This window comes from Dromiciops gliroides, chromosome 4, assembly GCF_019393635.1.
Source record: "Dromiciops gliroides isolate mDroGli1 chromosome 4, mDroGli1.pri, whole genome shotgun sequence".
NCBI classification, from domain to species: Eukaryota; Metazoa; Chordata; class Mammalia; order Microbiotheria; family Microbiotheriidae; genus Dromiciops; species Dromiciops gliroides.
Window position 1 is genome coordinate 181,315,537 of NC_057864.1, and position 71,647 is coordinate 181,387,183.

Sequence of the window (71,647 nt, forward strand, 5' to 3'; positions counted from 1 at the left end):
AATAAAGGTTAAGGGACTTGCTCAGGGTCACATAGCTAGTAAGTAGCTGTGTGACCATGGGCTAGTCACTTAACCTCTCTGAACTGTTCATTTAACTAGAAAAGAGAAGTCTGAGGCCATATTTGAATTCAGGTCTTCTCGATTCTAAGCCCAGAGTTCTGTCTACTCTGCCAGTACCTCCTTTTGCAAAGGTTTTGCGGGAGGGTTTGTCAGGGAAAGATAAGTTCTGTTTTGGATATGTCCAATTCTAAGAGGCAATTGGCAATGTGAGAATAGAGCTCAGGAGAGAGGATAGGGCTAGATATGTAGAAGAGAAGAGGGCCTAGGACAGAACCTTAGGGGACACCCATGGTTGGCAAGCACCACTTGGATGAAAATCCTGCCAAGGAGTTATGCAATCTATAACACTTTTTACCACCATATGTCTGGATCAAGGCCAAACTGTGTTGTTTAAAATCTAAATTGTGGGTTCTAATCTGTCCCCTCCCAGTCTTGGGGGGGAAGCTGACTAAAATCACTGATAAATTCAGCAAGAGTTTAGGCTTTTAAAGATTTATTTAGTGAAGAGAGAAAGAGATTGAGAACAGATTCTGACCATGCCACCAAACTGAGTGAAAAAAGCAAGTTAAGTTAAACCAGGTGCATGTGTTGGAGCTTCCATGACACCAGGCCATTTTTGGAGGGAGAAAGGAAGAAACTGGACTATGTCTAGCAATTGTGGTCTACATAGTCGCTATCATAAGCAAACTATGGACTGAGCAGTTGGACAGGTAGGAGGAAAATCAGGAGAAAGCAACATCATGAAAACTAGAGAGAGGAAAGTTTCAACAAGAAAAGGATGATTGACAATGTCAGACTTTGCAGAAAGGTTGAGAAGGATGAGTTTTGAGCAAAGGACATGAAATTTGGGCATCAATTGATCATTAATAACTATGGAGAACAGTAAGTGAAAATGAGAACTTCCTCATTATTATTACTTAAGGCTGCCAAGCACCACTCTTTAGTTCTGGGATGAGGCTTTGCAAGAGTGAGAATGAACTGTTAGACGGGTCTAAGATTTTTACCTCTACTGTATCTCTCATGTCCGTCCTTAGTTCTTCCTTTCGCTCTTGTTGCCATCAATTTAGTTCAGGCTTTCATAATGATATTTATATGGTACTTTAAAGTTGCAAAACATTTTGCCCAAGTTAGCACCCTTGAACTGTGAGGTAGGTCATATTTATTATCCCCATTCTAAAGATGAGGACACCGAGGCCCAGAGAGATGAAGCTCATCTCCCTGTCTCGCCTCTCCTCCCAATTCCTCCTTCACACCAATACAAAAATAATTATCCTAACACACAGGTCCAATCATGTTACTGCCTTACTCAAATGCCTTCAGTTGCTCTCCTTTACTACTAGGCTAAAATACAAATGCCTTAGTCTGGTATTTAAGGCCCTCTATGATGTGATTCTCATCTCTCCTTCCAGAATTTACTTCATTGTACTCGCTTCATGGGCAGCTAGGTGACGAAGCAGATAAAGCATCAGCCCTGGAGTGAGGAGGACCCGAGTTGAAAATTAATACTTACTAGCTGTGTGACCCTGGGCAAATTACTTACCCCGTTTGCCTCAGTTTGCTCATCTGTAAAATGAGCTGGAGAAGGAAATGGGGAACCATTCCAATATCTTTGCCAAGGAAACCCCAAATGGGGCATAAAGAGCTGGACACAACTGACATGACTCAACAACAACAATTCAGCTTCATGCATTCTGTTCCAGCCAGTTTAGAACACCAGCTGTTCCTGATGCTTTTTTCCTGACTCTGCATTCATGAAGACCATTCCTGTGCCTGGAGAAAGCACCACCTCCACACCTCTGCCTATTAAACTTCCTCTTGCTACAAGTCCCAGCTCAGGTACTGACCTCTCTTCCCAGTGAGCATCCCCTTCCTCAGGTCACCTTTGCCCCTCTCCTATTCTACTGTGCATCACACATATTTGTGTAGGTGAAGTAAGCTCCCTGAGGTTAGGGACTGTGTCTTTTTTTATCTTTGTACCCTCTAAATCCCAGCACACTTCCTTGCACATAGTAGGTTTTTAATAAAGGTTTGTGGCTGAATTGAACAGTTTGGCAGGGAGTAGTGTGATGTTTGTATAGTGCTTAAGGTTTATTCAACTGAGCCTCAGAACAACCCCCCGGGGAAGTAGCTGCTATTTATGACTCCTCTTTTCTAGTTAAATGAACATTCTCAGAGAGGTTAAGTGACTAACCCATGGTCACACAGCTACTAATGAGGCATGATTCAAACCCAGATCTTCTTGACTCTAAGTCCAATGCTCCACACTGCCTCTAGAAATAACCCAGAGAACTATTGGTCCAGAGAAAGCAGCCTGGAGTTGAGGTAAGACTTTATATCTTAATCAAGACTCTAAGTCTTATTTCTGCTCTGACAAACTGAGTTAATGTGGCCATGTCCCTGTGCCTCAGTTTCCTGTCTGTAGAATGAAGGCCTATCTAACTGGGGGGGTGTGTGGCAGGGACATTGTACTCTTTGGCACATACGCTCAGGGTCCACCTATACCCAAGGATGAGGCTGGGTGATGAGCTAGGGCAGTTTTGTGGTGCTGCTGAGCTGCAAGGCTGAGCATGGGAGGGACTCCTTTCCTTTTCCCATTTCCAGGATGTGTCAGAGGCTCTCTCTTCTTTTGTAGAAGGAAAAAAAGAGCAGACTCTCCCAGGCTGCTGGGCCACAGAGCCTAGTGATCTTTTTTTTTTTTTTTTTGAGAGGCAATTGGGGTTAAGTGACTTGCCCAGGGTCACACAGCTAGTAAGTGTTAAGTGTCTGAGGCCGGATTTGAACTCAGGTCCTCCTGAATCCAGGGCCGGTGCTCTATCCACTGCACCACCTAGCTGCCCCTACCAGTGATCTTTAAAGGAGCAAACCATGCTCTTCCAGCTTTCTTCCAGGGCCAGGCAGGATCCACTCCTCTGAGGTTCAGTGGAAAGCAGGAGAACACTGCATGGCTAAGAAGCCTTAGCAGTGGGTCCTGTTGGGATCATCTTGTGCCTGGACTGTGTTAAGTGTCCCTGCTTCCACTCTCTTCCTTTTTCCCATTCCTTTTTTTGGGTGGGGCAATGAAGGTTAAGTGACTTGCCCAAGGTCACACAGCTAGTAAGTTTCAAGTGTCTGAGGCTGGATTTGAGCTCAGGTCCTCCTGAATCCAGGGCTGGTGCTTTATCCACTGCACTGCCTCGCTGCCCTGTCAATTCCTTTTTTCACATCAATAATAAGACAGTCTTCCTAATGCACAGGTCTGATCATGTCACTTCCTTACTCAAACACCTTCAACAATTCCTAGATCCTAGTGACGAAATGACAGTATAACCTATGACGATAGAGGATCATAGATTTTCAGCTGGATGGACCTTACAAGCCATCTGGTCCAATACCCTAATTCTACAGTTTAGGAAACTAGTAAATGATGTGCCCAAGATCACACAGGTGATCCTTAGAGGTGGAATTTGGACCCCGGTCTTCTGAATCGAAATCCCGTGCTTATAGAAGGTGGGGTTGCTGAAGAGAGCAAGGTGAGGGTCAGACCTGTACAACTTAGACCCCAGAAGAACCAAAGCTTCCCTTTTTTCCTGTCTCTTCTTCCTCTAAACTCACACCCAAAAGACAAAGAAACTCAATCTAAAAAGATTAGGAACTGACTAAGCAAGCAACTCAACAGTGCAGTCTAGTGGCCGGAACATTGTTTTGCAAGGTTGTGAGTCAAGGATGCTGGCTTTAGGCCAGGCCCCATATATTCTCTGGGTGTCTCTTGTACTGGGTGACCTAAGAAGGGTGGATATCCTTCTCTCTCCCACCTTCATAGAACCACAGAATGTCAGAACTAGGATTGAACTTGAATGCCCATTTTCTCTTTTCCCTGCCCCCTACTTCTGCCCTGATGGATTCTCACCCATCGCTTTAAGACAAATTTAATTACCATTTACTCTGGGAAGACTTTTCTAATCCCCCCTCCCCCCAGTTAGTAATTATCCTTCATCTCTCTAATCCACAGAGTTTTTTGTTTACAACTCTCTATCTTGAAAACATTATGTGTCAACAACCCATTAAAACAAACAATCAAACAAGCCCCAAGAAGGCTGGGACTGTTTCAACATCTTGCAGTCTATCACCAGACAGGTAAAGACCTAGATGGACCTGAATTCAATATGGCGTCTTCCCTCTAATAATTTCCTGAATGGCTCATGTTTTGTTCCATCCTGGGGTTAGTTCTCAGGAACATTTAAGTTTGGCTCATACTGACTTCTCTCCTGTCACAGATATAGGCTCATAGATATAGAGCTGGAAAGGATCTTAGAGGCCATTGAGTTCAACCACAACATTTTACAGATCAGGAAACTGAAGCACAGAGAGGTTCAGGGATCTGCCTAGGATCTTATAGAGGGTAAGTATCTGAGATGGGATTAGAACTCAGGTGTTTCTCATTGCAGTCACCAGTGCTACTAGGCCATGGGATTCCAGTTTCTCTTCAAGCAACCATGGCTAACAAGGCATGGAACAAAGACCTGGTTTATTACACACAACACAAAATTAGAAAAAGACTCTTAGAAGAAAAGGACTCCTTTTACATAACTAAGAAACATTTCCCTCTGGTGGATTCCACCTTTCCTCAGGGATCTATACAATTAGTCTCAATCTATAGTGTTTCCCTAAGGGTCAAATTAAAATTCAGCAAACATTTATTAAACATTTACTACTTGCAAAGAATGGGGCAGCTAGGTGGTACAGTGGATAGAGTACTGGGCCTGGAGTCAGGAAGACTAACTTTTGTGAGTTCAAATCACAACTCAGATACTTACTAGCTGTGTGACCCTGGGCAAGTCACTTAATCTTGTTTGCCTCAGTTTCCTCATCTGTTAAATGAGCTGGAGAAGGAAATGGCAAACCAGTCCAGGATCTTTGCCAAGAGAACCCCAAACGGGGTCATGGAGAGTCAGACAGAACTGAAATGACTGAACAACAACATTTGCAAGGAACTCTACTAGGTAGTGGGTACACAAAGACAAAAATGAATTAGTCCCTGTCTTCAAGGAACTTTTAGTTGAGAGAGGCAATATGCCCAGATAAGGAGATACAAAGTAATTTTAGAAAGAGGAGCTGACCAGCCACTAAACCTCCTGTGGAAGGTAACTCCTGAAGGGAGCTAGGGATACTGAGGGGCAGAGGTGAAGAGGGATTACGTTTTAGTCATCAGGGACAGTCTATACAAAGGCAATGAAGTGGGAGTTGGCAAGCTGTCCTATCACCAATCACATCTTGCCAAACTCCAACCTCCAGTTAGCCCCATTATCTACCATCTCCACTCAGCCCCATTATCTACCATCTCCACTCCTACTCATATGCTATTGAATGATACTAAAGAAAGTCCTACTATTTATGTTACTTGTGTCCACTACAAATTTATTAGCTAATTACAGCTGAGCCCTCATTACTACAGGTAATCTTTATTTTTCCATTACTGATTATCACATAGCTGAGAAGACATTCTAAAACTTCTCTTCTCTTACTTGCTGAGTATTTTTTGATACTGGGGAAGCCAACTTACCTTCATTTCAATTTTTTGATTCCCAGTAAAAAAATAGCCAAGGAAAAAATCAAGCATTTATTAAGAACCTACTATGAGCCAAGCACTGTGCTAAGCACTTTACAAATATTATTTCATTTGATCCTTGCAAAAACTCTGGGAGTTTTACAGATGAGGAAACTGAGGCTGGAGAGGTCAAGTTAAGTTCAAGATCATTCAGCTAGTAAATGAGTGAGGTCAAATTTGCACTCAGGTTTTCTTGACTCCAGGTACAACACTCTACCCACTGTATGATTTAGCTGCCATTAATAATCTCCTTCCCCCTACCTTCCACCTTACATACATCTATTAGGGTCAGGCCATTCAATGTCTTTTACTTCTTTACCTGTGGGACCTTGGGGCCTGTGGTGACCTCACAATAGTCTCAGAAACACCAGAGGGAAAGAAACAAAGATGGTGGTCATTGTTAGCAGTCCTGCAGCAATACCTGAGGTCCCTTTTCTGTTATATTTGCATCTGCCCCAGGACCTCACACAACGACCTCCACACAGTGATGGTCCATATGATGTTGGGTGAATTTGACTCATATTTTAATCTGTTTTATAGGTGAAGAAATTTAGACCCAAGAAGAAACTGAGCCTGTGCTTGCACAGCTAATCATATGATGGTAGAGTAGGTAATAGAACCCAGGACTCCTGATTTGGTGGGTGGGGTTACATAATATTTAAATATTTAAAGATGGTCAAGTGTAAGTGGGGTTAGACTCATTCTTGTTGGCTTTCAAGGGCAGAACAAGGATGAAGGGATGGAAGTTATAGGGAGGCAGAGTTCATCTTTTTTGGAAAAATTAAATGTATTTTCTCTTCCTGACATCCCCTCAATTTAAAAAAAGAAAAAGAAAACCTTGCAACTAATGTGCATAGTCAAGCAAAACACATTTTTGCATGGGCTGCGTCTAAAAATGCATGCCTCATTAGAGGCAGATTTCATCAGAACAATTAGAGCTGTCTACAAATAGAATGGATTGCCTTGGGAGGTAATAAGGTCTCTGTCAAGAGAGCTCTTCAGAGAGAGGTCAGGTGTTCCTTGGTTGGGGCTGACATAGAGGGCGTTCTTGATTCAGGTATGGGTTATACTAGGGGCAGTTAGGTGGCACAGTGGATAGAGCACTGGCCCTGAAGTTGGGAGGACCTGAGTTCAAATCTCACCTTAGATACTTACTAGCTGTGTGACCCTAGGCAAGTCACTTAACCCCAATTGCCTTAAACATTTGGGGCCATCTCCCATCATCCTGATATATATCTTGCCACTGGACCTAGATGTCTCTGGAGAAGAGAGTGAGGCTGGTGACTTTGCACAGCTCTCCCTCACTTAAATCCAATTCACTGAAAGTCATGACATCACCCCAATGTCACTATCTTCTTTGAGAATGAAGGAAAAACAACAACAATAATAAGTTGTATTCCATAATAGTCTCTGAGGTCTATCATTCTGGAACTTCTGTCTAGGCCTCGATTTCCCTGGTTTTCTCCTCCCTCCCCAGGTTGGTGTGATAGGTACTAAGGGATTGAGGGCAGGGCCCAAGTTGGATTCTATTCTGAATATGGGGGGAGTTCATCCTAAAATCTCTAGGGCTTTCTTTGCCCTTTGGGTACATACCCTCCCTAAAAGACTCTAAGGGAACACCTTAGGGAGCAGCTATACCATTTGTTATGAGGTTAACAAGTTTGCACTTTCAAAACCCAAGTATCATCTGACTGGTGATGGCAGCAATGTCTGCTCCTAATTAATTGGTGCTGGGGGCAACTGGCAGCTCAGTCAGTCCTATGATGTAGGAAGCTCAGATGTTTTAATACCCTCTCACTCACCTCACTGTGTCTACCAATGAAGAAGGGGCTGAGGGAGGCAGGGGGTCCTGGAGCCAGTGTTCCTTGGATTGCAAGGGAGTGGAGAAAGGGGAAGGTGGAGAAGCTGGACTGGTTGCCCTCTTCCCTGTGTTCATGCCCTGTTGGCTCTGGGGCTCTCTCAGTGGCACTCTGCCAGCTAGCTGCAGGAGACAGGAACTGGTGCTGCAGTTTTTTTTAGTGTGAATTATTCAAAATGCCATTCAGGTGTATAATGAGAGGAAAAAGAGGGCAGAGAAAAGGGCATGTGGGACCAAGGGAAAGGGAATGTTATCTCTTAGATAATAATGGAAGTTGGGGAAGGGAGAACAGAGGGGTCAGAGGGGAGAGAGAACAGAATGAGAGAGAGTGAAGAGAAGGAGAAAGAGCATAGAGGGGGAGATAGGAGAGAGGAAAAGACAGAATAGGAGGAGAGAGAAAAGGAGAGAAGAGAGGAGGAAGGGGAAGAGAGGAGAGAGACAACAGAAGGAGAGAGAGGAAGACAGAATAGGGGGAGAGAGGATAGGAGGGAAGAGAGGAGGAAGGGAAAGAGGAGAGAGACAACAGGGAGAGAGGGGAAGACAGAATAGGGGGAGAGAGGATAGGACGGAAGAGAGGAGGAAGGGAAAGAGGAGAGAGACAACAGGGAGAGAGGGGAAGACAGAATAGGGGGAGAGGATAGGACAGAAGAGAGGAGGAAGGGAAAGAGAGTAGAGAAAGGGAGGGAGAAAACAGGAGAGAAGGGAAGACAGAAGGGGGAGACAGAATAAAAGCAAAGAGAAGAGGAAGTGGGAGATAGGAGAGAGAGAACAGAGGGAGAGAGCAGAAGACATAATAGGGTGAAAGAAGAGTTAGAGATAGCAGAGGGGTCAAGGTGGGGGGCTCAGAATGGGAGAGAGAGGAGAGGACACAGGTAAGGAGAACAGAATAGGACAAAGAAGAGAGGAGGGGAATAATGGGGGAAGACAACAAGGCTTTGAGGGTAAAATAAAAATTGAGGGAACAAATGGAGGGAAGAGGTAAGGAAAAAGAATGGAGGAGAGAGAGAAGCAGGGAGGGGGGAAGAAGAGAAAGAAGAAAGAAACAAGCTGTGGGTGGAAGAGAGAAGAGAAATCCAAAAGGAATGGGTGGGTAGGAGAGTATAGCACACAGAATTTGGGATGCAGAGGGTGAAAACAGAAGGGCAAAGGGAAGAACCCTGGCTTTTGGAGTGTGTGTTGGGGAAGGACACCTTAATTCTGACTTTGGAGGTCTCAGGAGTCATGCTAGGGCAGGCACAATTCAATGTGGACTAGAGCGTGTGGGCTGATGTTTGTCTGCAACAGCCTTCAAGGAGTCAGTCCTCTCCTGCTCAAGAAACTTCAGTGGCTCTCTGTTGCCTCTAGAAGAAAATACAAATTCCACAGATTTGGCATTGAGAACTCTTAACTATCTGTCTCTAAATCCATCCCAGACTTATTTCACATGACTCCTCATGCATTCTTTGTCCAGCCAAACCAATCCTCTTGCTATCCCCTGTACGTGATATTCCATTCCTATCTCCATGTCTTTGCACATGCCTGGAATGCTCTACCCCCTCCCCAGCCCCCTGGAATGCAGTCTTTGCCCTTGAAGAGATCCTAGTTTGAAGGTGATATAGATGGATTAGGGCACTTTATTACTTTTGAGGACACTATCATCCTAGTCACTCAACTATTATCTAATCAGTTTCTGATACCTGCCATTTCTTCCTTTGTAACATTGCTGACACTGCTACTACCCCAGGACAGTCCTTTATCATCTCGACCCTGGCCTATTGCAAAAGCCTTCTGGTTGGTCGCCCCACTCCAGTCCATCTTCCACTCAGCTGCCAAGGTGGGCTCCTAAAGCATGGGTTTGACTCCTTAAGGTTCCCAGCTTACCAGAGGACTCTTTCAATCTCACCAGACATACGTGGGATTCCTCACCCTCAAATTCCTTTGAACATATCTTGTATCTACATAACTAGGTGGTTATGTGTTATTTCCCCAGCAGAAGTAAGATCCTTCGCTAGATAAGATAAATGGACTATATCTCTAAAAATACATGAGATCAATCAGGATGACTCTTCACAACCAAAGGTTACTTGTCCAAGTCAATTTCACTACCTTCAGGTAATGAATAATTGAGAATGTCCATTCTTTAACCGTGCTAGGTAACAGGAATATTGAGTTCTAACAATATTAAACATGTTGCACATGTCAAAATTGCTTTTATATTAAGTATCCCCATGGGTTTATCAGTGGTATGCAATAAATATTATTTGATTTCTTAAAAATATAAAAAAGAATGTAAGATCCTTGACAGTAGTGACAGCTTTCTTTTTTTTTTCTCTTTCTATCCCCAATGCCTTGCACATAGTAGACACCTTATACCTCCTTGTGGAATAGGAGAGAATTGAAAGGGGCTCCTGAATAGGGGTGTTGGGCTGCTCTCTGATCTCCTGGTTCCTTTATTACTCATCACCCCTGACCTCTCCTCTCACCTCTTTCCCAACCCTCTGAGCCATTAAAAAAAAAAAAAAGCTGACTTGGTTTGAGAGCAGGAGCCCATTGTGTGAGTGGCCCTGAAGCAGGAATGGAGAAAGAATGGGTGATGACAGGCTTGTTGCAGTCACTTGCCATGCCCCATGCCAGGGGGTGGGAGGGCATGGGAGAAGGGCAACAGCCCTGCCTACTAATGGGAGGGGAGGGGCCTGAGCACCTCAGAGAGGTGACTCAATGCGCTGCACTCCCCAACCCCAAGGCCTACTCCTGCTGACTCAGGGCACCTGAGTGATCCTCACAATTTATCTGTGGCTGACACTCTGTTGGGGACCAGGGGATGGCAGGGCAGATGGTCTAGTTGACAATGGGAGCCTAGATGGTGTCTTTTTACCATCACCTGCTCCCTCCTCCCAATCCTCGTTGTTTCTTATGTCCCTTGACCCCACACAAGAGTGTACAACCTTAGAAATTAGACCCTGAGTGAGAGATTATTTAGTATCATGCAAGATGGTTAGATTAGGAGGCAGTGGAGTCAGGTTGAGCCTGATCAATAAGCATTTATTAAGCACCTATTATGTTCTAGGTACTGTCCCAAGCATCGGATAGGTCAGTGGAAAGAAGAAGCCCTGGGTTCAAATCTTGCCTCTGCTTCTTTCTACCTCTGGGCAAGCCTCTTGACTCCTCTAGCACTTCTGGCTTGTAAAATGAAGGAGTTGGTCTTGATGCCTTTAAGAATTCTTCTAGCCCTAAATCTGCAAGCCTTTGATCCTTCGCCCAGAGAAGAAAGGACATGGAGACAGAGACAACTGAAGCGAAGGGTGAATATGCATGAGTGCAACCTCTGATTCCAAAAGAATCCTTACTCCTTGTGCATAGCCTTTTCTGACCCATCCCTTCCTAACTGGGGCACTGAAAGGTAGCTGTGTCAGCTTATAGGGGTTTTGAACATTCTTTGCTTCGTGGACCTTTTGGCAGTGGTGAAGCCTGTGGACTCCTCAGAATGACATTTTTAAATACATAAAATAAATAGGATTGCAATTATATTAAAATATATTCAATCTCTACATACAAATATAGGGGCAGTTAAATGGTTCTATGGATAGAGCACCAGGTCTGGAGTCAGGATGAGTCATCTTTATTAGTTCAAATCTAGACTGAGACTCTTACTAACTGTGTGACCCTAGGCAAGTCACTTCACCCTGTTAGCCTCAGTTTCCTCATCTGTAAAATAAGCTGGAGAAAGGAAATGGTAAACCATTCCAGTATCTTTACCAAGAAAACCACAAATGAGGTCATGAAGAGTCAGATATGACTGGACAACAACATATATAAATATTTTTAAATAGTAATTCAAAATATTTTTTAAAAGTCAAGTTCACGGACCGCAAGGAAAGGACCCCTGCATGCATCCAGCATCCTTTGTCTATCCCAATGTAAAATCTCCCAGTCTCTGACAATTGTGTGCTATCCAGAATTAGTTGTTTGCTTTGAACTGAGTTTGTTATCTGTGATTCTGCTGCACATGGGTGTGCAGCTACACTTTTGTGAATCAGGCCAGATTAGGGATTCAGGAGGGTGGTGAGGCAGGGGTGATACAATAAACTCAGTGGTTAGATCAATTTAGTATGAGGCTATGTCTCTGTTCCTTGGAATCTCAAACCTGACTAGAATAGAATCCAACCCCATCATTGTATAGAGTTAGGAAATAGGCACAGAGAGGTTAAATAACTTGTTCAAAGTTTTAAAAAAATACAAGTCGGTTGGGGAGAGAAGGAACTAGCAGTGGAAACATCAGAATAAGGAAAAGACTTTGAACAGATGATGGTGCTCAAGCTTTATCTTAAAGGAAGAGGGGCCTTCTGTGAGGAAGAGGTAAAGAGGAAGTGCATTCCAGGTGAGGGGGTTGGAAAGTACAAAGGCATGGAGGCAGGAGATGGAGTGTTATGTGTAAGGAACAAAGAGACCAGTTTGGCTACATCACAGGATGTCTGAGTGAGTAAACATTTATTTAGCAACTACTAAATCCTAGGCACTGTGCTAAGGGTTACAAATAAGAAAAAGAAACAGTTCCCATCTTCAAAGAGCATACAGTCTAATGGGAGAATACAAATACACATCAAGAAGCTGAAAGGCAGGGATAGGGGTGAGGGGAGGAGGGAGCACAGTATTCAGCATGGGAACATGACGGAGTCCAGTCTAAAAGAGTGCTGGTAGGTAGGGAATGAAGAAATGGTTGACTATTATTATTATTTAATGATACATCATTAAATGGAGGCTTTGGGAGAGTTCTTTGCTTGAGCCTCCAGCCCTCCAATCAGAAGGGCAGAAGGTACTGATGAGCTGTGAGTGTTAAGGCTAATTTCCTTTTTTTTCTTTTAGAATTTTCTAGCATAAATTTCTTTTCTTTCTTTTTTCTTTCTTTCCTTTTTTTGGGCGGGACAATGAGGGTTAAGTGACTTGCGCAGGGTCACACAGCTAGTAAGTGTCAAGTGTCTGAGGCTGGATTTGAACTCAGGTCCTCCTGAATCCAGGGTTGGTGCTTTATCCACCGCTCCACCTAGCTGCCCCCTCTAGCATAAATTTCTAACATTTTAAACATTTGTCTTTTAATTTTGAGTTTCAAATTCTCTCTCTCTCCAACCCTTTCCCCAACCATGGAGAAAGCAAATAATATGATACCCATTATAAATGTGAAGTCATGCACAATGTATTCCATATTATCCAGCAGCACCAAGGCCCATCTGCAAGGTATAAATGCTCACACTGAAAAATTCCCAATTAGCCTTCTTGAGCTGGCTGGAGCTGGATCCAGCCAGCACATCTCTGGCCCGACCAATCTTTCTCTACAACAGAACAGATTTCCCTGGATGTCCCAGGGCACCTCAGTATAAATTGCTCCATCCTCCTCTCTCAAGTCCTGTTCTGCATCTTGACATCCTGATCATTGTCAGTGGCACACACACAATTTCGTAATTACCTTTGACTCAATCTATCAGTCAATCAACAAGTTTTTATTTGGCATCCACAATGTGCCAGGCACTGTTCGAGGTTCTGGAGATAAAAAATAAATCTCAAGTGAAACAGTTTGTGTTCTCAAGGAGTATACTTTTGTGAACAGGGGTCGACAATATGCATGACTACTGGTACATACAAATCACATACAAATAGCTACAAGGTAACCATGTAGGGGGAAGGCATAAGCAGTTGGAGGTGTTATGAAAGTCCTCAATTAGAAAGCGGGATTTTAGCTGAGCCTCTAAAGAAACTAGGGGTGCCAAGAAGTGGAGGTGAGGAGGGATTGGATTCCATGTATGGGGACGGCCAGTGGCAAGGCACTGGGGTAAGAGATGGAGTGTTGTATGTGAGGAACAGAGGGAAAGCCAGTGTGTCCAGATCATAACAAGGTAGTAATGTGTAATAAAAGTTGTATTAGGTTGGTTTGTGAAGAGCAGACATTAAAATGCTAATTATAGTTCGTATTTAATCTTAGAGGTTACAGAGAGTTCATTGAGAAGGGCTGGGGGGTGACAGGGGCAGATAGACTCTTTGAGATAATCATGTTTGCAGGTGAATGGAGGGTGGGGCTCAGCTGGAATGGGGAGACACTGGAAGCAAGGAATCTCCCCACCTCCATTCTAGTTTCTCTCACTGACAATTAGTCCTAGACTGGTCTTCCTAGTGCAAATTTCTGATCATGTTACTCCATTGCTCACAAGCCATCTACAGCTCCCTACTGCCTAATGAATAAAGGTCAGACTTCTTAGTATGGCCTTCAAAGACTTCCAGTCAATCAGCTAATCAATAAGCATTTAATAAGTGCCCAATATGTGCTAGGCAGTGTGGTAAGTCCTGGAGATATAAGGACAAAAATGAAAATTGCTCCTGCCTTCAGGGAGCTTACACTCTAGGGGAGAAGGAAGGGGTGGGGATAGGACAACACACCCCTTTTGTATCATGGTGGTTAAGGGCACACTGCTCCTGTGTTCTGGAAAATCTGAGTAAAATTTTTTGTTCCTCACTTCATACCAGAGAAGAAGTCCGTTTCTTTCTTTCTTTTTTTTATGGGGCATTCGAAGTGCCTTATTGTAAAATTTGGGTTAAGTATTTGGTCATAAGCTCTGTGTTGTCCACTGACTTTTGTGTGTCATTGGTGGCTTTTGCAAACTCTCCCAACATTTCCATTTAATTTCTTATACTGACCCATTATATGCTGAAATAGGAGGGGATAGCTATATACACATGTAGATATATACAACATAGATACAAGATGACTTTGGGGGGAAGTCACTAACAGCTGGGGGAACCAGGAATGGTCTTATCTAGAAGATGGTGTTGAGCTGAGCCTTGAAGGAAACAAGGGATTCTGAGAGACAGAAGTGAGTGGAGGAGGGAGGGAGTGTGTTTTAGGTATGGAGGACAACCAGTGCTAATCTGAGCAGAGAGATGGGAGATGGAATATTATGTTTTTGTTTGTTTGTTTTGTTTTGTTTTTGGTGAAGCAATTGGGGTTAAGTGACTTGCCCAGGGTCACATAGCTAGTAAGTGTTAAGTGTCTGAGGCTGGATTTGAACTCAGGTCCTCTTGAATCCAGGACCAGTGCTCTATCCACTGCACCACCTAGCTGCCTCAGATGGAATATCATGTATGAAGAACATTGAGAAGGCCAGTTTGCATGGGCCACATTGTGTGCAGAGGGACTCATACACAAAAAAATCTTTTAAAAGAATAATAAACATTTTAATTTAAAGTTTTGAGTTCCTAATTCTATCTCTCCTTCCTTCCCTCCCCTTCCTGTTCCCTGAGGCGGTAAGCAATCAGACATAGGCTTATATATGATGCACAAGAAATTTAAAGACTGGTTGGGTCAGATTACAAAGGGCTTTAAATATGAAATAGAAAAGTTTATATTTGATCCTACAGAAAATAAGTAGTCATTGTAGCTTCTTGAGCAGGTGAGTGACACAGTCATTCTTGAATTTAGGAAAATCATTTGGGTAGTTTGTATAAGGGACAGAGATTGGAAAGGGGGAGAATTTTGAGGCAGGGAGACTAATTTAGAGGCTTTTTTCAGGAGTCCAAGTGAGAGATAAGGATCTAATATAAGGGAGGTGGTTGCAGGATTAGAGAAAAGGACTCCCTTTTGTTATCTGAGAGATGTTGTGGAGGTAGAAATGACAATCACTGGCTGCAGCCTACCTTGGGGAGTCCAGCATGGTAAGGGAAATCAGAGGAGCTCAGTTCAAATCTTCCTTCTGATGCTTACTTGTGTGAGACATCCCTGGGCAAGTCATTCCTGTACTATAAAATAAAAGAGTGGGAGAAGAAGGCATCTGAGGTCCCTTCCATTTTTAGCCTTTTGGTTCTCTGATTCCATGGTCCTTTCTAGCCCTGTCTTGTGCACTCAACAAATCCAGCCTTAGACACTTACTAACTATGTGACCCTGGGCAAGTCACAATCCTGATTGCCTCAAGAAAAAAAAAGAAGGAAATGGGAAACCAGTATCTTTGCCAAGAAAACCTCAAATGGGGTCATGACTGAACAAAAACATGTGCTTATCAATATATAATAGGCATTGCAATTATTTGTAGTCATAGCTTAGCCTCTCTATTGCTATTTAGAATGGAGATCCATGAGGGCCAGTGACCACAGGCCATGACTTTTTATCTCCCCTCTGCTCCCAGTACCTAGCACCATGAGCGCCTTGTACGTAAAGGGGCATAATGAATGTTGGCTGAATGATGATGGGGATTTGGAGCATGATGACACGCTGGCATTTCACAGTTTATAAAGTACTCTCATTCCAGCAAGTCTAGGAGGTACATAGTGCAAGTATTCTGATCCCCAGTTTACAGATGAGGTAGCTGAGGCTTAGAGAGATGAAGTCACTTACCCACAGTCACATGATTGCAAACATCAGAGCCTCAATTTCAGCTGAGGTCCTTGGACTCCAAGTCTGGTATTTTTTCTTTCCTTTCTCTCCCTCCCTTTTTTCTTTTTGCTGGGCAATGAGGGTTATGTGACTTGCCCAGGGTCACACAGCTATTAAGTGACAAGTGTCTGAGGCTGGGTTTGAACTCGGGTCCTCCTGAATCCAGGGTCCGTGCTTTATCCACCTATCTGCCCAAGTCTGGTGTTCTTTAAGCTACCTAGATAGATGATGCTGCTTTTTATGCCACGACAGGGGAGAGATAATAGAATCAGAGAATGTTGGAGACTCAAAGAGCTTAGATTTCCACAGCAAAACACAAAAAGAGAATTTCTATGGAATCCTGAATCTCCATTTCATATTGCTTATTTTTAAAAGTATATAATAAATTCCACACTTTATTTTCAAGACTTTTCCCCTTGTTCTGCTCCTGCTTCTTCTCCCCTCTCCCTTTTCCTTTCTCTTCTTTCCTCCTCTTCCCACCCTCCTCGTCTTCCTCCTCCTCCAAGGAAGTTTGTTTTGCTTTCAGCTGTTCCCTCCCTGATATAATCCTCCCTCTTATCTGTTTGTTCTCTGGATGCCATTCCTTCCCATCTCCTCACAAACTTGTAGCTTTGATCTTTGCCCCCCTTGATAACTTTTCATCTCTTCTTACCTGCTGGCTCCTTTCCTGCCACCTTAAAAATACTTTCACTTGATCTCTGAAGTTTTTATTTATAACTCTCCTTTTTTTCCCTCAAACTCATTGCCTCCACTTTCTCTCCTCTCACTTATTTCTCAAGTCTTGCAAATTGGCTTCTGTCCCACTGCTCACAGAAACTGTTCTCCCTAAAGTCACCAATTAAGCAATAGCTTGATCCAATAGACTTCTTTCTGGTCCTTCTTGAACTCCCTGCAGCAATTGGTCCCTGTGCTTACCCTCTCCTCCTGGATACATACATATAATTACACATTATACGATATGAAGTGATGTCAACTATGATAATAATGATGTGTGTGTGTGTGTGTGTGTGTGTGTGTGTGTGTGTGATTACAACAACTCATAGAGGCAGTGAATAGAGAGCTGGCCTTGCTTCAGGAAGGCTTCAGATGCCCCCGCTGATATATATTAGCTGTATGACGCTGGGTAGGTCACTTAACCTTATAATGCCTCTAGGGAACTCCGAGACTATATGCAAGTTGCAGAGCAGTTAGCCAACATGCATTTGTGGAGGGAGTTCTCTCACCGGGAATTCCTGATACCAACGAAGTCACAGGTCTGGTCCAAAAAACAAATTTCCTCCTATTCATTATCTCTCTCTTTTTTTTTTTTTTTTAGTGAGGCAATTGGGGTTAAGTGACTTGCCCAGGGTCACACAGCTAGTAAAGTGTTAAGTGTCTGAGGCCAGATTTGAACTCAGGTACTCCTGACTCCAGGGCCGGTGCTCTATCCACTGCGCCACCTAGCTGCCCCCTATTCATTATCTCTTACAAAGTTTTTTCAAAACCAGTAACATCTTGTAGCATCATAAGATTAAGAACTGGAAAGGACCTTAGGAATTATTTAGCCCCATCTCCCTTATTAAAGAGCCATCCAAGGGGCACAGCGAGAGAGTGTTGGACTCAGAGTCAAGAAGACCTGAGTTTGAATCCAGTTTCAGACACTTACTCGCTGTGTGACCCTGAACTTATTCTCTGTTTGCCTCTGTTGTAGAATGGGGGACAATAACAGCATCTACTTCCCAGGGTGTCTGAAAGGATGAAAGGAGATTATATTTGTAAAGCACTTTATAAACCTTAAAGCATCATAAAAATGCTAGCTTTTATCATCATATTAGTTTACAGATGATGAAATTGATGCTCAAGGAGAGGGAGTGCCTTGTTTAAGGTCATACAGGGAGTAAGTGGCCAAGCCAGAATTCAAACCCAGATTCTGCTTCCAAATCAGGTGCTGTTACTTTGGGTAGAGCTTCTCACAACAATGGGTAGCTAGGTGGCTCATTGGATAGAGCACTGGCCCTGGAATCAGGAAGACTCATCTTCATGAGTTGAAATCTGGCCTCAGATACTAGCTGTGTGACTCTAGGCAAGTCACTTAATCCCATTTGCCTCAGTTTCTTCATCTGTAAAATGAGCTGGAGAAGGAAATGGCAAACCACTCCAGTATCTGCCAAGAAAACCCAAATGGAGTCATGAAGAGTCTGACGTGACTGAAACGACTCAACAACCCCACAACAATGCTGTGAGGTAGAGTTCAAGGATTAATATAGAATGTTAGCCTTAGTAACATTTTACCATCCATAAAGCTAAGCTGGGTAAATTATATTTCTCCTCCGTGGGTTTTCCTGACATTCTTTTCTTTTTACACATTCTCTCTGAGGGAGCCTATCAGTTCCCTTGCACTCAATTATCATCTTTATACAGATGACTCCTGAATTCACAAATCCAGCTTTCCTGAGCTGGGTGGCACAGTGTATAGAACACCATCACCCTGGACAAGTCATTTAGTCTCTGCCTCAGTTTCCTTGTCTGCGTCATCACTGTTCAGTTATTTCAGTCATGTCTGACTCTTTGTGACCCCATTTGGGGTTTTCTTGGTAAAGATACCAGAGTGGTTTCCCATTTCCTTCTCCAGCTCATTTGACAGATGAGGAAACTAAAGATGAAGTGACTTGTCCAGGGTCACACAGCTAATAACTATCTGAGCCTGGGTTTGAACTTAGATCTTCGTGATGCCAGGCTTGGTGCTCTATCTACTGTGCCACCCAGCTGTCCCTTCCTTGTCTGTAAAACAGAGAGAATAATAGTAGCCACTTCCTAATAGTATCCACTGGTTATAAGGATCAAATGAGCTAATATTTGTTGAGCACTTAGCACAGTGCCTGGCACTTTGTAGGCACCACATAAATGTTAGCTACTATTATTAATCCCGCATCTCCAACTTCTAGATGTCTCCATGGTTCCACAGGCCTTTCAAACCCAATATGTCCAAAACAAAACTCAACTCTCTTCCTACATTATCCCTTCCTCCTTAATTTTGTTGAGGATATTATCAGTGTTCCAGTCTCCCAGGTTCACAGTTTAGGGCATGAGGAAGAATGTAAGAAGCCTGGAGAGGTAGGAAGGGGTGACATCATGAAGCACTTTAAAAGCCAAAGAGAAGGCTTTGTATTTGACTGATTCTGGAGGAAATAGGGAGCCACTGGAGTTTAATGACTATCCAAAGAATGAGGTCAAACCTATGCTTTAGGAAGCCCACCTTGGCAGCTGAGTGGAGGATGGATTGGAGTGGGGAGAGACCTGTGGCAGGCAGGCCAACCAGAAGGCTATTGCAATAGGCCAGGGGTGAGATGATTAGGGATTGCCCTGGGGTTGTAGTGGTGTCAGAGGAGAGGTGGGGGCATATATGAGCCACTGATTAGATATGGTTGGGTGACTGGGAGGAGGGTAGTGCCCCCAAAAGTAATAGAGAAAGTAGGGGCAGCTAGGTGGTACAGTGGATAAAGCACTGGCCCTGGATTCAGGAGGACCCGAGTTCAGATCCAGCCTCAGACACTTGACACTTACTAGCTGTGTGACCCTGGGCAAGTCGCTTAACCCTCATTGCCCTGCAATGAGTTATCTCTTCCACATTCTGGGGGTTAGAGATCTAGAAATTCAGTGTAAAATTTTTTGACCTCACTTATGTACTGGAGAAGTCTGAATTTTCTGTTTCTTTTGTGGGGTGTTTATAGTACCTAATTGTAAAATATGCGTTGGTATGATATAATACTATATGTATATTTTATGCATTTCTGAGTTTCTAAACTTTTTTTTAGTGTCATCTACTGGCCTTCGCATGTCATCTGAGGCTTCTGCAAAACTCCAAAACAATTCCCACGTAATTTCTTTTGCTGACCTGTGATATATCAAAACCAGGATGGGGAAAGTTGTGATATAGAAGGGATAACTGCATTTCACTTCAAACTAGGATCTCTTCAAGGGCAAAGACTGTATTTCTCTTATTGAATTGGGAACTCCCTGAGGGGCAAGTACAGGGGGTGGCAAGGATTGGGGTTCTCCTTGGAAAAGCAGTTTCTCCCCCATCGGTTTGATATTTCTCTAAGGGCAGAAACTGTGTTTTCATAATTACCCTAGGAAATAGCTAAGGAAAAGACTTTGTTCCCCACAGACTGGGAGCTCCCCAAGGGCACAATCCATTTTTTCTCTCTTGCATTGGAACTTTACTGAGGATTACAACTGTGTCACCCTCATTAGACTTCAGAATTCTCTGAGGGCAGACACTATGTTTTCCCCCATGATTTTTTTTTTTTTTTTAGTGAGGCAATTGGGGCCAAGTGACTTGCCCAGGGTCACACAGCTAGTAAGTGTCAAGTGTCTGAGGCCGGATCTGAACCCAGGTACTCCTGACTCCAGGGCCAGTGCTCCATCCACTGCGCCACCCAGCTGCCCCTCCCCCATGATTTTGAAAAATTCCTGAGGTCAAGATCCTTCCTTCCTTCCTTCCTTCCTTCCTTCCTTCCTTCCTTCCTTCCTTCCTTCCTTCCTTCCTTCCTTCCTTCCTTCCTTCCTTCCTTCCTTCCTTCCTTCCTTCCATCCTTCCTTCCTCTCTTCCCTTCTTCCTTCCATAAAAGGTAATGAAAATGCTCTTTGTGTCTCATTTAGTGTATAGTCAACAGAAGACAACTTATGGTGGGAAGATGAGGAGAAGTATCTATTTTAAAGGCAACCAAGCAAAATTGGCAAGGTGACCAGGGAGATGGTCTTAGGATCATAGGAATTCCTAACCAAGACCATGAATCTCAAGTGCATTTGTGTTCCAGGACCAGGGTGAAGGGCAGCCCCGGGATCTAGGTCACTTCTCCTCTTCTCCCTCCCCATCCCCCCATTTTCCTTTGGCAGCAGATGTGATTTATGGTGCCCCTGACAGCCTATCTGTCAGCTTCCCCCACACAATGGAATAGAGGAGGTTAAGCCGGGGGCCTGGGCTGACACAGGACGCTCTGCCTGGGGCTCCGGCCGGCTCCCAGATCCCAAACTTCTTTTGCTGCGCTTGAGTGTTTTTGGCAGGGACAGGGAAGGGGAAACACCCTGCTGGTGCCACCCACTGCTGGTGGTATAAATAAGAAGCCAGGGGGACGGCAGATTTGTATTTCTCGTTCTGGAAATAGCTCCCTGAGCACTCCCCAAGCTAAGAGGCAGCATCATGAGCTGTAGACAAAGTTCCTCCCATTCCTTTCGAACCCGCAGCAGCGGGGGAGGAGGAAGCGTGAAAGGTTCCGGAGGGGGAAGCTTCAGCAAGCGGTCTTCTTCTGGCCGATATGGATCCTCTGGGATGGGAGGAGGAGGAGGAGGAGGAGGAAGATTTTCTTCCGGCAGCAGTTATGGCGGTGGCAGCAGTTATGGTGGTGGCGGCAGTGGGGGATCCTGTGGCATGAGGAGTGGAAGCAGCTCTAGTTTTGGGGGTGGCTATGGCGGTGGTGGTATGGGAGGCTCTGGCTTTGGGAGTCACTCAGGCGGTGGCTATGGTATTTCCAAGGGCTATGGTGGTGGTTCTGGTGGCTTTAGCAGTGGCTCTTATGGGGGCTTTGGAGGTGGCTCAGGGGGCTTCGGAGGTGGCTCAGGGGGCTTTGGAGGTGGCTCAGGGGGCTTTGGAGGTGGCTCAGGGGGCTTCGGAGGTGGCATGGGAGGAGGTGATGGCCTCTTGAATGGTGGAGAAAAGGTTACTATGCAGAACCTCAACGATAGACTGGCTTCCTATCTGGATAAGGTACGTTCCCTGGAAGAGAGCAACGGTGACCTGGAGGGAAAGATCAGGAATTGGTATGACACCCATGGTCCCCAGTCACTCATTAAGGACTATTCTCACTTCTACGACATCATCAATGACCTCAAGGACCAGGTAAGTGGGAGGCAATTTCTCCTCTCCCTCCCTGCACTCACATATCTCCCTTTGACATAAGTAAGAGACCAACAACTCTAGGGTTGAAGGCCCTAGAACTGCTATAACAGTTCTTTGGAAAGTTGGTCATTAGAAGGACAAAGGACCAAGTGGGCAAAGGACTTTATACTTCCAGTATGGAGAAAAGGTAGAATTTGTAAGGGTCCTTTATAGAGAGTGTCTGTTGCTTACTAATTCATCAACCAGCAAGCATTTACTCAACCTCTTCTATGTATCATGCTCTGCTAGGTACCAGAGATACAAAGACAAGAAGAAAACTGTGTCTTACCCTCAAGGAGTTTGCATTCTATCAGAGGAGACTTATACATAAATTCATGCAAAATATATTACAGAGTTAAAAGGGAAATTTTTGGGATGGAGGGACTAGCATAGCAGCTCAGACTATCAGGAAGAGCTTCATGTTGAAGATGATGGTGGAGTAGAGTTCTGAAGGAAAAAAAGAGGTAGAGGTGAGGGAATACACTCCAAGTATGAGAAAGAGCAAAATACAAAATGTAGACGTGGGAAGGGGAATGTCATGTGTCCCTGAGTCTCAGTTTCTTCATATGTAAGACAAGGGGATTGGACTATTAGATGTTCCAGTCCCTTCCAGGTCTAGAGCTATGCTGAGTTCCATGTCTGGCACTATCACTCTCCTCCATACCTGGTCCATAGGAGAAGAGTGTGAAATTGGACTCTAAGGCTTAGACAATGACCATATTTACCATTGCCAGGAAGCTTTTTTGTCAGAAAACTTGAATTTTATTAGGAACAATCCAGAGTCTATCTTTCCATACCCTACTCCCCCAATCCATGTAACAGAACAGAGAAGCCCAATCTGAGGAATTTGGTGGATTTATAGGTGTGATCCAAGGAGGGGCTGTACTCCAAAGCAGACTTGGAATCTATAGCTTAGAAGCTGGGTATGAAAATGTCCCATGAACATTTCTGTCTTGCTGTTAAATTCTTGTTTGTAACCTCCTGGCAAGAGATACTTCCCTATTGTCTCCTCACAAGCCAATCTGGCTCTTAAAGGACTTTTTCTCCCTTGTTGAGTTAGCAAATCCAGACTCATGCACTGGCTCTCTTAATGTTGGGGGGCAACACTGGAGTAGCCATGCCACCTCTGAAGCCCTTTGAACCACCTCCCAAGCCCCCCCAAGCCACGGATAGGAGGGATCCTGGGACAAAACCCAGGAAGCTGTTGATTACTCTGAACATTTCCTGTAAAGGCAGTAGAAAGAGTCTGGGCTCTTGGATTCTCTTGACCCCTGGTCTATGGCTCTGCTAGGGTCCTGTTTCCCTTCCAGCAATGGGATATAATGGGCAAGGGAGGAAGGGAGGACCCTTAACATTTTGCCCTCTCTCTTTCTTAGATTCTCAGCGAGACATTAGACAACAACAAAGTCATTCTGGATCTTGACAATACCCGCATGACCCTTGATGACTTCAGGATGAAGTGAGACTCTTGTTCACCTCTCTCTGCAATCAGGGAACTAGATGGGGTAATAGATAGAGTGTTGGATTTGCAGTCAAGAAGGTAGTAATCCTACCTTTCATACTAGCTGTGTGATTCTGGGAAAGTCATTTAATTGATTTTTGCCTCAGTTTCCTTATCTATAAAATGGGGATAATAATAGCACCTACCTTCCAGGGTTGTTGTGAGGATCAAATGCAATAACATATGTAAAGTGCTTTGCAAAACTTAAAGGCCTAGGGGGCAGCTAGGTGGCACAGTGGATAAAGCACCAGCCCTGGATTCAGGAGGACCTGAGTTCAAATTCAGCTTCAGACACATGACACTTACTAGCTGTGTGATCCTGGGCAAGTCACTTAACCCTCATTGCCCCACAACCCCCCTCCCCCCCCAAAAAACCCCCAAAACCAAAAAAACCTTAAAGGCCTATATAAGTGCTAGTTGCTCCTTCTCTTTTTCCTCCTTTTCTTTCTCCTCCTCCTCCTTTTCTTCATCCTCCTCCCTCTCCCTTCTTGATGTATCTCCTACCACAATTCCTTTTCTTCAGGAGCTTTTCTTTAAGGGTTAAAAAAGCAGAAATGATTGTGGAAGGGGAAAGCCATCAGGAAGCAAGCAGTCTCCTCTTTCTATGGTGTCTCCAGATCTTTGGAGTGGAGGTCTCTGTCCTTCTTACCCCACTTTACCTGAGCCTGGTTTTGCCCGTCTTCTTCCCCACCTGTGCTGCAGGTATGAGATGGAGTTGAACCTAAGACAAGGAGTGGAAGCAGATTGCAATGGGCTGCGTGCTGTACTAGATGATCTGACCTTGCAAAAGGCTGACCTTGAGATGCAATACGAGTCTCTTCAGGATGAGCTGCAATCCCTCAAGAAGAACCATGAAGAGGTAGGCTCTCTGGCTCCCAGTAGTGAGGAGCTCAGCTAACAGGGTTTACTGGGGAGGGGAAGAAGGAGGAGGATATGGAGGCTGATCCAGGAAGGATCAGTAGTCCCAGGACCAGGGACTTCAGTATCTATCTTTCCCAAAGTAGAGCGTTTGGATAAGGTGTGTGGAGAGGGTGATCCTTCAACCCAGCCTCCTGAGATCTGCCCATGGCTGAATATTAGCTCTTCAGTCCTACAGTCTTCTCTGTTTCTAGGGCTCAAAAATGGGGAGAGTTAAAGGAGCCAGAAAGGGGATTAATGTCTCCAGGTCCTTTTCAGACTATCCAAGCTGCCTCCTGACCTTGCTTCTTTCCTGACAGGAGATGAATGGATTAACTGGACAGAACAGTGGCGATGTCACTGTGGAGATGAACGCTGCCCCAGGTGTGGATCTCACCCAGATCCTGAATGACATGCGAGAAGACTATGAGCAGCTTGTTTCTAAGAACCGCAAGGATATTGAGGATCGGTTTGAATCCCAGGTGAATGATCCAAGATGGGAGAATGCCAAAACTAGACTGAGAAAGCTGGGCAAGATTGTGATTGGGCATTTCTGAGGCTGGAGCCAGGCCAGAATCCTGAGCCCCAGGAAAACTAAGGTCTACCCCTCCCCCACACATTTAGGCCATACTTCAATGGCTCTTTGGTGAGGTTGGGGGGATCCCCAACCTCTGATTTCAATTGTGTAAGGGATTCCCCTGTATGGAAACTCCCTCTGTCAAGCAGACAGGTAACTCCTTTGTAAATTGCAGTCAGTAATTTACAAAGGGCAAGCATGGCTTGGAATCAAAAAGGCCTGAGTTTATATTTTGCTTCTGATACTTAGTAGCTTAATTAACTCTTGATACTTAATTACTCAACCTCTCAGCCTCAGTTTGTAAAATGGGGATAATAATACATAGTATTATCTTCATTTGAAAGATAGGGATAATAATAACTGTAGCCCTTAGCTCCCAGGGTTATTTGGAGAATCAAATGGGATTAATGTATATAAAGCGCTTTAGAAAGAAAGTGCTAGGGGCAGCTAGGTGGTGCAGTGGATAAAGCACTGGCCCTGGATTCAGGCAGACCTGAGTTCAAATCCAACCTCAGACACTTGACACTTACTAGCTGTGTGACTCTGGGCAAGTCACTTCACCCTCATTGCCCCACAAAAAAAAAAAGAAAGAAAAAGAAAGTGCTTTACAATTTCCCCGTAGCGCAATCTTAAGCTTTATTAACTTAAAATACACTAAGTCTTTTAGGACATCTCATATAAATCATTATTGTTATTGTCATTATTACCTTAAGGACTTTCCTGGGACACTGAGATTCTAAGTGACTTCTTCTGGGTCATGTATCAGAGGAGAGACTTGTTTCCAGGTCTTCTTGACTTTAAGGATAGCTACCTCTCCCTCCCCCTGCTATACCATGACTTCTCCCTATAGGATTTCAAATCTTTTAATCAGGCAAGCCAGGGCTCAGAAGAGACCCTCCTTCTTTCTCCCTCTTCAGTGGCCTCCCATTCTAATCTTAGCTCTAGCAGTGGGCACTCTAACCCTTGACACAACCCTGGGCCTGATGTCAGTGACTAGCAAGTCTAGTCTCCATTAAACTTTGGGTTTTACAGATGACTCAAATAAGCCAAGAAGTGACAACTAGCAGCCAACAGATAGAGACCAGCAACAAGGAATTGACTGAATCCCGACACAACCTCCAGAGCCTGGAGATAGAGCTACAATCCCAACTCAGCATGGTAGGTGGTTTCGACCCCTAACCTCTGGGGGAACTGGGGGAGGAAGGGTGACCAGTACAATCCCTAGATATCAGGGGAGATGGCTGAGCACATTCATCCTCAAATCAGCCACAAATGGTGCCTTCAGCTCTTGGCTTCTTGTCCCAGTGGACACTGCCCTGACCTCTCACTGATCCTCCCAGCCCCCACCTACCCTCCCACTCATGTTCAGGGATCCCTTTCTTCTTTCTAGAAATCTGCCCTGGAGAAGAGTCTGGAGGACATGAAGGGACAGTACTGTAGCCAGCTGGCCCAAATCCAAGCCCAGATCAGTGAAATGGAATCCCAGCTGACTGATATCCGAGGAGAGATTGAATGTCAGAACCAGGAGTACAGCAACTTGCTGGATGTCAAGACGCAACTAGAGCAGGAAATTGCTACCTACCGTAACCTGCTGGAGGAGGGACAGCAAGATGTGTATGTGATTTGGAACAATTTCCATTTCTTCAATTTCCCCCCCCCCCACTATCTCTAGGAGAGGAAAGACCCCCAAGATGCCAGGTGGCTAAAAAGAGGTTTGCTTCTGTCCTTCAAGGCTCATTTATCCCCTGGGCAAATCCATCCCTTGTCAGATGGGGTCCCTGGGGAGGAGGAGGAGAAATAAGCCTGGGAGAGGAGAGCACATAGTTTGAGAGATTTCATGGACCTTAGCATTAGACAGGAACTTAAGGGATCCCATTGTGACTCCTCTCCATCTGAGAGAAGGACACTGATCTAACTGGTCCCAATTCATGACTTCTTTCCATCCATACGGGAAGAACTGTCCAGTGACCAGGCTTCAGCCTTAGCTCCCAGGATGCTAAAACCAAGACACTTGGAAGTAGGGAAAGTCACTGGGATTCATGCACCAGGTTGTAGATAGCTCCAGCTCTCTCCTATCAGAAGGCTTCACTCACAAACTCACTGACATTTTTTTCTTTTTCTCTGTAGTGACTCAGGTTCTGGATTTGGAGGAAGAAGTGGAGGCAGAGGGGGCAGCGGAGGCAGAGGGGGCAGTGGAGGCAGACGTGGCAGTGGGTATGGAGGAGGAAGTGGAAGTGGAAGCGGATATGGTGGCGAGAGTGGCAGCGGAGGAAAAGGTGGCAGTGGATACGGCGGAGGAAGTGGTAGTGGAAGTGGCGGCGGATATGGTGGCGAGAGTGGCAGCGGAGGAAAAGGTGGCAGTGGATACGGTGGAGGAAGCGGTAGTGGAAGCGGAGGCGGATATGGTGGCGAGAGTGGCAGTGGAGGAAAGGGTGGCAGCGGATACGGTGGAGGAAGCGGAAGTAAAGGGGGCAGCAGTGGTGGAAGTGGAGGTGGTTCTGGAGGTGTCAAGTCTTCCTCCCAGTCTGGCTCTAACATTTTCCAATCCTAGAGTGGCGGCGATGATTCACAAGGTGAGAATGGTTACCCAGAATCGAGAGGGCTAAAAAAAAGTTTTGTGCCATTCCTAGTTAGTTGGGCCAGAGTGAAGTGGTCCCATGCACCATCCCCTGCACCCTACCTCTGAAACTCTCCTGGCCAGTCACCTTGCCCTCTGTACTTGGACAAGTGGTTCCATCTTTCTGGGTCTCAGTTTCATCATCTGTAAAATGATAGCTGGACTAAATTATCTCTAAGGTCCTTTCTTATACTAAATGCTAGATATCCTATTGAGCATTCTTGCTGCCTATGAGCCTTTTGTCTCCTTTGAGCCTCTTTGCCCCTTCTGAACCTCTCCCGGTCAGCTTCCTTCCCTCCTCTGAAGTCCCCTGCCCTCCCACCATCCCCATAGCCTCTTGCTGGAGTTGGGAAGAACACAAGTCTCCTCTGCTCTATTAACCAGTTTCCTTTTCTCCTTTTCCAGGGTCCCAGAAGAGATACTAAACTCCTTGAGAAATTCCCTACTCGCCTCCAGTTGAGATACCTCTGGACAGTCCCTGGAGGAGATAATGCCATTCCATCTGGAGGTCAGGACCAGCAGACAATACTGAGAACATTGGGAATAGTATCCTGTGGGGGCTGAGTAGGCTCCACAGAAGGGTCCCTGTCTGCTTGTCCACCTGCTCCATTGGACTCCCCTTGGCCTCTGCTTCTGTCCAGAGTTGTGAGATGCCTTACTCCTTATCTGACCTTTGTTTCCTAATAAAGCTTTCCTATTGCAAACCATAATTTGGCTTCTGAATACTTTGTCGGCATCTGTAACTCTATTCTTCAGATGATGGTCCCCAGAAAATGCAAGATGGTAGCAGAGAGAAGAAACTGAGAAAAGGGAAGAGGGACAGCATCTAGAACCAGGGACCAGGGGGCTAATCAGAACCATTCCCAGATCATAGTGAACTGGGAAGATGGGAGCTTGGTACTTTGTGGGCTGGGTGTTTTACATTGCTTTCATTCATCAGGTAACTAGACTGAAGGTACCTAGCCCATGAAGGAGGATGAGGTGGCTTCATCACTTGGCACCAAAAATCATCAGAGGGACTGATACGTAATGCACATTTGTCATTTCTCTCTAGTAGTGGCAGCACTCTTCCTTCTCCCCTTCCACACACTCCTCCTTGGTTGTTATTGGCCTGTTTGTGCCTCTTTTTCTTTCCTTCTTTCCCCATTCTCATATGATATTCCCCATAAACCAATTTCTCTGGGACAGGAATGTTGATGGTGGTGGTGGGAAGCATGCAACATGACCTAAATCCCTTCAGGGTTAAGTGCAAATGTAGCACCTGGAACACATCTTGGATGTGGGCTTCTGAAGAACTACCAGGCAATCTATGAGTCAGCACCAACTGGAAACCATAACTCATGAGCAACCACCAATGCATTTCACTTCACTGCCCAGCCAAAGAATATCAATTTGAACAAAGGACATTTAATTAAATACTATAGCAAATAAAGAGATAAGAAAACCCCCCTCCCTGAACACATAGGTGGGGAAAGTTACACAAAGAGATGTAGAATTGATTGGCCACCTTGTCTACCCCGTTATTATACAGATAAGGAAACTGAGGCTTAAGCAGTCTTTTTATTGTCAGAGAGCAGGGGGAAAGGACAGGCAGCTGGTATGGTGGAGACAGGATTATACTCCAGGGAGAGAGCAGAAAGAATGTGGGGGTCCAAAAGATTGCTTTGGCTTAGGTGTCTCCTCCTCCATTAAAATAGGCATGGGGGGGAAGCTAGGTGGCACAGTGGATAAAGCACTGGCCCTGGATTCAGGAGGACCTGAGTTCAAATCCAGCCTCAGACACTTGACACTAGCTGTGCGACCCTGGGCAAGTCACTTAACTCTCATTGCCCTGCAAAAAAAAAAAAAAAAAAGAAAAAAGAAAGAAAGAAAGAAGGAAAGAAAGAAAGAAAAAAGAAATAGACGTGGAAGCAAAGAGGAAGGGGACTAGGATGAAGGGATTTGCCATTGCAACAGTCCTGTTCTTTTGGAATTCCACCTTTGATTCCCCTTGGGAAAGTAGAGCTAAGATGCAGCAGTATAAAGGAGGGAGGCCCCACCATGACAACATATCTGCAGAGATGGGGCTGGGGAAGGGATGGGGTGGGAGAAGGAATACTTAGCTACTCTTCCCTCTTGCTGGGAGTCAAAGGTATGCTGGAGGCTTGGAGATCCCATTGTTAAATGTTCAGGGTGAGTATTTACATCTCAGAAATCTTCAATAACTACAAATTTGGGCTTGATTTGTTGTTTTGTTGATTGTCTAGAGTTAAGAAAGTGTTAATGATGCATCTTAAACTTAAAAGCATGTGTAGGGGCAGCTAGGTGGCGCAGTGGATAAAGTGCTGGTCCTGGATTCAGGAGGACCTGAGTTCAAATCTGACCTCAGACACTTGACACTTACTAGCTGTGTGACTCTGGGCAAGTCACTTAACCCTCATTACCCCACTAAAAAAAAAGTGTGCATACATATCCCTTTCCCTTCTCCTAGAGCCCAGTAGCTAATCATTTATCAGCACATTCTTCTATAGCTCAGCAGGACAGCAATAGAAGGCTAGGAGATTGAAGTTGTTATCAGACTGGAGGCCTGGTGAGGGCAGGCTAATAATAATAAAAATAATAATTATAATAAATAATGATGATTTATAACGTACTTTACTTTCATTATCTCATTTGAACCTTACAATGCACTTGCCAGGAACAGAAAATGTGTCTGTGTTGGGGTTAGAAGTAGCTGGAGTCAGAACCATTTATTCATATATAACAGGTTTTTGGAGACGAATCTTTGCAGGCAGAGAGAAGTCTTCAGCAACTGGCCGTATCATCATGCTTCTGAGAAATGTATTCCTGGCAGATAGTATTGTTCTGGGAGGGACTGAGACTATTATTATATTTAAATCTCAGCCCAAAGTGTCAGAATTTCTCCTGGCTGGGGGCCTGAGCCAAAGGAGAAAGAATTTTATTGATAGTGATGTATTGGCTTTTATAAACCTTCCAAGAGTCTGTGTCTTCTTTCACAACAATGACTAATGTGGTAATATGTTTTGCAGGATTGAACGTGTATAATCTATATCAAATGGCTTACTGTCTCAGGGAGGGGGGAGCTGAGGGAGGCCGAGAGAAAATTTGGAACTCGAAATTTAAAAAATGAATTTAAAAAATTGCCTTTCTATGTAACTAAGGGAAAACAAAATATTATTAGAAATAAACAAATAATAAAAATATTATTATTAAAAATAAAAAATAAAAAACCCAAATAAACAAATAAACCACCCAAGGGAGTATGTGAAGCTGGACCATTAACTCCGAGTAAAGGGGATTTAAGATTTAAGTTGTGGAAGAAGGCTTCGTGGGTAAAGAATATGAGATACTTCCCTCAAGGCAGGTGCCTCAGGCAAGTTCACTCCCCACATCCCCCACAATTACCTCTGAAAGTTGGTCTCCTCTTGAGTAAGGGGTGGAGTGGAGGCATTAACCAAGGATAAATCACATTTGATGGGCACCCTTAGGGAGAAGTTAGTAAAGAGAGGCTCTGTGTATTTTCCAAAGGTGAAGGATTTAATGATCAGCAAATAGCTGGTTTGTCTGTGATGCTAAGCACTCCAAGCTGAAGCATCTCCTCAAATACAAAACATTTATTGAGTCTGTACTACAATCCTGTAGTTAGACATGAGGTGACTAAGTGAGATGTGAAACTGCACCTACTGAAAGATTACCCCTTAATGGTGGTGGTGGTGGGTCAGGGAAGTGGGAAGACATGAATGTAGATGACTATCAGACAAGGGAGGGTAAAATAAGCATGGAGAAGGGGTACAACATGTTGTGAAGGATTTGATGAGAGAGAGGTATCTTTGTGATGTCTTCAAGGAAAGAAGGGACCTTGATAGATGGAAATGAGGATAATCCAGACATGGAAGATGGCAGAACAAAGGCATAGGACAGGCAGAGGGAAGAGTCAGGATGGTGGCCAGAGAGTAGCCTAGTATGGAAAGAAAGAAATACACAATTATTAAGTCCTTACTACATACCAGGCATGGTGATAAGCATTTTATTTTTGTTTTTGTTTGCTTGTTTTCTTGTGGAGCAATGAGGGTTAGGTGACTTACCCAGGGTCACACAGCTTGTAAGTGTCAAGTGTCTGAGGCTGGGTTTGAACTCAGGTCCTCCTGAATGCACGGCCAGTGCTTTATCCATTGCAATGCCACCTAGCTGCCCCCAATAAGCATTTTATAAATATTTTCTCATTCGATCCTCCCTACAACCTTGGGAGGTAGGTACTATTATTATTCTCATTTTTCAGTTGAGGAAACTGAGACTGAGAGAGGTTAAGTGACTTATTCATGGTCATACAACTAGTCTGAAGCTATATTTGAACTCAAGGCTTTCTGACTCCAGGCCTAGAATTCTGTCCACTATGTCATGTAGTTTCCTTGATATGCTTAGTATGGCTGAAATTAGAGTACAAAAGGGGTTGCTTATATCATAAAGCTTGAAAGTTAGGCTGTATCTAGATTATGGATGGACTTTGAATACCAGGACCAGAGGTTTTGGCTTTCTTTATTCAGGAGGCAACGGGGAGCCCCTGAAGGTTTTTGTACAGAGGCGAGATCTGATTATAGTGATAAATTAGGCAGAGGCCTAAAGAATGAATAAGAGAGGGGAGAGACTTAAGGTAGGAAGAGTTATTTTTCATTGTTGTTGTTTAGTCCTTTCAGCTGTGTCCAACTCCAGGAAGAGTGATTAGGAGGCTATTATAATGGTCTAGGTGAAGGACCTGAGTAAGGGCGATTGTAGAGTGACTCAGCCGGGCTTAATGTGCCAGGAAGCAGCCTTGAACCTGAAGGGCCACTTGGCTAGAGCTCTAAGACACCTATCAGTTCCTTCACACCACAGGAGTGAGTGGGAAGTAAGAAGTGTGCTGTGGAGAGAAGCATTTCTCCAAGGTCCCTGGGGCTGATACAGGGTCTCCACATTTTGTTGTTTAATCGATTAGTTGTGTCTGACCCCATTTGGGGTTTTCTTGGTAGATACTGAAGTGGTTTGCCATTTCCTTTTCCAGCTCATTTGACAGATGAGGAAACTGAGGCAAATAGGATGAAATGACTTGCCCAGGGTCACACAGCTAGGATGTGTCTGAAGTTGGATTTGAACTCAGGAAGATGAGTCTTCCAGATTCTATCCCTAGCGCTCTGTGTGCTATGGTGCCACCTAGCGACCTGTTCTTCACATTACTCCCTGGGCAATGAGATCAGTAGAGGAGTTGCCTCGGTGTTTCTGATGCTCCAGAGATCTTTCTTACAGGGCCTTATAGCCACAAAGATGGCAGGAAGGAGGGGGTAGCCAGCTGTGACTGCACAGAGCTCCAGCCCAGGGCTCAGGACTCTGGGCAAAGCTTTTCACTCTTCTCATGTCACCTTTCTCATATCAAAACAGGTGAAGCAATTAGACCAAATTCCAGGACCAAACTGGAAAATTGGAAAAATCCCACAGAAAAACAAGAAGAAACTAGCATCAAGACCTAGGGGGTCTGCCTCTCAGAGCTGTGTGAGCATGAACCATTCACTTAAACTTTCTGGGCCTCAGTTTCCTCATTTGTCACATGAGAGGATTGGATTAAAAGACCTTTGAGGGGGCAGCTAGGTGGCACAGTGGATGGAGCACCGGCCTTGGATTCAGGAGTACCTGAGTTCAAATCGAGCCTCAGACACTTAACACTTACTAGCTGTGTGACCCTGGGCAAGTCACTTAACCCCAATTGCCTCACTAAAAAAAAAAATTATATATAAAAAAAAAGACCTTTGAGGTCCCTTCCTGCTCTAAATCTGTGACCCCAGATTTAGCTTCAGCCTCATGGTGCCTGGGTATCAGATAGAAAAACAGTAGGATCAATGATTGAGAGATATTTTTTATTTCAGACAACTTTAATTTGTTCTTTTTAAAAAATAATAAACATTTTTATTTATAGTTTTGAGATCCAAATTTTATCCCTCCTTCCCTCCCTCCCCTCTCCTCTCCCTGAGATGGTAAGCAGATATAGGTTATGCATGTGCAATTATGTAAAACATTACCATGTTAGTCATTTTGTACAAGAAAACTTGAATAAAAGAAAAAAAAATGAAAGAAAGTGAAAAGTAGCATGCTTCAGTCTGTGTTCCATCAATACCAGTTCTTTCTTTGGAGGTGGATAGTATGTTTCATCATGAGTCCTTTGGGATTGTCTTGGATCATTGTATTGCTGAGAATAGTTAACTCATTCACAGTTCTTCATCAAACAATATTGCTGTGAGAGCTTTATTTTACAGATGAGGAAAATGTTTGTTTCTCTCCTTATCCTTTTATTTTGCCTCAATCTCTGTTTCTGTCTCTCTTACCCTCCTGTTTCTCCGTCTCTGACTCCTCTCTCTCTCTCTCTCTCTCTCTCTCTCTCTCTCTCTCTCTCTCTCTCTCTCTCTCTCTCTCTCTCTCTCTCTCTCTCTCTCCTTTTCTCTCTCTGTCTCTGTTTCTCTCTCCTCTCTGTTTTCTCTGTCAAGAAGAAGGATCTTTGAATGGAAAAAAAAGAACAAAAATAGCTAACAGGGAGCTGATACCCAGTATGAGTAAAGGGATAGTAAGAAAGTAGCAGCTTTCCTTATTGGATTAAAGTCACCTGGCCCGGAAGAACTATAGCCTCTGGTTCTGTAAGAGAACAGTCCTGCAGACAATTGACCATTGACTTGGCCTGCTTGAGAAAATTCTAGAATAGGAAATTAAAGAGATGGTTAATGTCACTGTGAAAACAAACAACTCTAAAGCAATAAGAACTATGATTAATAATTATGACCATCCATAATTCCAGAGGACCAGTGAGGAAACATACTATCCACCTCCTGACCGAGAGATGACAGATTTATGGTGCTGACTGAGACGTGTGTGTATATTTTTTTCTATACAGATAGTGAGGAAATTTATTTTGCCTGAGTGGACATATTTGTTACAAGACACTTGGTTTTTTCTCTTTTATTAAAATTAATTTTAAAGCAAATGTTCAGATTGGCATTCTCTACCGTCACTCCAGAAAGCAAGTAAAACAAGATCCCCTTTTTTTTGGTGAGGCAATTGGGGTTAAGTGACTTGCCCAGAGTCACACAGCTAGTCAGTGTTAAGTGTCTGAGGCCGGATTTGAACTCAGGTCCTCCTGAATCCAGGGCCGGTGTTCTATTTACTGTGCCACCTTGCTGCCCCCCAAATCCCTTTTACAAACATATGTCAAAGCAAATCAAAACAAATTCCCACATTCTCCATGTTAAAAAGTCTCTATTTGTACTTTGAGTCTATCACCTCTCTGCGAGGAAGTAGAGAACTTGTTTCATCTTTTCTTTTCCCCTCTCTTCAAGTGGGGAGCTAGGTGGCACAGTGGAAAGAGCACTGGGCCTGGAGGCAGGAATCCCAAAGCTGAAATCCATCCTGAGATACTTATTAGCTGTGTGATACTGGACAAGTTACTTAATCCTGTCTACCTCAGTTTCCTCATATGTAAAATGAGCTGGAGAAGGAAATGGCAAACCAATCTAACATTTTTGCGAAGAAAACTCCAAATGGGGTCAAGAAGAGTCAGACATAGCTGAAATGACTAAACTCCCCTTGTGGAGTGGGAGAGAGAGAAAATATATTTCTGTTAATTTAAAAAAAGAGGTGGGGTGTGGGGCTACAGATGTGGAATGTTGTCTACACTTTCAGATGAGGTCACTATTGTTAGTTTTGTTTAATTGTTTTAGTTTGGTATGAGAGACTGCTAATGGAGTGGGGGAGTAATCTGTAAATATTTGTAATATGAAAACAAAACACATCAATACAATTAAAAAAGAACTTGAGATGGTTAATGAGCATCTAGAAAACAAAGTAGTAATTATAAAAAGCTAGCACAGCTAGACAAATCATGCCTGGCTAAACTCTCTGTCCCTGCCTCCTTTCCCTCTCCCTCTTCTCTTCCTTCCCTTCTTCCCTCCCTCCCTTCCACTGCTAAATGAATAGATTAAAGCAATTTAGTAGCTATATAGCCAAACATTTGTGAGATGAGTTGAGAGCTGATTGATTTGCCAAGCCTAGAAAGATTCCATGTAATTTTAGTCGGTTTCTAGCTCCCCCAGGCTGCCTCAGTGCTAGCTAACATTTTTCTCTGTGACTTAGATAAAGACACAGATGCCATGAGCATCAAATTTCCATATGAGACAAAATTGAGAGGGATGCTTAATACATTGGATGGACAGAATCTGGACCCAAAGATATCTTGGCAGGCTAAAGCTCTGGGCAGAATCTAATAAAATGAAATTCAGTGGGGTTAAACATAAAGTCTTGCACTTGGGTTCAGATGATGAATTTTACAAGTACAGGATGGGAGAAGCAGGATTAACAGCAATTTGTCCAAAAATTTTCTTGGGGCTTTTGAGGATTATAAGCTCGACATGGGTCCACAGTGTGATGTGGCAGCCAAAAAAGAGCAAATATGGCAGCATAAAGAGAGCCAGAGCTTTCCAGATAAGATTTTCACCTCTCTTTGCTTTGCTGTGGCTAAGTCACATCTTAAGTCATGTTCTGTTCTAGGCACCACAGTTTAAGAGAGACGGTGATAAGCTTCAGAGTATTTGTGCACAGGAGACCACCTGGGATAGTGAAGGGTTTTGAGTCCATATCATAGGAGGGACTGAAGGAATTGGGGCTTTTAGTTTAGAGAAGAGAAGATTGAAGGGCTAGGAGGGAGCAAGGTAACAATCTTCAAATATTTAAAGGGTTGTCATATGGAGGAGGGATTAGATTTGTTCTGTTTGGTCCTGGGGGCAGAACCAGGAGCCATGGTTGGAAGGTGCAGACAGGTAAATATGGGTTTGATTTTGATATCAGGAAAAACTTCCTAATAGTTGGAGCTGGCCCAAAGTCTAACTGATTGGACTAATGGATTCACTCTCATTGGGGGTCTTCAAGCAAAGGCTGCCCCATTGTCAGGCATAGAGTAGAGATTCCTTTTTGCAACAAAGATTTATTCTATTTTTTCCAGTTATATGTAAGGGTAGTTTTCAACATTCATTTTCACAAGATTTAGAGTTCCAAATTTTTCTCCCTCCCTCTCCTTTTCCTCTCCCCTCCACAAGACAGCAACTAGGTTATATATGTACAATCCACAAGTGCTCTTTTTATTAGTTCTTTCTATGGGGGTGGATAGTAAACTTTGTCATTAGTCCCTTGGGATTGTCTTGGATGATTGCATTGCTGAGAGTAGTTAAGTCATTCATAATCGCTCATTGAACAATACTGCCGTCATGATGCACAATGTCCTCCCAGCTCTGCTCACTTTACTATACATCAGTTCATGAGTCTTTCCAGGTTTTTCTGGGATCATCCTGTTTGTCATTTCCTATAGCACAATACCATTCCACCACAATCATATGCCACAGCTTCTTCCATCATTCCTCAATTGATGGACATTCCCTTGATTCTCAATTCTTAGCCACCACAAAGAGTTGCTATAAATATTTTTTGTACAATTTCCCCCCCCTTTTCTCTTTTTCATGATTACTATTGTTAACTGTTTCCCTTTGTAAGGGGCTAAAATTCTAGCTATACTGTCTAAAATATCTAATGAGTGGTCGACAATAAATTATAAGTTTTAGCAAGAGTTAGACTTTTAAGCATTTATTAAGGAGAATAAGAATTTGGTAAAGAGAGAGAGAAAGGCCTAGATTCATCTATCTATTAAAGGGAGAGCACATTTCTAGCTCCCTTCTCCACCAGAGTCCTCAGGAAAGAGAGCAAGTCAGAGTGCCAGCCTCCCCCTTCTTCCTCCCACAAGCCAATGTCACTTCCTGACACCAAAGAAAAGCCACATGGTCCTGCCCTCAGAGGCCCTCTCCTCATGTTGGAGCTTTCCTACAGTAAGTCTCCAGCAGGTGGCATCATTCCAATCGTTACACCTTCCATCCTATTCCCTTCCCCATGATATTTATTCTATTATCCATCTTCTTTCATCCTATCCCTCTTCAAAAGGGATTTGATTCTGTCTGTTCCCTCCCCCAATCTGCCCTCCCTTCTTTTGCCCCTCTCTCTTTGTCCCCTTCCCCTCCTATTATCCTGAAGGGTTAGAGAGATTAGTGGAGATTCCTTTTTGATTTTGGGTCATACTGGATAGTCCCTTCCAACTCTAAAATTCTTTGAAGCACAGAGGAGTTATTTGCCAAAGGTCACATGGTAGTGAGTGTCTGAACTAGGATTGGAACAAAGGTTTTCTGACTCTAGTTCTACTGGTTTTTATCGTTCATGGCCACTTCTTGTCAAAATGGAGTTGAGATGTTGGCATAGGCACCTGAGTGGGTGGGGGCTCTTTCTCTATTAGTCTGTAGGTTGCTTCTTTATCAGATAGAATGAGTGGAATCCTTCTTTGGGGCAGCAACGGAACAGCTTTGTTAAGTTCTTTTCCATCGGATAGGGCCTGCTAGGTCAGACAAAATGTTGGACCTGAAATCAGAAAGACTTGAGTTCAAATCCAGTCTCAGTTACTAACTGTGACCCAAAGGCAACTCACTTAACTTCTGTTCAGTTTCTTCATCTGTAAAATGGGGACTATTATTATTAGCACCAATTTCACAAGGTTGTTATGGAGATCAGATGAGATAATATTTGTAAAGTGCTTTGTTAGTTTTAAAGAACTGTATACATGTTTCTTCTTTTTTCTCTTCCTCCTCTTCCTCTTCTTCTTCCTCCTCCTTCTCCTCCTCCTTCTCTTCTTCTTCTTCTCCTTCTCCTTCTCCTTCTCCTTCTTCTTCTTCTTCTTCTTCTTCTTCTTCTTCTTCTTCTTCTTCTTCTTCCTTCTTCTTCTTCTTCTTCTTCTTCTTCTTCTTCTTCTTCTTCTTCGTCCTTCTTCTTCTTCTTCTTCTTCTTCTTCTTCTTCTTCTTCTTCTTCTTCTTCCCAAAACTCAGTCTGGATGAATTTGTCATTAGCACTGTGGGCTTCAAAGTATCCCACAAATGAGGCTGTGGTCAAGCATGGCTGGCTGGTCTTGATAAAAAGGTAAGTGTGGACTCTTTTCCCCCCGCCTACCTGCTGCTACTAACCCTGACACTAACCCTGGCTCCCTCCACTGCTGTGGTTGCATTGCCCCCATGTGGCTATATCACGAAAGTTCTCAAGGTTCCATAGTCCCTCAGGGTTTTCTCATTTTCATCTTGGTAATTAGAGCCTAACATTACTGCTCAGAGAAGCTTTTTGTGAGAGTGAGATGGGAGGCTCTGTGCCCCAGGGTATCAGAAAGCAACCAGGGACTTCTGGAGAAAGTCTGACTGATCCTTATTCTATTCTTGGCTTACCTTTTGCTGAAAATGATAAGATTTCACAGATTTTCTGGCTTCATTCCCAGAAAGCTAGAGCAACTCTCTCTCTCTCTCTCTCTCTCTCTCTCTTCTTGTTACCATCAGAATGGAGACAACTCTTAGGGCCCTACCAAGAGCCATTCCCCAATAAAGAAGTGGTCAAAGGATATATAAACATTTTTCAGAAGAATTTTGCACTTTTGCCTGCTGTTTGCACATAGCAGTGGGCATCTGTACTGAATGGCTCCCTATTATACTTTGTGGTCCCCCCTCCCCCCCTCCCCCCCCCCAATATAGGTGATCAAACAGTGATCTTGATATGGATGTTTCTCATCTGGGAAGTGACCTTGTAAATTCAAGAGAGCGAGTTAGATCCTAGGACATCCAAATCTAACTGGGTCCCTCAGTCAATGTTGGTTGTGTTTTGGGAGGTGCCCCCTTCGACTGGTTGATCTACCAACCAGGTGGATGACCACTGTCAGGGAAGATAAAGAGGATGAGCTGGCCTGGATTCCCTATGGTCAAATTCCATGGAGAACTGAAACATTACCCCTGTTTTAATGTTTTAAGTATCAACTTCCTGGGAAAACATACAAGGAATTATAGATTACTATATCATGTTTAAGTCTTTGTCAATTCATGCTTTTGAATCTTTTGCGTTTTTAGCATTTCTTTTGCGTGGAGGAAATAAATGGCTGTCCTATATCTGATCTACACTGTACATTGAGTACCTCTCTAATCTTTTCTTGAGAGATCCTACAATTAAGTCTAACATAAGATTTATGGGTAGGTCCCAATTAATGCAAATAATGAATTCCCTGAAGTTGTCACATGTATTTGAATTTGCACTTTTCAGTTATAATTATGTAAATATGGTAATTGATTCTGGCTCAATGCAAATGTACCATGCAAATTTGAATAATGCAACCATTTTAGGAGATTTCTTATTTGCAGTAATCAGGACTTAGTTGTAATTAATGTTCCCTTGAGCATTAGGGTTCTAAAGAGCCAGAGAATTCAAGAAAAAGAGCCTGACTTCTTCATAGGCCTAGCTTCTCCAGGACTAAACATCATGCCCATCTAAGCACAGAGTGAGCGCCCCAGCCCCACATAGGCCCAGTGGGTCAGTTGTTATGCAAGCATACTAATACACTACAATGGTTTTCCCTCATGCCGGGAAGGTCCTCCTACCTTATCTGCACCTCATAGGTTCTCTCCCTTCAAGACTAAGCTGAAACAACAACTTCTCCATGAAGCCTTTACTGATTCCAGCTCCACCCCAACTTCTACTTCCCTTTCTCCTTTGTGATTTACTATCTTGTATTTATTTATTGTATATATTTATTTGTATATATGTACTCATTATGTACATACATGTACTCCCCCAAATTGAATGTAAGCTCTTTGGGGAAAGGGGTTATTTCATTTTTGTGTTTGTATCCCCAGAACATAATAGGCACTTAATAAATGCTTATTGATTGGTTGATAGATTAATACACTGTTAGTTGAACATTCATTTTGGAAAACAATTTGAAAAATAGTGACTAAAATGTCCATATACTTTGAACCAGACTATTTCTGGGCATATACTTCAAGAAGGTCAAGTACTGTGTATATTAATTGAAGTACTTTTTGTGATCATAAAGAACTGGAAACAAAATGGAGATTGTGGTACATGAATGTAACAAGATATTTTGTATACTGTTATAAATGATATTATGAAGAATTTAGAGAAACATAATGAAGACTTTTATGAATTGATACAGAGTAAAGTCAGCAGATCCAGGAAAGCAATATTTATAATGATGACAAGACTGTAAATAAGGCATCAAAATGGAACTGGGCACTATGATTATAATAACCAAGATAAGAAAAAAGTGCCTCTTTCTTTTCCTGGAAGAGTAGGGAACTATGGGTGTGGAATGTTGTATATGTTGCCATATATGATGGATGTGTTGGTTAGTTTTTCTAAACCTTTTTCTTTAAAAAATAATTTTATTGATTTATTTCATTTTTATATCACCTTTGTTTTTTCAAATGTGCTCCTATCTTCTTCCTCACCCATACCTTAAATCAAAAAATGAGAACAAAATTCAATCCCAAACTGTTTTTCTAAAAAAAATGTTGTAAGGGATAGCTTACTTGGTGAGGGGAAGAAGGTGGTCTATTCTGAAATGAATACAATACAAAATTAAAAGGTATCCATAACATTTTTTAAAAATAAAAGAGATAAAGAAAAAGAAAAAAATGGGTCTCATGCATCTCCCAGTTCTGGATCCCCATTTCTCTATGAGCCTTTGTTGGCATAGGATCATTAGGCTGTATTGAGCTGCACAAATCCAGAGTGAGTTCCACTCTAAATGTTCTAATGGACCACTTGTGCCCAATCTTGTGCCTTTGAAACTCAGTCACAGACAAACACATGATACTCTGGCTCCAACATCGTGATGTAATTGATCTACTTCAAAAATGAAGGAGGAACAATAAAGTTGGGTTCCAGGGATAGACAAGCACTGGGTAAAATCCTTAGCAATGAGGGTAGCAATGAAGAGAAGGAGTTTTGATGGTGAGAAGGGAGCTATGTCATGGGCTAAAGCAACTCACTGGTGATTCCCTGAATGACCACCAGGTGATGCTGTGGCTACTGAATTATTCCTGCTCTGTCCCCAGAGTCTGGATACATCTTTGTCTAGTATTTGCTATCCGGTGAAGGGAGCTTAGCTTCCTGGATGGTGGAGTGAGCCGGAGAAAGCAGATGAAATAGGGTCAAAGGAATAGTAGTCTAGTACTCTATGGATCAAGGCCTGGCAGCCCAGTGTGGAGAGTAGCTGGAAGATGTGGACAGTGGTCACCAGAGGGGTCAGGCCAGGCGTTGATCCTTTCTAAACTAAGGTGCCTGCCTGCCACAAATGCTGAGGATAGCCCCCTAGGCTCAGCACAGGGACCCTCTGGGGCTCATTGGCCAATACATCATCCTAGAACCACTTGAGGCCCAGGCTGGGCACTCCAAAGCCTCCTTGTTCCCCTAAGGGTTGGCTGAGAGTAGGGGAGGAGGGGACTGTATAACAGAGACTCTCCAAAGCCTGAGATAGCGGGGTGGGGAGGAAACAAAGAAGGTGGAGCTGGGTACTGGTGACGGTGGGGGACTCTCTGGTGGAGGGGAAAGCAAGGTCGACCAGCAAAGATCCTTGATTGTGTGGAATGGGGGAGGGTTCCTGGGACTGTTTGAGGGATGAGTCACTAGTGGAGTCCCAGCAGAGAGCTGGAAACAGACTCTTGGAAATGAGGCCAGGAAGTACCAGGTACACCCTGTCCCCTCCTTCTTTCCTCTCCCCAGAGAAGGTAGGAGGCAGCTCCAAGCCAGATTCAGCAGGCCCTGGGCCCTAATTGGCTCAATTTCCCCTTCCCTTTTCTCCTTGGGGATGGGGAACAGGAGGAGGGAAGTGGCCAGATATCTAGCAGCAGATTAAAAAAAACACACACTAGGGGCAGCTAGGTGGTGCAGTGGATAGAGCACTGGCTCTGGATTCAGGAGGACCTGAGTTCAAATCGGGCCTCAGACACTTAACTAGCTGTGTGACCCTGGGCAAGTCACTTAACCCCAATTGCCTCAAAAATAAAATAAAAAAATAAAAAAACATTAAAAAAAACACACACCCTACTTAGCTTTGTTTGTACCTGGGACAAAGGGAGGGTGAGGGGCACTGGATCTCCTGGGGGGACCGGAAGTGGGGTTTCATAGGATCATAAATTTAAAACTTGAAGGGATTTTAGAGACTATTGAGTCCAACCTCCTCACTCTGCAGATGAGGAAACTGAGGCAAAGTTTAAATGACTTGCCTAAGGTTACACATTTACACAATTGTGAAGTTACATAGTGAGGGAGATGAAATTTGAACTGAGTTCTTCTAGATCCCAGGTCCCACATGGTATCCATTAATTCACATTCTGCTGTTAAATGCAGGGGACTTTTGGGTGGTGGTAGTGGTGGTGCTAAGCACCTGGGACCTGGGATGCAGCTGCCAGGGGAAGGTGGAGTCAGGTAGGATGGCGTTACCTTGAACTTCAGCTTGAGGGGTAGGAGAGGAATGTCAGAGGAGGCCTGCTCCTGGATGCTCTTACAATTTGGTGCCTTGGGGCTTTAGTCATTCTGCAAGATGAAAGCCTTCTTTCTGTCTAAAATTAACCAGAAATAACTTTTGGGAATCAACAACCACAGCTGCCACTTATGTAACTTTTATTCATTCATTCATTCCTTCATTTGTTTATTTATTTTTAAAATTTTTAAAAATTTGCTAAGCATTTTACATAAATTATCTCTTACAATTCTTTTTTGTTTTGTTTTGTTTTGTTTTTTAAGTGAGGCAATTGGGGTTAAGTGACTTGCCCAGGGTCACACAGCTAGTAAAGTGTTAAGTGTCTGAGGCCGGATTTGAACTCAGGTACTCCTGACTCCAGGGCCGGTGCTCCATCTACTGCGCCTTCTAGCTGCCCCTTGGTTTTTTTTTTGCAGGACAATGTGAGTTAAGTGACTTGCTCAGGGCTACACACCAAGTTAGTGTCAAGTGTCTGAGGCTACATTTGAACTCAGGTCCTCCTGAATCCAGGGCTGGTGCTTTATCTACTTCACCACCTAGCTGTCTCTCATATGATTCTTACACCTACACTGAAAGATAGGCACCACTGCCCCATTCTACAGAGAAGAAAATAGTGGCTCAGCAAGGCTGTGTGACTTGCTCCATGTCCCAAAGAGAGTGTTAGAGGTGAAATTTGAACACAAGCCTCATTTGACTCCAAGAACCTAGGTCTCTCTTGATTCCAAGTCCAGCACTGTTTTTTTTTTTTTTTAACATACTTTGAGTTCCTGACTGTATTCAGTGGATACAGATCTCTGCTGGTTTCCTTATGAATTAGCAGAGGTTCTTTGTAACCTCTCATTGCCTGTCTCCTCTCTACTCACTGGGCCACCACCCTAGTTCAGGTCTCATTACCATTTACCTGGAGGATTGAAATAACTTCTTAATTGGTCCCTCTGCCTCAAATCTCTCCTCTCTCCCATCCAGCTACCAAGATTTTCCTAAGGTGCTGGTCTGACCTCATCACTCTCCTCCTCTACACTCCAGTAGCTCCTTAATACATTTTAAGCCTCTGACAATCCATCTCCCACCTAAGTTCTCCAAAGCTTATTATACAACACTACTACTTTACTCCAGACATCTAGGTGGCACAGTGCCAGGCCTGGAGTCAGGAAGTCAGAAAGACCTGAGTTCAAATCTGTACTCAGATATTTATTAGTTGTGTGACTCTGGGCAAGTCACTTCACCCTGTTTGCCTCAGTTTCCTCATCTGTCAAATGCGATAGAGAAGGAAATGGCAAACCACTCTAGGATCTCTGCCAAGAAAATTCCAAATGGGGTCATGAAGAGAAGCGACTGAACAACAACATCCTTCCCTCATTCTACTTTTCAAACTGGGTTATTGCTCGCCCCCTTGTTTCTGAAATGCAATCTCTCCTTACCTTCTTCCTCTTAGAATCCTTAGCTTCATTGAAAGTCCAAAGGGGACGTTCTACTGAGGCCTTTCCTGAATACCCCAGCAGCTAGTGTTCCCTTCCCCCCAATACTTTGCTTTGTACATATTTTCTTATTTGCTTCTGTGGACAAGTTGTTTTCATGATAGAATGCAGCAGAGGGCAGAGTGCTTTTGTTTGTGCTACTCCCGGTCCTAGCACTGATTTTGGTGTTTAGTCTTTTTCAGTTGTGTCTGACTCTTTCTGAGCCCATTTGGGGTTGTTTTGGCCAAGATACTGGAGTGGTTTGCCATGTTCTTCTCCAGCTCATTTTACAGATGAGGAAACTGAGGCAAACAGGGTGAAGTGACTTGTTCAGGGTCACACAGCTAATAAGTGTCTGAGGCTAGATTTCAACTCAGGAAGCTGGGTCTTCCTGACTCTAGGTCTGCACCACCTAGCCACCCTTCTATCATGGTAGCTGGAACATAATAGGCACTTAATAATAAATGCTTGTTTTGGATGGACTGATGTGTAAAATTAGGAGACTGGACTAGATGGCCATTAAATTCCCTTCACACTCTAAATGGGTGATCTTATGACCCAACTCTTCTCCTCATCCCAAAGACATCTTTGGCACTGGCCTCATTCCCTAGCCAGGGATCCCATATTCATGCCCCAGCCTCCTCCTCCATCTTTCTGTGTTATCTTCTTCCATTAGAATCTAAGCTCCCTGAGGGTAGGGAATGTTGGCTTACTTGTTTTTGTATCCTCTGTGCTCAGAATAGTGCCTGGTATATAATAAATGCTTAATAAATGCTCATTCTGTCCATCCATCTATCTATCAGCTACTGATCTTTCATCCTTGTCTTTCTTTCTTCCTTCATTCACCTTCTCAACCTCTCTTTTTCTTCCTTCCCTCCCTCCCTCCTTTCTTCCTTCCTTCCTTCCTCCCTCCCTCCCTCCTTTTCTCCCTTCCCTCCTTTTCTTTCTTTGATTTACAAAACCCGTTTTGGTGAAATGATTCAACTCATTTTTCTTTTGCTCTCGAACTCTTGCTGTCACCTTCCTCCCATGTTTCTCACTCCCTCCTTTGGAGAGTTCTGTGCCAGCCATTTCTTATCTCTGCCTCTTCATCCTCTGCTTCTATAGGGGCTCTTGGCCTTAACTGCAGGAATCCCTGGGAATGGATAGGCTTGTGTTGAATACAAAAGAGCAGGCCCAAAGGCCCGGGCTGTTCCACCTGCCTTCCACTAGGACCCATTCCCGTGCTCTCATTTCCAGTTTCCTGGGGTGAGGAGCCTTGGGCACAGCTGGGTGGGTCAGGCCTCTGGACACACTCCCTTAAGCAATAATACACACATTGGTGTGGCCCTGGCACCAGCAACTAGCCAATTCACAAGACAGCCAAAGGGCTGTTATTACCCCTGAAGGGTCTAGGACAGGAATTCCCCAGCCAGTAAATCAGGACATACTGGTTGAATCAGAACCATACAGTAGATACTATCTCAGAGGACAGAAGGGTCTTCAGAGCTCACCTTGTCCAACCCACTCATTTTTACTGAGGACACTGAGGCTCATAGAAAGTAAACAAATGGATTGAATAGTGAGTTAGAGGCAGAACCAAAGCCAGAACTTAAGATTCCTGACTTTTGGTTCTACGTTTTATTGTTTTGTCAGTACTGAAGTTTTGCTGACACTGTTTTTTGGTGTTTTTTGCCTTTTTTGGGTTTGTTTTTCCAGTGCTTATCACATTGCTTGGCATGTAGTAAGCCTTTAATAAACATTTGCTGATTGAGTGCTTCATTGTCTCCACTAATGCCCTCCCCCCAAGTCCCCTTTTGTAAAAAAAATATTTATTTTTTTCCAAGTCCCCTTTAAGTCATCAGAGGGTTCCCCTCAGTGACCTCATTGTCTGTCCCTTTACCCTTTCTTCTCCTACTCTTCCTGGGAGGACTCAATTCAATTAAAATAATTTTGGGGGGAATTTTATAATATGCTCTGCACTCTGTTGGGCACTGGGGCAGAAACAATGTTTATATAAGAAATAGTCCCTATGTTCAGGTATTTTACAATTTAGTTGCAGTGGTAGTGGTGGTGGTAGTAGTAATGGCTGATATTCATGTAGCATTTAAATGTTTATAAAGTACCTTATATATAATTTCTCATTTGATTTTTATAATAATTTTATGATTGGGTACAATTATCACCCCATTTTACTGTTGAGGTAACTGACATTCAGAAAATTGTTAGTGTTTTGCTCGAGATCACATGGCTAACAAATGTCCAAGGTAGTATTTGAATTCAGATCTGCTGATTCCAACCCTAGCATGTTATGCTCTACCACCTTCCCAGATAAGAAAGATGACACATAAGTTATTTGGACCAATGCATAATTTTGTTTTAGGATGGACTCTGAGGACCTGAGTTCAAATCCATATGTGACATTAGACAAGTCACATGTTTGCTTCAGTTTCCTCATCTGTCAAATTAACTGGAGAAGGAGATGGCAAACCACTCCACTATCTTTGCCAAGAAAATCCCAAATGAGGTCACAGAGAGTTGGACATGGTTGATACAACTCAACAACAACAACAACAACAATAACAACAACATCCATGTTTCTCTTCATTTCCACTTGGATTGTCCAGAATATTCCTTCTAGCTTGTGTTTAATAAGGTGTCTAGAATGTTGTAGGTGCATAATGGTGATGATGATGATGGTAGCTGGCATTTATAATTTTTCTTTTTTTTGGTAAGGCAATTGGAGTTAAGTGACTTACTCAGGGTCACACAGGTAGAGGGCAGATTAGAACTCAAGTACTTCTAACTTCAGGGCCAGTGCTCTATCCCCTATGCCACCTAACTGACCCAGCTCTGACATACTAAGTGCTTAATAATCTCTCTCTCTCTCTCTCTCTCTCTCTCTCACACACACACACACACACACACACACACACACACACACACACACACACACACACACACGCGCCCACACCCCACACACTCCCTCCTATCTCTGTCTCTGTGTCCCTTTCTTCTCTATCTCTATCTTTGCCCCTTCCTTCCTATTTCTCTTTCTGTTTTTGTCTCTCTCCCTTTTCCTTTCCCTCTTTTCTCTCCCTATCTCTCTGCCTCTCCCACCTCCCTCCTTTTTCTGCTTCTGTCTCTTTGTCTATGACTGTCTTACTGATGTGGATGCCTAATCCAGGTACATATCACATCCCATCTACACTTTCTGCTGCGTCTTGTCCACCTCCCCCCCCAATAAATCTTGTACAGATGATTTATTGATAATACTGAAGTCTTTCTACTAAGTCTTTTGACATTTTGTGGTGTGCGAATTGGAATGATAGCCCTTGCTGGGAGGGACATTGTGAGTTCTGGCCATGAAAAGAAAGCATGGGACTTTAGTGTCCGGCAGTGATGCCTGCCACCTGTGGGACCTGTCAGTCAAAGTTACCAGCCAATTAGCTTGGAGCTGTGTGTGTGTGTACAGCCCTGTTTCCTGTTTCAAAAGAGGTTCTGGGAGAAGCCACTGAGGAGTGGCCTTTTTGGTCCCTGACTTGGGCTTGGTGGGAGGAGAGATGCTGGGCTCTCTTAGAGATAGTTAGATGAAGTTTGCTTTTGACCTCTCTATTCACTAACTTCTAATGCTTTTTAATAAATACCTAAAAGTCTAAACTCTTGCTAAAGCTTCTAATTTAAGGCGACTACTCTTTAGATTTTAGACATCATAGCTAGAATTTTAGGCCCTTATAGTGGGTAGCATCAGCGTAGTCCTCAGGCTGTCCACTCTCAGTCCCTGACATGCTCACTTACTTTTCTAATCATGCATTTCCTGAATGGCTTCATCCTTACTAACTTACCCCTGACTTTCCTCACCATAATTCTTTCCACTGCCCTTCAGGCCATCTGTATTTGTGCTTCTCTGGAGACTGAGAGAGACAACCCTGGGGCTAAAAAGATCATTATGTCAGGGAATTGTTGCTTGGGGTTATTGAAATCACTATTAAATTTTCCAAATGCAAACCAATCCACATGTATGCCATTAATTTCTCTTGAAGCACTGACTGATTAATTTTTGTCTTGGCTTCCTACCACAACACAATGCCATGCACACAGTAGGCATTTAATAGCTGTTTTGGAATTGAACTGAATTGAATGCAGCTGACCCTAGATTCTCTGAGACTGTGTCAACAGAGTGCAGGGTCTTATAGTGGTGTCTTAATTACATTTATCAAGGAAATGATGAGAAAAGATGGTGGGCATGTCAAGTACTGAGAGCAAGGAAAATAGTGGTCAGCCTGAACTAACTCTATCTATCTATCTATCTATCTATCTATCTATCTATCTATCTATCTATCTATCTATCTATCTATCTATCTATCATCATCATCATCTGTGAGGAAATGGATAATGGTCTCCTTTGAATAAGGATATAACCATCACCATTCAAATTACACTCCTCTGAACCTGTTTGAGGACAAAGGTCTCAGTGCTCCTTCCCTCCCCTCTAGTTAACAGATCACATGGTTCAAGTAGTTTTGAGCTGGTCTCAACTAGGTCCTTTCCCAGGCTGTGTCCATATAAGGGAAGATTGAAGAAATGTCCCTGTATCCCCTCCCTATTACCTAAGAACTCAAAGAATTATTATGGAAATTAGGGTTAAGAATACTGCGTTCAGGTTAGCTAGCTTTCCGTAGATTGTAACCCTTGAGTAATCCAGCCAGTGATGAAAAAGGGGAAGGTCCATTTGCATTAGGGACTAGGGGTTAAAACGGGGCCTGCGAGCCCCCATTCTTGGTACCCACCAGCTACACACTGGGGTGTCCATTCTCATGAGAATGAGAATAAATGAGTCTTTCACACATTGCTGCCACTGAGTTCCAGAGAATGATTGAGTAGGAGTCATTTCCCTCTCTCTCTCTGTCTCTCTCTCTTTAATATCTTTATCTCTATCTGTGTGTATATGTCAGTATATATACACTGTATATATATGTGTGTGTATATATGCACCCACAAAATATAATCGTAATAATACAAATAACAAAAATAAGAATACATGACATTTCTATAGCATTATAAGGTTTGCAAAAATACTGGATATCTATTATTTCATTTGATCCTTGCGACAACTCATCGCTATAATCCTCGAGATATTATTTCTATTTTACAGATGAGGTCCCTGAGGCCCACACAGCTAGCGAGCCTTAGGGATAGTGGGATTCAAACCCAGGTGAGGAAGATCTATTATGTCCTATAGACTATCAAGAGCCACCGAAGATTTTTGACAAGGGGAGTGACACAGTTAGATCTGTGCTTTAGGAAGCCCACACAGATGAGGTGGGTCTAAGTTTAGGGAGGCTCACTACCAGCAAGCTGGCTGGTCAGTTCTTTGGTCAAGGTGACCCATGAAACAAAGACACGCAGAAATAAACAGAAGAGGGCTGGATGGCATCTTAACCTTAGAAGCTCACGGTTTCAAGGACGGGAAAAGAGTAGGTTTATGTAGCAATCCCAGTCCCACAATGGAGTTTTGCAATCACTATGTTTCAACTTTATAACCAATTCCCATCACAGTTTTACAAAACTCAAACAAAGGTAGCCAGGCCTCAGAGACTCAAATCCCTTGTAACCCTGGGATTGGCAGGAAGGGGAGCACTGTGTCTGCCTGGGAGCCTGCAGTACCTGGGCCAATCAGGACATGGTTGCTTGGGAGATACTAGCTAATTTCCTCCTCTGGCAATCTGTGCAAGCTACCTAGTTGAGGGCGGTTCAGGATCTACCTATTCCGCTTCCTTTCTAATCCCTCCCCCTCCCTCCTTTCTTCCCCTTTCTCTCCTGCCCCCAAACTCCACTAACCCAAAGGGGCTTGCCTTCTGTGACTCTTCACTGGGGAAGTGAAAAGCCCTGGGGTCTCAGGAGGCTGTGGGGTGCGTGGGGCTGGCTGGCCTGGAGGCTATGGAGTTTCTGTAGTCTCAGGTCTCCTGCATTTTTACAGTCTATATTCTGACTGCTGTAAGATGTATTTCCCAAATTATAACATTGTTTCTTAGCACATTAAGTATACCCTGTAACAGTTCTCCTGGAGGCTATGTTTTCTTGTGTGGCAGAGGGTGCATGTAGGTTATGCTCTTGGTGGGTGGGTGGGGTAGGGTGTGTGTGGGGAGGGGAAGGGGGTTTGTCTTTCTCAAGTGAGCTTTTGTCTGCAGAGTCAATAATAGCACCTGTACCTGCTTCTTGTCTCTGCTGCCTACAAACCTGAAGAAAACAGGGTATCACATTCATTATATATATATATAATTTATTTATTTATTTTTTTTGTGGGGCAATGGGGGTTAAGTGACTTGCCCAGGGTCACACAGGTAGCAAGTTTCAAATGTCTGAGGCCGGATTTGAACTCAAGAACTCCTGAATCCAGGGCCGGTGCTTTATCCACTGCGCCACCTAGCTGCCCATTATATATATATTTTTTTGAGACTGGGTCTCCCCATCTCACCCAGGCTGAAAATGTTACTGCCATTCATGGACCCAATTTCATTGCTGGTGGGTGTAAAAATTTTGACCTGTTGCATTTCCAACTTGGGCCAGTTTGACCCTCTCCTCGCTGAAGCTTGGACTCACCATTCCAGAAACCCAATTGGATTTATCCCTCCTACAATTTAGGACTCCCAATCTCAAGGGATCTATCAGCCTCAGCTTGGAGTTATCAGGGATAATAGGCATGGGACACAATGGTGGTCCGTGCTAGTTAATTAATGAAACAGTGAAGGAGATCTCAGTGCCTGTGTACAAGCCAGCTACAGAAAAGAGGCTTGCCTTGCTTAAGCTCTGATTTCTAAAGGTATGAAAAACAATGCTGCTCTGAACTATGGGAAAACAGTAAAACAGTCTCTGACCGGAGAGGCCCCATCTCCAGCCCTTCTCAATCACGACCTTCTAGATTTCTATTATTATTGTACATGCCAATCATTTTGTGAAGCCACGTGGTTTATTAAAAACATAGTTCAACTCTAAGAATTTTGTTGACTTCTCTTCTTGTACCAAGTCTTCTTTTTACTAAGTTTATTCCTCAAAAGTCAGGGGAAGATCAAGGAAGAGCTTGCAGAGATCTGACACTCCCTAGCATCTTTCTGTGAGCCAGGAAAAAAAAGGGGATTGCCTTGCAAATAGATTTGCAAGGATGCTGTTATTTATAGGGTTCCTTATCTGGATTACCACCTGGCTTAACTAGGACAACAGTATGAGGTAGCTCCTGGATGCCAGTGATTAATTGGCCCCCTAGTGCATTTAGGTGTCAAGTTGTGGGATAGTCCCTGGCACCCTGCTGGGTGCTGGGACCACCCAGGGATCTCTACAGATATGTGTACATATAAGAATGATACAGAGAAAATATGATAAGTACCAAGTGTGGAAGAGCTCACTATTCACTAGAAGGATGGAAAGGGAGCAAGCATTAAGCATCTATTGTTTTCAAGGCACTGTGCCTTTATCACTTTATAAATATGATTCTCACAATAATCCTGGGAGGTAGGTGTTAATATTATCCTCATTTTTAGCAATTTGGAACTATGCCCAAAGGTCTATGGGACTGTGCATATCCTTTGACCCAGCAATACCACTACTAGGTCTGTATCCCAAAGAGATCGTAGAAGAGGGAAAAGGACCCATATGTACAAAAATATTTAAAGCATCTCTCTTTGTGGTGGAAAATAATTGGAAATTGAGGGAATGCCCATCAATTGGGGAACAGCTAAATAAGTTGTGGTATATGAGTGTAATGGAATACTATTGTGCTATAAGAAACGATGAGCAGGAGGATTTCAGAGAAACCTGGAAGGACTTACATGAACTGATTCTGAGTGAGAGGAGCAGAACCAGGAGAACATTGTACATAGTAACAGCAACATTGTGTGATGATCAACTGTGATAGACTTGGCTCTTCTCAGCAGTGCAATGACCCAAAACAATTTCAAAGAACTCATGATAGAATATGTTCTCCACATACAAAAAAAAGAACTGTGGACTCTGAATGCAGTTTCTACTTTTTGGCTGTTTTTTTTTGAGGTTTTCCCCTTGTGTTCTGATTCTTCTTTCACAATATGACTAATGCAGACACATGTTTAATGTGATTGTGCATATATGACATATAAGATTGCTTTCTGTCTTGGAGAGGGGGGAGGGAAGGGAGGGTGGGAGAAAAATTTGGAGCTAAAAATCCTATGAAAACAAATGTTGAAAACTATCTTTACATGTAACTGGAAAATAATAAAATACTTTTATGATGGTTAAAAATATTGTCCTCATTTTATAGATGAGGAAACTGAGGCAGATGGCTAAGGGACTTGCCTAGGGTTATATAGCTTATGCATTTAAAGCTGAATTTGAACTTGTCTTCCTGACTCCAGGCTGGGTACTCTATCCATTGTGTCATCTAGCTGGGAGGAGGGGCAGTGATGATCAGAGAAGGCTTTGTGGAGGAGGAGGCACCTGAGCTGGGATCTTAATGGAAGAGAAACATTTCAATAGAAGCATTTTCAATAGAAGATCTATTTTTTGAGAATGAGGGATTAATAAATTATAACAGCTAGTATTTATATAGCATTTTAATAGTATTTTATTTTTTCCAATTACATGTAAAGATAGTTTTCAACATTCACTTTTGTAAGATTTTGAGTTCCAAAGTTTTTTGTTTGTGGTTTTTTTTTTTTTTTTTAGTGAGGCAATTGGGGTTAAGTGACTTGCCCAGGGTCACACAGCTAGTAAGTGTTAAGTGTCTGAGTGTCTGAAGCCCGATTTGAACTCAGGTACTCCTGACTCCAGGGCCAGTGCTCTATCCACTGCGCCACCTAGCTGCCCCCCCAAAGTTTTTCCCCTCTATCCCTTCTCTTCCCACTCCCGAGCCAGCAAGCAATTTGATATAGCTTATACATTACCATCATGTTAAACATATTTCCACATTAGTCATGTTGTGAGAGAAGAATCAGATTAAAGGGAAAAGAACACAAGAAAGAAGAAACAAACAACAACAACAAAAGTGAAAATAGTATGCTTCAATATGCATTCAGACTCCATAGTTATTTTTCTGGATGTGAAGAGCATTTTCCATCATGAGTCTTTTGACATTGTCTTGGATCATTGTATTGCTAAGAAGAGCCTTCACAGTTGATCATCACACAATGTTGTTACTATGTACAATGTTCTCTTGGTTCTGTTCATTTCACTCAGCATCAGTTCATGTAAGTCTTTCCAGGGTTTTCTGAAATTATCCTGCTTGTAATTTCTTATAGCACAATAGTATTCTATTAAAATCACATATCACAGGGCAAAAATATATTACTATACCCACTTGAGTATGTATGTTATTCCCTATTTGAGCCAATTCTGATAATAGTGAGATTCACTCCCTCTCCCTTTCCTTCCCCTCCCCTCCATAGGCTTTTTTCTTGTTTCCTTCATGTGAGCTACCTCTCCCCATTCCACCTCTCCTCTCCCCCTCCCCCAGTCTATTCCTCCTACCCCTCACCCCTATTTTAAACATGTCATCATGGGTTAGCTAGGTGGCACAGTGGACAAAGCACCAGCTCTGGGCCCAGGAGGCCCAGAGCCCAAATCCGGCCCCAGACACCAGACAACCCACCCTGTTTGCTCCACAAAGGACAAGGATAAACAAAAAATAAATGCTTTACAAATACCATCCCTTCATAATCAGTTCAGACCTTTGTCCTCTGTGTATTCCTCACTGAAAAAGTTCTTATGAGTTGGAAATGTTATTATCTCATGTATGACTTTAAACAGTTTAACCTTTTCATGTTCCTTGTGATTTCTTTTCCCCGTTTACCTTTTTATGATTCTCCAGGGTCTTGTATTTGAAAGTCAAATTTTCTATTCAGTTCAGGTCTTTTCATCACAAATGCCTGAAAGTCCTCTTTATCATTGAAGTCCCATTTTTTCCTCTGAAAGATTATACAAAGTTTTGCTGGGTATGTGATTTTTGACTGTAGTCCCAGTTCCTTTGCCCTCTGGAATATCACATTCCATGTCCTCTGGTCCTTTAATGTAGAAGCTGCTAGATCTTGCTTTATCCTTATTGGAGCCCCACAGTATTTGAATTCCCTTTTTTCTAGCTGCTTGCAATATTTTCTCCTTGACCTGGGAGTTCTGGAATTTGGTTATAATATTCCTGGAGGTTTTCCATTTGGGATCTCTTTCAGGAGATGATTGGTGGATTCTTTCAATTTCTATTTTAGCTTTTGCTTCTAGAAGATCAGGGAAATTTTCCTCCACAATCTCTTGGAGGATGGTGTCTAAGCTCGTGTTTTGGTCATGGTTTTCAGGTAGTCCAATTATTTTCAAATTATCTCTCCTGGCTTTATTTTCCAGGTCAGCTGTTTTTCCAAGGAGATATTTCACATTGCCCTCTATTTTTTCATTCAATTGGATTTGCTTTACAGTGTCTTGGTTTCTCATAAGGTCATTAGCTTTCATTTGTTCAATCCTAATTCTTAGGCAATTATTTTCATCAGACAGTTTTTTAATCTCCTTTTCCATTTGGTTTTTCAAGCTATTGACTTTTTTCTCATGACTCTGCTGTATCACTCTCATTCCTCTTTCCATTCTTTCCTCCCTCTCTCTCCATCTTCCTACTATCTCTCCTACTTTCTTTTCAAAGTCCCTTTTGAGAGCTTCCATGGCCTAAGACTAGTTCATATTTTTCTTGGAAGCTTTGGATGTAGGGGACCTGTGGTTGATTTCCTCATCTGATGGTGCCCCTTGATCTTCCTTGTCACTGAAGAAGCTTTCTATAGTTCTGAACTTTCTTTGCTTGCTCATCTTTTACTTGACTTTAAACTCTCCCCTGGGAGACCCTGTTCAGATCCCAGCTTCAGAGGGTCCCAGGTGTTTTGGTTTGAGGGAGGGCAGGTTTTACTCTCACCTGGTCTGTTCTCTGGTCTGAAGATAACCTCAAGCCTACTTACTAAACAACCAATCAGCAAAACTTTCTGTGGTATGGTTCTTACCTTCAAGGAGCCTGTGCCCCTCCCCAACCTGGGCCTCCCGTGAGAGAAGGAGATGGGGGAGGGGGGAGAAGAGGGGAAGGAGGGAAGTGAAGTTTCAGGGAGGGAGCTGTAAAAAGCAAAACACTTTAGAGGAAGGTAAAGATGTTCTGCATAACACCACATGTATGACATATATTGAATTGCTTGATTTCATAGGGAGAGTTGACGAGGGAGAGAGGAAGAAAAATTTAGAAAACATAATTAGCTCAAAGGCCTTAACCTCATCAGAGTGGTCTCAGGGAGGGAATAACACACACACCCAATTGGGAAGAGTAATCTATTTAACTCTACAGGAAAGTAGCAGGGGAAGAGGATAAGGAGGGAAGGGTGAATGAAGGGAGGGTAGAGCAGGGGAGGAGGAAGTTGATAGAAAAACACTTTTGAGGAGGATTAGGGCAAAATAAGATAGACAACAGAGTAAATGTCATTGAAAAGAATGGGATGGAGGGAAATAGTTATGATGATTGACTACAATGTCAAAATGTATGGTACCTACTCTGCTGGGCTATTGTGAAGAAAATTCTCTGTTAAGTTCAAGGTACTATATAAAAATCATGATGAACAGGATGCTATCAGAAAAACCTGGTGAGACCCACATGAACTGAAGCAGAGAAAAATGTACTGTATACAAAATAACAGCATTAGTGTAAGATGATCTGCTGGGAACTACATGGTCATCTTCAGCAAGTCAATGATCCAATAAAACTCTGAAGAACTTATAAAAATTGCAGTCCATCTACAGAGAAAGAACTGATGATATCTGAAAACAGACTGAAACACATTTTTTGAAAATTCCTTAATTTGAAGTTGTTTTTATCTGTTTTCTCTCACAATCTAGATAATGTAGAATTGTCTTCCATGACTCCTCATGTATTAAAAAAAAAATCACATATCACAACTTGTTCAGCCATTCCCCAATTGATGGGCATCCCCTCAATGTCCAATTCTTTGGCACCACAAAAAGAGCAGCTATAAATATTTTTGTACATGTGGGTCCTTTCCCCTTTTTTATGATCTCTCTGGGATATAGATCTAGTAATGGTATTGCTGGGTCAAAGGGAATGTATGGTTTTATAGCTTTTTGGTCATGGTTCCAAATTGTGCTCCAGAATGGTTGAATCAGTTCACAACTCAACCAACAATGCATTAATATTCCAATTTCCCCATATCTCCAACATTTATCATTTTTTTAGTCATATTATCTAATTGAATAGGTGTGAGGTGGTACCTCAGAGTAGTTTTAATTTGCATTTCCCTAATCAGTAGTGATTGAGAACTTTTTTTCATATGGCTGTACATAGCTTTAATTTCTTCATCTGAAAACTGCCTATTCATATCCTTTGACCGTTTCCCAATTGGAGAATAACTTGTATTCTTAAAAATTTGACTCAGTTCTCTATATATTTTATAAATTAGGACTTCATTAGAAACACTGGCTGTAAAAATTGTTCCTCAGCTTTCTGTTTTCCTTCTAATCTTGGTTGCATTGGTTTTGTTTGTGCAAAACCTTTTTAATGTAATGTAGTCAAAATTATTCATTTTGCATTTCATAATGTCCTCTATATCATCTTTGGTCATAAATTCTTTCCCTCTCCATAGATCTGACAAGTAAACTATTCCTTCTTTTCTAATTTGCCTATGATATCACCATTTATGTCTAGATCATGTACCCATTTTGACTTTACTTTGGTTATACAGCATTTTAAAGCAAAATGCTTTGCATATGTTATCTTATTTGAACCTTGCAACACCTTTATGAGGGAGATGTTATTATCCCCATTTTACAGATGAGGAAACTGAGGCACAGTGCAGTTTATGTGACTTACCTTGGGCAATACAACTAGTAAGTATCTGAGTCAACATTCAAACTCAGGTCTTTCTGACCCCAAGTCCAACATTCTATCCACCATACCACTCAGCTGTTTTCAGAAATGTGCAGAGGTAAGAAGAATGTTGGATAAATCATAGACTCACAGAATCTGGGAGCTAGAAGGGACTTCAGTGGTCATCTTGCTGAGAGGCAAGAGGATAGAGGAGCAGACTTGAGTCAGCAAGATCAGGATTTGAATTTCACTTTGTATGAGATGATTATGGATTTGAGTCATATTAAACTCTGAGAATGGGGTCTGGAAGATACCCAGCCCCGCCCCAGTATAGTTAGTTTAAAAGTTTATTGCTTGTCAAATTCTCACTATCTCCTTTAAGTTTTATTGCCAATTAACAGTATTTTTACTTCTGCTCAGTTTCCCCACTTGTCAGCTACATCTTAGTTTTATCTGGAATCCATCATGTGTCAGAACCCCAGTCCCTGTTGAGTGGGTTGGGGAGTTTGCCCACCAATTCAATACTCGGGACTCAAGAAGAAAGGACGGGGCTCAGCACAGGATGTGGCAATTAAGTTGAGACTAGATGTTAAGTGACATGTCTCTTTTTCTCAGAGCAGAATCCCCTTGACCCTAGGTTCCCAACAATGGATTATTCTTTTATTCTTTATTCTATTTCTTTGATTTCCCAACATAGCCGAAGATAAATTTTAACCCTGTCATCCTTCTAAAATTAACATGACTACAAAACAGTGCTGAAACACCTGAGTGACTCTTCCTGTTATTCAAGTTGAATATCTTTAGAGATGGGGGCCGGGAGAGGGGAGTCAGTGGGAACTGTGAGATCTGAAACATCTGACTGTCACTCCCCCGTTCCCTCTTCCTTTGGTTTGATCTTGTTCCCCCTCCCCTTTTCCCCCTTGTTCCTGGAACACGTATGCATGTCTCCATACATTGATCACGAGCTAAACACGCACCCTGGGTGAGACAGGATTGGATGTTAGATTGTGAGCTTGCCCTAGTGTGCATGGGAACTTCCCCCCAACATTCCTATAAAAGGTCAAGGCATGTATTAGCTATCTCGGCTCAGGCATTGAGTTTGCCCATTCCTGCAGGAATGTAATAAATCTGTCTCTGCTTGACTTGGTGGTCTCCTCGAGTAATTTGGGTAAACTGAGGCAGTTTGCCCCAAACAACTTCAAACACTTAATAGCTGTGAATGGATTATTTAATCTCTCCAAGCTTTAGCTCTTCATCTGTATAGTAAATCTGGACCAGACAGCCTCAAAGGTCCTTTCTGGCTTTAAATATATTATCCCACTTTAAATATATATCCCACTCCAGAGACCTTTCCACCATATCATACTTCATGATTGTTGTTTAGTTGTTTTTCAGTCATGTCAGAGTCTTTATGACACCTTTTGGGGATTTTCTTGGCAAAGATAGTGGAGTAGTTTACCATTTCTTTCTCCAGCTCATTTTAAAGATGAGGAAACTGAGGCAAATAGGGTTAAGTGACTTGCCCAGGATCGCACAGCTAGTGTCTGAGACTGGATTTGAACTCAGGTTTTCCTGATTCCAGGCCCAACACTCTATCCACTGAGATGGCTTATCACAAATAAGAAAAGTACCATATGATCAGGCCGGAGTCAGGAAAACCTGAGTCCAAATCTGATCTCAGACACTTACTAGCTGTATAACCCTGGGAAAGTTACTTAAACCTCTGCCTGCCTCAGTTTCCTCAACTGTAAATGCGGGAATACAACAGCGCTTACTTCTCAGGGTTATTGTAAGAATCAAATTAGATATTTGGAAAATGGTTAACCCAGTGCCTGGCACATTATAGGTACTTAATTAATGCTTGTTTACTTCTTGGCAGAAACAAATGTTACAAAAGATGGCTCCTGATAGAAGTGATCAGGGAATCACCCTGTAGAAGAGATGGCTTTTGAGTTGGAAGAGTCAGCTTGATTAATAAAAAAATGTTTTCCAACAGTTAGATTTTAATAGATAAAAGATGTACGTCTCTTTTGTGCATCATTCTAGGGAGAGTGGGAGGATGGCATAGGTGAAATACACAGGAGGAGGAAAATGTGATTCACATTTGGGGAATGGGGAATAGTGTAATTTGGCTGGAACACATGGCATTTAAAGGGGATTAGTGTGAAATGAAACTGGGCAGAACCTGGCAGGTGGTGAATGCCAGGTGGATGACTGAGGTCTTTATTCAGTAGGCAATAGAGAATTATTGAAGGTTTCTCAACCAGCCAGTGCTGGGATGAGAGCTGTGTATTAGGGAGGCTCAGCTAGCAGAAATGGGAAGGATGGAGTGTAGAAGAACTGGAGATGCAGATAGCAATTCCTACAATACTCTGGGGACAGGTGATTTAAGGCACAAAACAGAGTGGTGACTGGAGGGGGAGGTAAGAAGGAGTCAGGAAGGGAGGGCTCTGCTGAAATTGTAGGGGCTGGACTTGGAGTTTTGGTCAGCCACTACATATTATTTCCTAAAGTATTACTCTAGACACATCATTCCACCATACCCAATCCCAAATTAAAACAATAATAAACAAACATTTATATAGTGCTTTTTGGGAAGCATATTATCTCATTTGGTCCTCATTACAACTTTGTGTGGTAGGTGTTGTTAGTAACCCCATTTTACAAATGAGGAAACTGAGTCAGAGAGAGGTTAAATGACTTGCATAGAGTCATTCAGCTAATAAGCATCTGAGGAAGGATTCTGTTCTCAGGTTTCGCTGCCTTCTAGCATTCTGTCCACTAAGCCAACTTTTAGTTAATTGCCTTACCCAGCAGATAATGTTCAAAATACTTAGCCTGGATTCAGGACTATATAAATTCTTGTTTCAACCCATCTTTCCAGCTTCATGTCCCACTACTAGTCTACATGAGTCCTCTAGCTTTTTCTAGGCCCACTATCTCTTGTTGGTTTTTTGGCTGGGAAATGAGGGCTAAGTGACTTGCCCAAGGTCACACAGCTAGTAAGCGTCAAGTGTCTGAATCTGGATTTGAACTCAGGTCCTCCTGAATCCAGGGCCAGTGCTTTATCCACTGTGCCATGTAGTTGACTTCCCACTATCTCTTTTTTTAAAAAAATTTTTTGCAGGGTAATGAGGGTTAAGTGACTTGCCCAGGGTCACACAGCTAGTAAGTGTCAAATGTCTGAGGCCAGATTTGAACTCAGGTCCTCTTGAATCCAGGGCCAGAGCTTTAACCACTGTGCCACCTAGTTGCCCTCCCACTATCTCTTTATATATAATACCAATACCAATATTTGTATACCAATCTTATGTATTTTCCTTTGCCTACAAAGTTTTCCTCTCTTCTTCTTGATCCTAAATCCGTATCTAAGTTCTGTTCTTGTTCAGTTGTTTTAGTCCTATCTGACTCTTTGTGACCCCATTTGGGGTTTTCTTGGCAGAGATACTGCAGGGTTTTGCCATTTCCTTCTCCAGCTCATTTTATAGATGAGGACATTGAGGCAACAGGGTTAAATGGTTTGCCCAGGCTCACATAGCTAGTAAGTGTCTGAGGCTTTTCAAATCTTTTCAGATTTGAACTCAGGTCTTCTTGATTCTGGTGCTCTATCCACTGCTTAACCTAGCTACTCTCCATCTAAGTTCTACCATTCATTTAAGACATTACTTTAGAACCTTCTGCTCCATAGTCCTGGGTTCAAATCCCATCTTTAACGACTACTACCTGGTGTGACCTTGGGCAAATCATTTAATCTCCTGGAGCCTGTTTCTTCATTTATAAAATGAGGTGGTTGAACTCCATCTAGGTCTCTGAAATTCCTTCCAGTTCTAGATCCATGATCCTATATCTCCTATATAAGATTTACATTTTCCCCTGAGAACAAGGACAGAGCAGAATAAAGCTTGAAGGACTGCAAGAATGGCCTTCTTTCCTTCCTTCCTTCCTTCCTTCCTTCCTTCCTTCCTTCCTTCCTTCCTTCCTTCCTTCCTTCCTTCCTTCCTTCCTTCCTTCCTGCCTGCCTGCCTGCCTGCCTGCCTGCCTGCCTGCCTGCCTGCCTGCCTGCCTGCCTGCCTGCCTTTGTGGCAGCCTAGTAGGCCTGGGTCCAGTTAGGGGACACTCTGACCATGAGAAATAATGCGGTTGATCAACTTGCTGGGGTCAGTTAGAGGGTACTCTTCCCTTGGAAAAGCAAAGAGGTTAACTGGAAAAGCAAAGCAGTCAAATAACCAGGTAGTGGTTAGTCAAACAGATAACAAAGCAGATGTGTCATGGGTACCCAGAAAGTTGGGCATCTTGAAATTTATAGCAGGAGTCCAATTGAAACCCAGATGTTCTTATTATATGACTAGGACCAGATAGAGATGACAACCTTGTGGCTCCCAACTGTTTCAAACACCCCCTCACACCCCAACAGCTATAACTTTTTACTTTCAAGTCTCCCCCAATCCTCCTATAAAAACATTGTCTTTACTCTGGATGATTGAGGAAAATGCCATAAATCTGCTCCCCCCTAGGAGCTGAAGTTCAGACTTCGTCTCCTGACCATATTCCCTTGTGCCAAATAATAAAAACTTTTATTTAAACTTTGATTGGATCTTGTGCGAGTAATTCTTTGATAGAGGGATATTTTCAGATCCAGTTTCGTGGTGTCACTTCCTTCCCTCCTTCCCTCCCTCTCTCTCTATGTCTTTCTGTCTCTGTCTCTGTTTCTGTCTGTCTCTCTCCTCTGTCTCTGTCTCTCTCTGTTTCTCTTCCATTCTCTCTGTCTCTGTCTCTCTCTTGCCCTTTCATTGGTTAGGGAAGTGTTTGTTTAGTTTCCCAGCTATGTTGGTGTTTGTTCCTAGATGGTTAGATGTCCTGCCCTTCCCCTCCCCCTGGCCCATTAAGAATCACTGCAAACTGGGCAAGCGTGAGATTTCTCTCTTTTCCAAGTGAAGAGGACTGGAGCCCACCCATTTGGACTGTAGGCTGGTCTTCAGGTTGGGCAGGGTCAGGGAAGGGAGTTCTTGCATTCCACCACTTCTCTCATTTCATTTAGACCAGCCAGGCTTGGGGGTGGCCTTTAGCCTATGGACTCTAGACTTGGCACAGGAATAAGGTAGTGATGGATAAGATTAACTTCAGGATAGGTCTTGGGCAGAATGGAAATGAGGTGCCCCTGGCAGCCAATGGGATCTTGCCACTAGCCAATGCTGAATCACTGGGGAGTGTGGTGGAGGGCAGACCTATTATTTCCTTCAGGGGCTTCCCGTTGTAAAGAGGAAGCAAGGTATGGTTATCTTACAGGTGTTTGGGTGGAGTTTGACTGTCATGCCAAAGTTGGGCTGGCACTGCTTCTCTTCCTCTTCCTCCCCTCCCCCTAAGGATATTTTATGCTTCTACTGCTCTGTCCTCTTGGGCACAGAACAACGGCCCAGGTTCCCCCCTCAGGCCCAGGCCTTTGATTTAGATCATCGGTGGGTACCACACCGTGTGGACTTGGAGACTAGGAGAAAGAAGACAACGTGTTTTCCAGGCCTGGTGCCCAGTGTCCGCTCCCAGTAGCCCACTTTTTAAAGACATCCTCTATCATCTCTCTTTAATGAGTATTTTCATTTAATCATGCTGGGGTCCATGGTGCCAGGATCCTCCAGGGGCTGCCAGGAGGCATTATGGAAGAGATAATCTTGGGCCCTTTCCAGCTGAGGCAGATGCCAAGAATGCTCTCAGGGAAGAGAGATGGGTCTGGTATGCCTTCCTTCCCAGGTAGCTGTCAGAGGAAGTTAATTTATGTTCCTTTTTGGTGACTGAAGTCTAACAACTGATTCAATCCAATCCTTCCAAACCTTAAAGTGCGACTAAATGTGAATTCATATTTTCACATACGCATCAGCCTAGGAACCAACATTTTGGGACTGGGGTGAGCTTTCTAACTACAAGGCAAGGAACATCTTGTGGGAGACATTAAGTATTAGGAAGGACTTATGAGCAGCCTCGGTGATAATTAGACTGTGTTACAGTGGGAGTTAATGGTCCACTTGATGTGTCAGAACACATTAGCCCTGGTACTCACACCTCATCAATGCCTCTGCCCTCTAATGGGAGGGTAGGAGTCAAGAGCTCCTCCCACAATCTCCATTTAAGGAGGGTCCACAGGCCAGCCACTTTGGCTTTCTACCCCAATTTACTCCTTGTTACTTCTTCACCCCCTCCCCCCTTGCTTTTCAGTTTTCTTTTTGAGCTTTGTATTACCCCATTAGATTGTAAGTTTCTTGAGGGCAGGAATTATCTTTCATATTTGCATCCCCAGTACCTAGCATAGTGCCTAGAAGCATAATCGGTCCTTAAGATATGATTGACTGACTCTGGAAATGATGAAGGAAAGGGGGCATGACTGATTGGCGGGGGGGGGGGGGAATGGGGGGGGAGTTTGATGTCTTCCTGAGGATTCTAGGAAATTAGGGTAGAGGTTTTTTGGGTGGCTTCCCCTAGCTTTCACTTCTTGTTTCCCAATAAAGACTGGCATCTATATATCCAGGCAGTCAATTGGCATTTATTACATCAGGACGACTGGAGATGGCCCTGGATGTCTCTTAAGGCAATTGGGGTTAAGTGACTTGCCCAGGGTCACACAGCTAGTAAGTGTCTGAGGTGAGATTTGAACTCAAGTGAATAAATCGGCTGGCCCTGAAGTTAGGAGGACCTGAGGTCAGATCTGCCCTCAGACACTTTCTAGTTGTATGACCCTGGACAAGTCACTTAATCCCAATTGCCTTAAGAAACATCTGGGGCAGGGGCAGCTAGGTGGTGCAGTGGATAAAGCACTGACCCTGGATTCAGGAGGACCTGAGTTCAAATCCGACCTCAGATACTTGATACTTACTAGCTGTGCGACCCTGGGCAAGTCACTTAACCCTCATTTGCCTTGCAAAAAAAGAAGAAAAAAGAAACATTTGGGACCATCTCCAGTCATCCTGATATATATCTTGCCGCTGGACCCAGATAGCTCTGGAGGAGACAGTGAAATTGGTGATCTTGCACAGCCCTCCCTCACTTCAATGCAATTCAATGCAAGGCATGACATCACCCCAATGTCATGGTCTTCTTTGAGAACAAAAGACAAACAACAAGGCATTTATTTTTTATATGTCATTTATTATTATTACAAAGAAAGTAAAAAGCACTTTAACACAGATATTAAGTTATCTAAAGTGAGAATTAAACCCAAGTCTTCCTGATTCGAAGTCCCACACTGCCCTACTTCTTCACTGTCACTGGAGGACGTAGCCAGCCCCAGGTTGGCCAAGCAAATCCCAGAGGTTTGGGAGCTTGGGGGAGGGGAATGGAGGGAGGCTCCAAAGAAGGACAGGTGGTCCTTTAGAACAAGGTTCTTAACCTTTTGTGTATGTCATGGACCCCTTTATCAGTCTGGTGAAACCCAGACACTCCTCAGAATAACGTTTTAAAATAATATTTTGGGGAATGCTGGATTTCAGTTACAGGTTAGTGCAAATAAAGATGTATTTTTTTCCATCCAAACTCACAGGTGCCTAGAAAGCTAATTAAGTGTCGTCCCCACCCCCAGGTTCAGAATCTGTGCATTAGAATGCATGAGATTCTTCAGGACAGGGGCCAAGTTTTTGCTTTTCTCGGATCCTGGTACAGGAAGTGTTTAATAAATGCTTGTGGACAGACCCATGGTGACTTGGGGCAGAGCAGAGCAGGGCGGAGCAGGGCAGAGCAGGGTAGAGAGATACCTGCTCTGTCTGATCATCTCTAAATTTCCTTTTCCCACCCTGACTCTCTGCTTCCCTCCTCTCCTCTTCACACAGAATAGTGAGAGAGGAGCCCTCAGTGACTGCACTCACCCACGCTCACAGGACTTAGGGAGGGTGGTGGTGGTGGGGTGCTCTGGAGAAGTCTATTGAATGTACAGTCAAAGGGGCTTGTTCCAGTCCCTGCCTAGTCCAGTTAGAGAATGTGGCATCTGGGTGAGAGGCTGGTGTGAGCCACACCCTCTCCTAGCACTGGCCCAGAGCAGTAGCTGGGCTCCTTTCTCCCTGACCAACGGTGCCAACAGCCCCCCTCCCAAGATTTTGGCTCCAATTTCTAGTTAGGCTGGTTTTTCCTCTCTGGGGGCTGTAAGAAGACAGTGGGAACCTTCCTCAATATCACCAGCCCCCCTTCCCCTGGGGTGTGTTGTCTCTTTCTTCTGGAAATGACACCGATCTGCTGGGAAGGTGAGGTGAGGGCAGCCCCACTCACAGTACACAGCCAGGGTGAACCAGGTAACAGGAAACAAGGACATGACTGGGGACAAGAAGGGGAAACTTGGACATACTGGGGGACTTCCAAGACAATGATGGGCTGTAGGCTGGTGGGGGGCATCCTTCTCTACCACCCTGAGTGGGCGGGGGGAAGGTGAGAGAAAGGAACATAGCAATGACCTGAAGTCCTGGACATTCTGCATGTTGTTCTGCACTGTGAATGCCTGATGCTCCCAAATCTGGACAAACACTGCTCCAATAGCAGAGACCAGAGACTTGTCAATGACTTTTATAGGGAGCAGAAGCCTGAGAACATGAGTACAAGGGACTGACTGACTGACTGAATGAAAAACATTTATTAAGCTTATACTATGTGCCGAGTGGCTAGGTGGCATAGTGGATATGCCGTTGGGCCTGAAGTCAGGAAGACCTGAGTTCAAATCTGATCTCAGACACTTACTAGCTGGATAAGTCACTTAACCCTGTTTGCCTCAGTTTCCTCACCTGTAAAATGAGCTGGAGAAGGAAATGGCAAACCACTCCAGTCTTTTTGCCAAGAAAACCCCAAATGGAGTCATGAAGAGTCAAACCCAACTGAGTGACTAAACAACAACCAGGGTAATAAGGGACTACTGGAGTTGATTACTCAAGGTAGTGAGATGGTCAGAGATGGCTTCAGGAATATTAACTTGGCAGCTAAGTGTAGAGGTGCTTAGACTGTTCAAGCAGGGAGATCAAGTAAGTTATTGTGACAGCACAGGAAAGGGAAGAAGAGGATCTTATCTAGGAAGGCGGCTGTGTGAGTGGAGAGAGTGGGGACAGCTGCTGTGAAAATAGAATCAAAGATCTGGAAACTGAGAGATATGTAGATAAGGAAGCCTGAGGGGTCAAGGATGAGAACTTGGGAAGATGGTGGTGCCCTTGACCTCTGGAGGATGTGAATTGTCACTATCATGTTGATAATTCCAGGCCCTATGATTTCAGGTGGGAACTCTCCACCAATAGATCTTGGAGCACCTTAGAGAATTACCCAAGGATTGAGTGACTACCAGCCCATAGTTACATAGGTAGTGTACATGAGGGAGAATTTGAACCCAGGCCTTCTGACTCCAGCATGTTGTCCACAGCATGATACGATCTACCAAATTATTTCAATTATCAAGACCTCCCTCACTCTTAAGCCCTCTCCTTTTCCCCAACCCTCAGCTCCCTCCTCAATTCCTCATCCTTTCTCATCCCACTCCATATCCAACCTTTTGCCAAAGTCTGTTAATTTCACCTTTGCATATCTCTCCTCTACTTCTTTCCTCTGACACTTCCACTACCCTGGTGTAAGGTCCTTACTATCACTATCTTACATCTACATTACTGCAACAGCCTGCTGGTTGGTCTGCTGGCCACAAATCTCTTTCTACTTTAGTCCAGCCTCCCTTTAGCCACCAAAGTGATTTCCTAAAGTGTGGGTCTGACCATATCCTTCCCCGGCCCCTGCTCCCCACCAATCAATCAATGAACTCTGGTAGCTACTTAGCACCTCCAGGATCAAATACAAAAATCTTCTGGTGGGTATTCAGAGTCCTTCATAATCTACTTCCCCTCCTTTTCCAGTCTTCTTCCATCTTACACCCTTCCTACTCTTTGAAAAAGACTTCTTAAATCTTATATCCCCATCCTCTCAACTCTGGGCATTTTCTTTGACTGTCCTTCATGCGTGGAATGCTCTTTCCTCATTTCTGCCTCTTGGCTTCTTCAAGTTCCAGCTAAAATCTTACTTTCTACAGGAAACCATTCATGATGCTCCTTAATTCTATTGCCTTCTCTCTGTCAAGTATTTCCTCCCTCACTTCCTCCCTTCTTCCCTTCCTTCCTTCCTTTGGCAATCAGGGTTAAGTGACTTGCTCAGGGTCATGCAGGTACTAAGTATCTGAGGTCAGATTTGAACTTAAGTCCTCCTGACTCCAGGGCTGGTGTTCTACCCATCATGCAACCTAGCCGCCTCTCTGTTAAATATTTCCAATTTATCCTGTTCCTAACTTGTTTGTAGATCTCTGGCATGTTGTCTCTTCCCTCCCACTAAATTCCTTGATAGCAGGGACTGTCTTTTACTTTTCTTTGTGTTCCCCAGGGCTTAGCACAGTGTCTGGTATATAGTATATAGTAGGTGGCATATAGTAAATGCTTATTGACTGACTGACTTCCCCTCAAACATAGGAACTTTTACCCCAAGTCCTTTCTTACTATTTCTTCTCTTTATCTCAGGAGTCAGGAGATTTCTGCTACTAAGCTGCTATGCACACTTTTAGGGATTTGATGATCACAAAGCTTTCCCTTCCAAACTTAGTCCTCAATTCTTTCAGTGTATTTCATTCCCTGCAAGGACTATGACCTTCCCATTGAATGCCTCTCCCTTCCAGGGAACAAGACCTTTAGCCACAGGCTTCTTTCTTTCCTAGAGACCTTGAATATGTAAATATTTTCTAAAGTTAGGGCTTGTCCTATGTAGGGTCTGTGGCTGGCTGGATACCCTTGGGCCCTTGATGGGTAGGGAATCAAGGTTTCTTTCCTGAACCAGAAGGACTTGGGGAAAGAGTTGTTCATTTGACTTTCTAGATGTTCCAGAGAAGTTGAGGGGCATGTCCACACCCACCCAGGACACTGGGGGAAGGCTCAGCTAGCCTAGCTCTCTAGCCACCTCTGGATGCCCCCCTGGAACTCTTCCTGTTGGAATTGCAGCATACAGGCTCTTATTTAGGTGGTAGGGGTGGTGGCAATTGATTCTTGCTGGTTTTATGTGGGAATCCTCCCTTATAGTCCCAGGACTAAGAGGAGGCTCAGGACCTAGGTATTTAGGAGCAGGGAATTTAGAGAATTTAAGTAGAGATGGAGGTAGGGTAGGGGGAGATAATGGGAATGGCCTCTTTGTTTACTCATTCCAAGACCTCTTGACCTTAGACTTCTCAGGAAGAAGGGGCAGCTCTGACTCCCCACCAGTTGGCTATGGTAACTATCTGACCAGCAGATCTCCCAACACCTCTCTCTAGGGACTTAACCCAGGGAGAGATAAGGATAGGAGTGACTCATACAAGGTACCAGACATGGTTCAGGCAGCTGTAGCCTTTGTGAAAGCTAGCCCAGCACCCCTAGCTTCACAGGCCGGCTTGGACTCCATAGAACTCTGCCCATTTCTCCTCTTCCCCCCCTCCTTTCACCCTCTTCTGCCCCGAGTGGCACACCTTCTGGGTTCTTACAAAGAAGCCTTTCTCTGGTCTAAATGGACTGGGAGTTGGCTGGGGGGAAGGGGATGGTTCTTGTTGCAAGGGAGCACAGTAAGGTGTTCCTGGGCCAGGAAACTGTTAGTTTGGGACAATTTGGGTCACAGGGGTGAGAGTGGGAGCAGGGCCAGCAGGATTTGCGTGTTGGGGAGGGAGTGAGACATTGTGGTCCAGTTCTGAGTTGGAATTTGGGTGGCTGTGGGGCTGTTGAAGGGATGTGGAATTTCCCACGTTCTTGGAAAGAGCATTGGATTTAGAATCCAAGGATGGGAGATCAAATCCTGGTTCTGTCCCAAACTACCTCTGACTTGGGGCCTCTGTTTCATCATCTGTAAAAAAAAAAAAGGGAGGATGGGCCAGAGGGCTTCTAAAGTCCCTCTAAATCTAAGCTCTTAGGATCCTGTTCTCCCAGCGTCCTTCCCATAGAAGGGTGAATCTCCCCCACCCCTACTTCTAGTCCAAGGACTGGCATGAATGGAAGGGGGATTTGCAAATGTAGGAGTAGTGGGTCTGGGGCCATGGGAGTGTTGGGGAGAGGAGCTGGGTGTTAGCCTGATTTAGAGAGGAGGGTCCTGCTGGGGAAGAGGGTTCCCAACTGCATCAAACTGGGGTGAATAAGGGTCGCTCAGGGAACAGCCCAGCACCCTCCTGCAGTTGGCTCCAGGTGTAGTGCCCAGAGCAGTCCCTCATGGGCCTGGCATTGGCATAAGGTGGGGCGGCTTTGTCTCCAGGGAATAGCAGGAGCGGTGTGGCTCAGAGCAGACCTCTCCCCGCCCCCCTTTCCATTGTACCTTTTGTGGGTGGGGGCAGAGAAGGAGGAGGCTCTGGGTATGGGGGATCTGAGAGGGGGATGGGGGGCAGATGGGAGTGGGGGGGTAGTTCTGGGTGTGTCTGAGCCTGGGAATGACCAATGGGGAAAGGGCCCATGTTTGCACTCTGCAGCCAGGAAATTCCTCAGGGCTCAGATATCGCCTGACACCACCCACTGTCCCCAGCAATAAAAAGAGGCAGGTGAGGGGCCCTCTGCACTTTCCGCTCTTACTTTGGAGCACCTAGTTCCCTACCAGCACCCAGCTGCCTTCCAGGGTCCCGGTCTCTCGTCTCCCAGCCTATCACCATGACTTCCTACAGCTACCGCCAGTCGTCCTCCACCTCCACCCTGGGGCTGGGGAGCAGCAACCCCTTGCGCTTTGGAAGTGGGGCTGTGTTCCGGGCACCCAGCATCCACGGAGGCTCGGGAGGCCTGGGCGTGTCCGTGTCCCGCTTCGCCTCCTCGGGCCTGAGTGGGAGCTATGGGGGCAGCAGCAGCAGCAGTTTCAGCTTGGGCTTTGGGGGAGCCGACGGCCTCCTGTCCGGCAATGAGAAGATCACCATGCAGAACCTCAACGACCGCCTGGCCTCCTACCTGGACAAGGTGCGTGCCTTGGAGGAGGCCAACTCTGATCTGGAGGTCAAGATCCGGGACTGGTACCAGAAGCAGGGCCCTGGACCCGCCCGGGACTACAGCGCCTACATGAAGACCATTGAGGACCTCCGAGATAAGGTAAGGGGGCGAGGCGCTCCACTCAGCCTGGAGCGGACGGGCACTGAGGCTGGGGGCTGCCTACTCCTGGAGCAGCTGCACCTGCTGCTGCTGCTGGCATGGGGCAGGGCAGGGCAGGGAGGAAGGTGTAGTCTCTGCGGAACTGTGGTAAGAGCTGGTGGTTAGCCACACCCAGGTAGGTACCCTGCGGCCCTGCCCCTGGAGCAATTCAGGAGAGGGAGGGGAAGCTCAGAGGGAAAACTGTGGAGCAGAATGGAGCCTTTAAAGGGGCCCCTTCACTCAAGGCAACAAACATTTATTAAGCACCAATGATGTACAAATTGAACGGTGTGGGATAGAGAGCCAGAAAAGCCTGGATGCAAGTCTGGCTTCTGACACCTGCTGTCTGTGTGACCCTGGGAGAGTCCCAACTTGGCGCCCTCTCCCCCTGACTTTAAACTGCAGAGTGTGTGCGTTATCTGTGCTGGCCGAGGGGAATGTCTCCACCATTGGAGCAATCGTAGGCCTGTTAAAAAGGGGAGGGGGTGTCAAAAGAGATCGCTAAGAAAAAAAAGACAAGTTTCCCTCATTTTACAGATAGAAACTGGGGACTTAAGAGAGGAATTTATTTGTTCTGGGAATGCAGGGAGGGAGGTCTCTGGTCAGTTATTGAGAACAACCCAGGGCAAAACTGTAAGATTGTGCCTTCAAAGTGAAGTACTGGGCCCTAGGGGCATAAAAAGTTTGGATTGGCTATCCCCGCCCTCTTGGAGTTTGCAGTCTAACTGCTTTGTGGACAGCAAAGTGAATGGTTTTAAGATGAGGAGGCAGACTAGAAACCATTGTCCTTGCTGATTCCCCACCCCAAAGCCCGTCTTAGTACCCAACGGACTTTAGGATTCTGATGATCCCAGGATTCTGAGGCTCTGATTGGAGGTGGAGTGTCTGGTTCTGACTATTCCGGTTCAAGCCCCTATCCTACCACACTCCTTCTCTTCCCTCTTATCTCCTTTGGAATAAGGATCATTTAATTCAATGCATTTGAATGTACCTGTGCCTGTAACACAGCAAGTGCTTCGGAAATATTGATGATTGATTGATTGGTCATTTTCCCAAGGTGTCCCTGCTCAGACTTGCATAGCAGCTTTGGATAATAGTCTAGCCCTTTGGGTTGGAAGGTCTCTGATAGAGTCCTTTCCTGTGGTATTGGATGGGGGTGGGGTCCAAGATTCACTGGGTCTTTACTATTTCATGGTGTCACTGATTAGGGAGGTAAAGATTAAGCTAGTCCAAGTACCACCTGAACCCTCTGTGGGAAGGATTGTTTGGGTTCTCCATGGTCTTGGAGCTGCTAAAATTAACCACCACCACCATCATCCTCTTCAGCACTTATATAGTGCTTACTATGTTCATTTGATCCTCACAACAACTCTGGGAGGTAGGTGCTATTATTATCCTCATTTTAGAGATGAGGAAACAGGTAAAGTGACTT

General features: G+C 43.9%; 2 protein-coding genes across 2 annotated transcripts in view; both read left to right on the forward strand.

The window, feature by feature from the left end:
• Positions 1-21,077: 21,077 nt before the first annotated feature.
• KRT9 (keratin 9) lies at positions 21,078-27,940 on the forward strand. Its single transcript, XM_043962554.1, has 8 exons — positions 21,078-21,773; positions 23,189-23,271; positions 24,016-24,172; positions 24,531-24,692; positions 25,820-25,945; positions 26,178-26,401; positions 26,915-27,360; positions 27,810-27,940. The coding sequence occupies exons 1-7, from the start codon at positions 21,078-21,080 to the stop codon at positions 27,336-27,338; spliced, it is 1,872 nt and encodes a 623-aa protein (XP_043818489.1). The 3' UTR covers positions 27,339-27,360; positions 27,810-27,940.
• Positions 27,941-69,645: 41,705 nt separating this feature from the next.
• The window catches only part of KRT19 (keratin 19), a 5,621-nt gene continuing 3,619 nt past the window's right edge, over positions 69,646-71,647 (forward strand). Inside the window, exon 1 of the mRNA XM_044002720.1 lies at positions 69,646-70,176. Coding sequence (XP_043858655.1) covers positions 69,751-70,176 — 426 coding nt within the window. The 5' untranslated portion in view covers positions 69,646-69,750. The remainder of the gene's footprint in view (positions 70,177-71,647) is intronic.

What these genes read in the sequence shown, in the direction of transcription:
- KRT9 (XM_043962554.1), top strand. Translation starts at nt 21,078, where the DNA reads ATGAGCTGTAGACAAAGTTCCTCCCATTCCTTTCGAACCCGCAGCAGC. An exon ending in CTTGATGACTTCAGGATGAA is followed by an intron (nt 23,272 to 24,015) that starts GTGAGACTCTTG and finishes CCTGTGCTGCAG; the next exon opens with GTATGAGATGGAGTTGAACC. An exon ending in TACAATCCCAACTCAGCATG is followed by an intron (nt 25,946 to 26,177) that starts GTAGGTGGTTTC and finishes TCTTCTTTCTAG; the next exon opens with AAATCTGCCCTGGAGAAGAG.